Raw genomic sequence first — 72,089 nt, 5'->3', positions numbered from 1 at the left:
GTGTCTCGAATAATGTCGTAAGGGAAGGTGAACAAAATACTGTTGAGCCATGGGATCGAGATGGGAATTGATTGGCTCCTTGCTCGACCTCCATTGGAAGGGGAGTGGAGCTGCGCCCCTTTGCAAGATGACTTTGGGGCTTAGAGTGATGAGCACCTGAAGGCAGGTGCCTTCCTCCCCCTGGACTAGTACTTCGTGGATTTTCTGAACTACGTCGAACTAGCTCCATTCCAGCTCCCCTCAAACTCGTATCGGCTTTTGACAGACCCGATCATCAACCTAGTAGAGGAGGTCCCCGAGGATAGTTGAAGCCCGAGTCCCCGAGTAGCTGTCGCCATTTATGTTTTTACTAATGCATGTTTTTATTTTGTATAGACTATAATGCATTTCCATTAAATGGGTTTTTATCCCCCTGATGCAATCGACTTCTCTCAGTACTTAGGCTTTTTTATGCGCTTAGTGTTGTTTTGTAGGCACGTGGTCCTCGAGAGTAACTTTAACACTGTCAAATGTTCATTTAATGGGGTCTTACATCCTTGAGTTCCAATGACTTAGGACGGGGCTTGCCTGTGGTACTTAGAGCATGAGGATTTTCCTTTAGTTCATCGTAACATTGTATTCACGAGAACAAGAATCCTAGGTCTTGTTTTATTTGGTTTTGTTCTATAAGCACTCAAACCATTTTAAACACTTGACTTGGTTCTATAAATTCAACGTGATCTGACCGCCATGAGAATAAGAACACAAAACATTTTAAATATTTGATTTGGTTCTTTAAATTCAACATAACATGATTTCCATTAGAACAAGAACTCAAACCGTTTTAAATATTTGATTTTGTTCTATAAATTCAACGTAACATGATTGCCATGATAACAAGAGCTCAAACTATTTTAAATGTTTGATTTGGTTCTATAAATTCAACGTAACATTATTGCCACGAGAGCAAGAACTCAAATCATTTTGAATATTTGATTTGGTTCTGTAAATTCAACATAGCAATACTGCCACGAAAACAAGAACTCAAAATCATTTGTAGGTGTTTTCCCAGGCTCGGAGTCCTCGAATTAACTTGTTGTCCTCCTGTGTCCCCACAGTCCAAAGACTCAGGATTTCAGGAGTTATTGCACACCAAATGCCTGCCCCCCGAGTATGCCATACCCAGAAGGTCAGTTAAAGGCTTCAACTTTGCCCCCCGAGCATATATATCGAGGTTTCCGTTCACCTTACAGGATCATCTCAAAACTCTATGAGCTCGATGTCCTTGGGAGGTGACGTTAATCCGTACTAGCGCTACGAAGGGTTACTTTTAGGGTCTCCTCTTCAAAGTATTTAGCTTGGATCCCGACAACGTGTCAAGACTATGACTCGGTTAGGGCTTTCTGGGTGCGAAGTCCACGGGGGATGTCCGAGTACAAATGACTCGGGCATCTATTCACATCTCGAAGATTAGGATTTAGTTATTACTCCTCGAGTGCACGCTATCCTTGGGAGGTAACCTTAATCTCAAAGTTCGCATTACCAGATTTTTTGCGCTGGGTTTTCTCCAGTTTTTTTTAGCTATGGGATCCCGCGACACTAGGGGTGCTTCACTCATTGACTAGCTAAGCTTCCAATATCATGGACTTCCCAACACTATAATATTCAAGGCCTTTAGAGGACTTGGGCATAGCTCCTCGGGTGCAGTGTCCACGGGAGGCATCCTACGTATGCCCCGGGACCATGTATGGAGTACTCGGTCTTCCGTTCGCATCTTGAGATCAAAGACTTGGTCAGAGCTCCTCGGGCTCGATGTCCACGGGAGATAACAAAAGTTTATTCTTGCGCTACTAAGATTGTCTAATTTTTAGGTGCTAAGCCCTATTCTGCTTGGAATAATCTTAGTCCCCTAGGCTAGACTCAATTAGTTTCCTAGGTTCTTATATACTCGGGGTGGTGACACTAGGCTTACTCCACTTGACAAGCTTAGTTTCCTTGGTCGCTCCCTGCAATTCGTGACGTTGGCCTAACTCCGTGCCCCCTAAGTGTAGGAGACTAGTCTGCGTTCACTTGTTCAGGCCAGCGAGCGGGTGCTTTTATACATAGCAATAACAAAATAAAGGAAACTAAGAAATATAAGCACACAATAAATTTCTTTCCTACTGTGTTTTATATACACAGTTTTCATTAAATGTGTCTGAAGGCTAAAAAGGGTACTACAAAAATTAACAAAGCTCATTACTCATATTACTGGTAATACTGACAAGGATGCTCAACATTCCAGACTTGGGGAATCAACTCCCCACTTAGTCGGGCCAATTCGAATGTCCCCGGACACACAATGCTCTCGACTTGGTGTGGGCCCTCCCAGTTAGGTCCTAGCACTCCTGCACCGGGGTCTCGGGTGGCTAAGAAGAACTTTTGCAACACTAGGTCTCTGACCCCAAACTTTATATCCCTCACTTTAGATTTGAAAATACTTAGCTACCTTCTGCTGGTAGGACACTACTCGAAGTTGAGAAGCTTCACGGAGCTCTTCCATGACGTCCAGGGATTCTCGCAGTAAAGCATGGTTCGTGGTCGGGTCATACGTATCTCGTCGGTGCATGGAAATTGCTGCCTCAACAAGGAGCATAGACTCATACCCATAGGCCATGGAGAACGGCGAGTGGCCAGTGGAAGTCCTGCTAGTGGTGCGATAGCTCCACAATGCCCTAGGAAACTCCTCGGGCCAAGCTCCTTTTGCCTGTTCTAGTCTTTTATTCAAAGTGGACTTGAGTGTCTTGTTAACTGCTTCCACTTGGCTGTTTTCCTGTGGATGGGCCACGGAGGAGAAGCTCTTGATAACTCCATGTTGTTGACAGAAGTCCGTGAATACTTCACTGTCAAAATGCAATCTATTGTCAGAGACTATCTTCCTCGGGAGCCCGTATCAGCAAACTATGTTCTTAATGACGAAGTCCAAGGCCTTTTTAGAGGTAACAACAACTATGGCATATTTCACTCCTCCCTTTCCTGTGGGCAGGGGCCCGATAAGGTCGATACTTCAGACAGCGAAAGGCCATGGACTGATCATCTATGTAAGCTCATTTGGAGGTGCTCGAGGGATGTTTGTGAAGCGCTGACACTTGTTGTAACATCCCGTAAAATCTCTTAAAATAATTTGCAGAAAAATATAACCATTTTCTAAAAATAAGGTAACCGAAAATCCATATAATTTTTTTTGTTCAAAACATGCAAGAGTTCGGAAGTATGCACATACTTAAAAGTAAATTACAGTGTCATAATTTTAAAACATTCAACAAGCCCAAAATAATTTCTTAGTTATCATATGGGTTCTAGTCCCCAAAACATAAATTCCCAAAAGGTCTGTCCACATGTACCTCAAACTACCTACAACACAAAACAACTTGGTAAGCGAAACACTTAGTAAGAACAACTTAACAAACATAACCATATAAACGAAGCAAGGACTCAAACTAATTGTAACAAGGCAGATAACCAACCAAGAATAAGATTCTGATGAAACCGAACCCTAACATACAATTTAAGAACGTGCGAACATCCTGGCAAACTTATGGTCATGCCTCATAACAAAAATTCATATCCTGAAAGTACACATGCACACAGAAAATCTCAGAGCATACATACAGTTTTAACTGGGAACATAGATACTTACTTACTTAGTCATATCTTTAACAAACATACTTACTTATTCATTCATATCTTAACATACATACTTACTTAGTCATCTTAACATACATATTTACTTAGTCATTCATATCTTACCATACATACATACTTAGTAATTCATACCTTAACATACATACTTACTTAGTCATTCATATCTTAATGTACATACATACTTATTCATTCATATCTTAACATATATACATAATTACTCATTCATATCTTAAGATACATACATACTTAGTCATTCATATCTTAACATACGTACTTACTTAGGGTTTTGGAGGAACCTTTAACATAACTTAACATATCTTACCATAGCGTCAACCGGTGTAAAATAGTTACACCAGTTACCCAGACTCCTAGAAGAATTTGACATACTTTCTTAGTCATAGAGATTTGATTATGGAATTAACTTACTTACATGTCGCGAGGTTTAACTAGACTCTTATGTCACAGGTGTTAAACCAGGCTTCTTACATGTTGCGGTGGCCAACTGACCTTAGTTACATAGTCACCGGTGGTGAACCAATTTCTTACTTAGTTCTCCAGTGGCTAGTCGGAGTTCATAGTTGTCATGGTAGCTAGCCGGAATCGAAATCAACTTACTTATGTGTCCCGGAGTTTAACCAGACTCTTATGTCAGGACTGTTAAATCAGACTTCTTACATATTGTGGTGGCCAATCGACCTTAGTTACATTGTCACTAGTGGCGAACCGGTTTCTTACTTAGTACCCGGTAGTTAGCCGGAGTTTGTAGTCGTCGCGGTAACTAGCCGGACTGCTTACCCTAGTCATGAGTATGCAAACCCTCTAGGACCATGATCTTGAGTAAACCTTCTAAGACTAGTTTAAATTATTAGCTTACAAATTAGTTATCTAAACTAGTCATTAACGTGTAGTAGCCAAACATTTCATAAGTTGTCTTACCCGGATTCCTTACGCTTGCTTGTGGAAATCCTCTATCCAGAAACGAGCCTTCACGCTTAGATAACACTGTAGTGAAACCACACAGTGACTTGGATTAAACTATGACATATTCTAATAGTTAATATTCTACGATATCTACATGAAATAATTTCTTAGAGACTCTATACTATAGTCTCTTATATACTTCACAGTGTATAAGGTCGGATTTCATTTCAGTCTTAACGGTATCATAGGAAAATCGGTCTTGCCGCGACACGCTCACCGTGCATTGTATTTTAATATTCTTTAAATGAAGAACTCTCATATCAAATAAATCACATTTTAGTATTTGGAGAAAGGAGTTCTACTCAACTCATATCTTTAGGAAATACCAACTTGTCGTCCTCTTATGAAATTTTACCGTTTTCTATCATTACCAAAATATCGATTATTGACTCGTTTCAAACAATATCTCACAATGTTATCCCGTTCTCTTAAAGGTTCTACAAAACTCAAACTCCCATTCTTACCCATAACCTAGGATCTCTCTTTATGTTATTTTTGAAAAGAAGGGAAATTGGACTCTTAACTTATAAAATGGTGAAAATTAATTTTCGTTAAGGTTCGAAATTGCTACTTTTCAATTTTTAGGGAAAACTTAGAAAAATTATTTCTCTTAAACTGTGACACTTTTCTCTAAAATTTTACAGGAGTCCTTGTACATATCTTAACTAATTCCCTTCAAAATTTTATAATTTTTGGGATGGAAAACCCTATTCTAATTTTTAAAGCAATCTGGGCAGTGCATGCTGCCCAGAAGTTTTTCCCAGATTTTATGGTATCTTTGAAAATTTATTTATCTTACACCCTAGCCCAGTTCCTTCTAAAAATTTTACAGAGATCTTTATACATGTCTAATTTATCTTCCTAAAAAATTTCATAATTGTTGGAATAATAAAACTCAACAAAATATTTAAGGCCATCTGGACAGTGCTTGCTGCCTAGAAGTTTTGTTTCTAGATTCTAGGGAAAATTTTGAAAAATCATATCTCTTATACCTTAATATATTTTCTCCTAAAATGTTACAGTGAGCCTTATACATATTTAAACTAACACCTTACCAAATTACATAACATTTTGATAAGTACATTCAAAATTTAAAGCAATCTAGGCAGTGCATACTGCTCAAAATTTTTCCAGATTTACATCAAAATGCCAAAACGTGCATAACTTGGGTTTAGAAATACCTTTTTGCGATTTTCCAAAGCCTAACATCAAGTAATCACAAAAAATTATGCAACTACACAAACACTTTTCACAATCAGAGGAAGTAGGGTGTGATCTGACATGTTGGAATCTAGACCACGAAATTTTTGTAGCATGCATTTTTACACAACCTAACTGTAATAATAAATTCTAGAGTAACCCTAGCAACATGCATGCATGAAAATCATCAAATCACACCACCTTAATGTTAAGCATAAAATTAACTCCAAAGACCATTAAAATAACCTATACAACCAGAACTACAACCATAAAATCATGAAACTAAAAAACAACCAAAAATTTCTACCTTTGATACTTCTAGTTGAAGATATGTTTTTCTTAGCTTCCTAAAACTCCTCCTTGTGCTCTACACTCTAAAAACTGAGCCCCAAGTTCCACATGTAGATTTTTAAGAAAAGGATTAGGGTAGAAAACTTATATGAGGAAGAAAAAAAATGCAAACTACCAAGATTTCTTACCTTGCTTTCACTGGATCACCAAAGTGCTAACTCCTTGAGGTACTACCTGTACAAGCCTCTCTTGAACCCTAGAACACAAGATAAAAGCCATGCATGGCTATTAGATCACATGCATGAAACATAAACCCTTAAGGTTTCAGGTTTGAAGAGAAAGAGAGGAGAAAAAAATGGAGTAGGGTTCGAAACTTACCCTTCCTTAGTGTGCTCTTGAGCTCCTCCCTCCTTCAATGGGGAATGAGTGCTGTTGGTTCATGGAGAGGAAATGGCAGCAATGGAGAATAGAGGGGCTAGGGTTCGATTTTGGGGGAGTGGAAATAGAGGAGGGTGTTTTTGTTTTCTTGAGAGAGAGGAAATTAAAAAGAAAATGATTAGTTGTGTAAGAGTGGAATGATTAGGGTTAAGCCAATGAGTGCGTGAGGCTCTTACACTTCCTGGGGTAGGTGTCCTAGGTTCTTAAGAGCCCTAGGCATAGCCTTGCTGCCCCCTTCTCTCTCTCCTCCCTTGGAAAAGACATTTATGCCCTTGCTCCTTTTTACCTCTCTCCTTAGACACTTAAGGACCCTTTGGTAATTTTACTTATCTAAAATCCCCTAAAGTTTTACTCTATAGTTTTTAAATATCACTTAGCTTAAATAATTAAATTAAATGTGACCCAAAAATAAAATTTGTCACATAACACATAATTTTGGTAATTTTACCGACTTGACCAAAACTCCCTTAGAGGTTCGAGCAAGAAATTCTCATTCTTAAGCCCAGTTGATTGAAATTGAAACCTCAATCAATTTTTCTTAAGCACATTGGCTCGACTATAAAGTCCTAGTGTCAGAAAAATTAATATTTTATGCCATAGTATTTCCTATTTAATTCATCCGAGATTTTAACCCGATTAGGGTTTTTGACCCGGTCCACGACCAAAGGTCTCGGAATCTAAAAAAAAACTGCACTTACCATAGTAAGGCTAACATTTAAACATCACAACTTCTTGTAACATTAAATGTTCCCTTGAAAGAATACATAATAAGGGAACTAAAATACCTGAAGTAGGGTTTACCTGGTGCCCTAAACGCTGGGTGTTACAATACATACAATCTATACAAGTTTCGTCCTCGAAACTTAGAACAACTGTGGGTATAACTCTCTCATCCGGTCTTTGGGTTCCCATGTTGCTTCTTCTACCCCGTGGTTATGCCACTGCACTTTAACCGAGGGTATAGTCTAATTACGAAACACCTTATCCATACGATCCAGAATCTGCACCGGTTTCTCCTCGTAACACAGTTTCAGATCCACCACCAACTGTTCGTAACTAAGTACATGGTTCGGGTCTTCCACATATTTTCTTAGTATAGATACATGGAATACATCATGTACTCGAGCCAACGCAGGTGGGAGAGCTAATCGGTAGGCTACCATGCCGATTTTCTCCACTTTCTCATAAGGTCCGATATACCTTGGACTTAGTTTTCCTTTCTTACCAAAACGCAGAGCTCCCTTCAACAGAGCCACCTTCAAGAGCACCTTATCTCGAGCTTCAAATGCCAAGGGTCTTTGGAATCGGTCCGCATATTTGCACTGTTGATCTATGGATGGAGGTCTGCAGCCTCTCCCGAATCTTCTTGATATCTTCAGTAACTTTGTCCACTTCCTCTGTACCCAAGAATTTTCTTTCACCGGCTTCGTGCCAATGATTCGAGGATCAAAACTTTCACCCATACATGGATTCATACGGTGCCATATTAATAGAGTCATGGTAGCTATTGTTGTAAGAAAATTCCATCAGTGGAAGTTTTTCGCTCCACTACCCCTAGAAGTCGAGTACACAGGCTCTCAACATGTCTTCCAGGGTTTGGATCATTCGCTCACTCTAGCCGTCTATTTGGGGATGGAAAGCAGTCCCAAACTTAAGTTGAGTCCCCAAACCTTCTTTCATCCTTTTCCAAAATGCCGAGGTGAAACATTCATCTTAGTTTGAAATGATGGACTTAGGTACTCCATGTAGTCATACAATCTTTTCTATGTATAAGTCTACTAACTTATCTGTAGAATATGTTATCTTAATGGGTAGGAAATGTGCCGACTTGGTCAATCTATCAACAATAACCCATATCGTATCTTGACCCTTAGGAGTATTTGGCAGTCCAGTGACCAAATCCATTGTGATCATCTCCTACTTCCATTATGGCATCTGTAGCAGTTGCAGTAACCCAACTGGTCGTTGGTGCTCCGCCTTGGTTTGTTGGCAGGTAAGGCAATGAACCACGTATTCTGTTACTTCCTCTTTCATCTTTGGCCACCAAAAATATTTCCTTAAATCCTGGTACATTTTTGTGGCGCTAGGAACCATAGCGTAAGGGGCATTGTGTGCCTCATAGAAGATCCGCTTCTTAATCTCTGCATCATCGGGAACACAAATTCTACCTTTAAATCCTAACACCCCATCTCTCGATATGTGGAATCCTGGTCGCATGTGCTTCCTCACCTCATATTTGATCTTCTCATACCAAGGTTCCAAAAGATGTCCTCCTTGCATGGCTTCAATAATGGTGGGTTGCACCGAAAGATTTTGTTAATTTTCCAACAACTACCTCGAGATCCAACGTAGAGGTGTCACCTTGCAGTTCCAAGGGCATTTCCCGCACTGTCATCATGTACGCCATCGATTGCCGAATCAGAGCATCTGCCACCTTTTTGCTTTTCTGAGATGGTATAGAATGTCACAATCATAATCGCTAAATAATTCCAACCATCGACGCTACCTCATGTTCAATTCCTTCTGGGTGAACAAGTACTTAAGGCTCTTGTGGTCGGTGTAAATGTCGCAATGTATCCCATGGAGATAATGCCTCCATATTTTTAATGTGAACACTACTGCAGCCAACTCTCAGCCATGCGTCGGGTAGTTATTTTTGTAATTCTTTAGCTGTCGGGACGTGTAGCGCCCTAAAATCCAGGGACCGTTACGGTGAGCATTTTAAACAGTGCTAAACTCGCTAATCGAGTCATTTGGCCATAATCGTGTAACTAATTATGATTAGCGATTTAGGGTTAAAATTTTTGTTTAAGATACAACGTTTCAATTGAACGTCTACTGTATACATCGGGATCCCAAAAATATAATTTAAAGGTTCATTACAAGAAAATATTTACAACCAACCGATCTAAGCGACAAAACAGGGTTTAACCCTAGTTCCTCTTTCAACCCTCAGCCGTGGTGGTTGAGCAGCCGCATATGTACACATCGTCACCTAAGCTCTCCAACTCAAGGATGGTCCAACTTTCTTTTGCCTTTACCTGCACCACATAGCACCCGTGAGCCGAAGCCCAACAAGAAAACTCAATATGCTCATGAACAAAAATATCATGTCACAAAATCAAAACTGGCATGCCTAGCAATTTGTAACCTATTCAAGCATGCAAATAAGTTCAGAAAACTCTGGGGAATCTAGGATAAGAAATCCTGCCCTCCTGATTGGATGACTATCAAGTCAATCCTAATCAGATGAGTTATTTAACTCTGGTGGTTTCGTTAACCATAATGAGTGACTGACAAGCAAGTCACCACGGGGCTCCGCACCCACAGCCATGCGAATGATGATTCTTTTGATCATACAGAGCTTATAGCCCTGAACAGATGAGTGAATATCACTTTGAAGTTCTGTTAAACCATAATGAGTGACTGACGAGCAAGTCACTAGGGGCTCAGTACCCATAGCCATGTGACGAAGTAGTCACCTGAGCTTTCTGGCAATGGCTCTAATTAGATGAGTGACTGACGAACAAGTCACTACGGGGATCGACATCCACAGTCATGTGACGAAGTAGTCACCTGGGCTCAGCACCCATAACCATGTGACTAAACAGTCACTGGGGCTCTCTGGCCCTAGCTCTAATCAAATGAGTGACTGTTGGGTAAGTCACTTCAGGCTCAACACCCATAGCCATGTGACTAAATAGTCACTGGGGCTCTCTGGCCCTGGCTCTAAGTGACTAGCCTTTGGCTAGACAAGCTCTTTTAGTTTTCATCGAACTTGAGGTCAGTCCGGTATTAATGCTCTTTTGAGTCATTCAATGCAGATGTCGATTAGATCTAATCTTTATCGGCTTGCGTTAAACACGCTAAGACCGTTCTTGACTTATGAGTCAATACCATGTGACCAGTGCTCAGTATTATTGTCGAACTTAACAAGTAGGTCACAGCTTCACAGTTAATACTGACACCGTTGCCAATTCTAACTAGTTAGTTAGTGCCACGCACAAGTAAGCAATGCTACCAGGCATATATCATATGTCAAATATCCAAATGTAGGGCATTCAGCATGCTTACTTAACAATCACTAGCATAATTATGATCATGCATAGACACGGAGACTCAAGCTCTGATCAATCTCGTATTCAACATTCATGGCATGCCCTAATCACATGTTTCTCGTGCATCACATGCATCACATATTGGGTGCAGTTTTCTTACCTCTGGTTCGAGCGAGAAATAACAATATAACGACCCTTGAGAACGATCGATCCTTTAATCCCTTAGTGGTCACCTAGTCATAACCAAATACAACCTCCAATTAATGAAATCAACAATAATAGGGTCTTAACCTAAACCTCACTCTCGGGACCCCGAATTGTACCCAAATAGTGAGTAGATTCGATCCCGAGCCTTAGGAATTGAAACCCTGAGTCAAAAACCCTTAAAAACACCCAAAATAAGCATTTGAGAAAACAAGCTAGTGCTACAACCAGGGGCATTTTGCCCTGGCTAGCATTGTAGCGCTACCCTTTGGGCGCTATAACGCTAGGACCAGGCAGAAATGGCCTTGGTTCTTCCTCTTTCGAATCCTCCATTTCCAACCTGATTCAAAAGCTTCCAAACACCATTTAAACCCCCAAATGAGCCCAAATATCATCTACACATGTCCTAGGCATCACAACCCAAGTAACCCTAGCCAAAACATCCATCAAATTCTCAACTTTCCAACTCAAAAATCAAACTAAAACTCCACAGAAAACAGAGCAAGAACACGAGATTCTATGGCTAAAAACTCACCTCAATATTAGCTTAGCCTCCTCTTCAATGGTAGAGCATAACCCAAAACCCTCAAGGCTTGGTTCCTAAAAAAAAACTTCAAAATTCAGAGAGAAAAGGTGGAAAAATGGTGCACGGGAGAGGAGGAACCTTTGCTCTGTTTTTGCTAAACTTCTACAGCCATCAATTAGCTAATTATAAGCTTAGGGTGAAAAGACCTAAATGCCCTCAAGTCTAAATAAAAGCCTTAACAGCCACCAAGGGCAAAACCGTCCTTTCCCGCCTATTTCGTTAATTATAATTAACACCCTCCAATTCCCGTTATTCTCAATATTCTCAAATACCAATAATTCATATCCCATTACCCTTTAAAACCTGGTAATGTTCTAATCACCAAATCACCCCGAGACTCACCCCGAGCCTCGAAACTAATCCTGTTATGACTAGACCGAAAACATGCATTCCATGATCGTCTCATGCTGAATGGCTCGAACAAATCCACATATAATGTGGTATTATTTATAATTCACCCACATGCATGAAAATACACAATCACGCCCTCAACGGGCCAAATTACCAAAATGCTCTTATAATTAAAAATGGACCCATATGCATGTATTTATCATCATATCATAATATAATTCACATAAACATGCATATACTCATTTAATGGAATAATAAATCAATTATGGCCTTCCCGGCCTCCTAATTAAGGTCCTAAACCTTATTAGGGATTTTGGGGCATTACAGGACGCATAAGCTATCACCTTGCCATGTTGTATCAGTACCGCCCCCAGTCCTTGTCCTGAGGCATCGTTATAGATCGTGTATCCCTCTGTCCTACTGGGGATAGTCAGTATTGGGGTGGTGGTCAACCTCGTCTTTAGTTCTTGGAAACTCCTCCCACACTGTTCGGTCCATACAAACTTAACATTTTTACGTGTATGAGAGGTCATTGGCGTAGCTATTTTCGAGAACCCTTATACGAACCACCTATAAGACCCTGCTAATCCAAGAAAACTTCTCACATCCTGATCATTTTTAAGAGGTTTCCCCTGACTTACTGCCTCTATCTTTGTAGGATCCATGGATATCCCTTCTCCTGACACCACATGGCCCAAGAAACTCACCTTTTCAAGCCAAAATTCACAATTGGAGAATTTGGCATAAATATTTTGTTCCTTCTAACGCTGAAGAACCATCTCATAATGCACTGCATGTTCCTCTGGGTTCCTCGAGTTTATCAAAATATAATCAATAAACACGATGACAAATTTATCCAGAAACTCGCTAAACACTTGATCATGAGGTCCATGAATGCGGCGGGTGCATTCGTGAGTCCGAAGGACATCACTACGAACTCGTAGTGCCCATACCACGTCCGAAACATTGTCTTAGGTATGTCTGACACCTTAGCTCTGAGCTGATGGTAACCTAATCAAAGATCTATCTTGGATCGATGCTCTTTGGAGTTGATCAAATAAATCATCGATCTTGGGAAGCATGTACCGGTTCTTAATCGTCTCCTTGTTTAGCTCCCGATATTCTATACACATTCTCATGGAGCAGTCTTTCTTCTTTACAAACAATACCGGGGCGTTCCATGGAGAATGACTCGGCCTTATGAAATTTTTATCCAGCAGCTCCTGTAGTTAAGCCTGCAGCTCCTTCAATTCCACTGGCGTCATCCGGTATGGAGCTTTCAAAATGGGCGCCGTCCCCAGAATAATTTCTATTTCGAACGCCACTTTTCCCTCCGGTGGTAGCCCGGGAAGGTCATCAGGAAATACTTCAGGATATTTACATATGATGGGTACTTTGGCTGGTTGTAACGTGCCCTCTTTATCCTTATCCATGACATGTGTCAGATATCCAATGCAACCATCCCCTAACATCTTCCGCATTCATAGCAGAGATCATCACAAATTTCTTTTCCTTGGCTGTGCCTTGCAATGTAAACGACTCTTCTCCTGCCGATTTAAAAACCACTCTCCTCTTCTTACAGTTCACTATGGCGCCATACTTAGATAACCATTCCATCCCTAATATTACATCATATTCGTGTACGTCTAAAATCAACAGGTCTACTGTCAATTCTCGTCCCTCAACCCAAACTGGTACGTCTCTTACCCATGACCGCACCAACAACCAAAAATTCCTACATTTGATAGTTCTAGCTTGGAGATGTGTTTTCCTTAGCTTCCTCAAACTCCCCTTGTGCTCTACACTCTAAAAACTAAGCCCCAAGTTCCACATGTAGATTTTTAAGAAAAGGATTTTGGTAGAAAACTTAGATGAGGAAGAAAAAATGCAAACTACCAAGATTTCTTACCTTGCTTTCACTAGATCACCAAAGTTCTAACTCCTTGAGGTACTACCCGTACAAGCCTCTCTCGAACCCTAGAACACATGATCAAAGTCATGCATGGCTATTAAATTACATGCATGCAACATAAATCCTTAAGGTTTTGAGTTTGAAGAGAAAGAGAGGAGAAAAAATGGAGTAGGGTTCGAAACTTACCCTTACTTAGTGTGCTCTTGAGCTCCTCCCTCCTTCAATGGGGAATGAATTCTCTTGGCTCATGGAGAGAAAATGGCAGAAATGGAGAATAGAGGGTCTAGGGTTCGGTTTTGGGGAAGTGGAAATAGAAGAGGGTGTTTTTGTTTTCTTGAGAGAAAGGAAATTTAGAAAAAAATGATTAGATATGTAAGAGTGGAATGATTAGGGTTAAGACAATGAATGGGTGAGGCTCTTACACTTCCTAAGGTAGGTGTCCTAGGATCTTGAGAGCCCTAGGCATAGCCTTCCTGCCCCCTTCTCTCTCTCCTCCTTTGGAAAAGACCTTTATGCCCTTGCTCTTTTTTACCTCTCTCCTTAGACACTCAAGGGTAATTTTACTTATCTAAAATCCCCTAAAATTTTACCCTATAGTTTTTAAATATCACTTAGCTTAAATAATTAAATTAAATGTGACCCAAAAATAAAATTTTTCACATAACACATAATTTTGGTAATTTTATCGAATTGACAAAAATTCCCTTAGAGGCTCGAGCAAGAAATTCTCATTCTTAAGCCCAGTTGATTGAAATTCATACCTCAATCAATTTTTCTTAAACTTATTGGCTCGACTATAAAGTCCCAGTGCCAGGAAAAATTAATATTTTATGCCATAATATTTCCTCTTTAATTAATCCTAGATTTTCACCCGATTAGGGGTTTTGACTCGGTCCATGAACAAAGGTCTCGGTTTCTAAAAAAGAACCACACTTACCATAGTATGGCTAGCATTCAAACATCACAACTTCTTGTAACATAAAATGTTCCTCTGAAATAGTACATAATACAGGGAATTAAAATACCCGAACTAGGGTTTACTCGGTGCCCTAAACTACACTTGTCGCATTTCTTGACATAATCCATCACATCTCCATTCATGGTTGGCCAAAATATCCTTGCCTCAAGATGTTTTTGGAAAGACTTTGCCTCCCAGCGTGGTCTCCGTAAAAGCCCTCGTGTACTTCTCGGAGTATCAGACTGGCCTCTTGCTTGGACACACATTGGAGCAAAGGCAAAGAATAACCTCGCCGATACAGTTTACTGTCCATGATTATGTACCGAGGTGCTTGATAGAGCAGCTTCTGAGCTGCTTTCTTATCTTGGGGCAACTCCCTGGAGACAATATATTTTATTATTGGCTCCATCCACCCATCTTGGGGTTGTATAGCTTCCACCTCATCGGGAGCTGAGATTCTCGGAGCATCCAAGTAATCAATGGGGACTACGTTGATCAACTCAAAATCTTTGGTGGTGGCCAACTTAGCCAGGGCTTCAGCATTGGAAGTTTGCTATCGCGACACCTACTGAATAGTGAATCTTCTTAATTTATGCAGCATTTCTTAAGCCTTTGCCATATACGCTGCCATTTTTGTTCCCCGGGCCTGGTACTCCCCGAGTACTTGGTTTACCACGAGTTGAGAATCGCTGAAAATTTCGAGGCCCTCGGCCTTGAGCTCAAGTGCTACACGGAGTCCAACGATCGTATTCCGCTTTGTTGTTAGAGGCATCAAACCCAAAATGGAGTGCGTTGTGCACTCGGGGGAAACCAAAATGAGTCCAGCTCTGACACCATTCTCATTTGGAGACCCTTCCACATACAACTTCCAGGCTGGTTCGACCACTAGGTAACCTTTAGGCTTCTCATGAGTCCCTGTACACTCGGTGATGAAATCGATTAGTGCATGACCTTTTATAGCAGTCCTCAAATGGTAGGTGATTTCGAACTAACTCAACTCCACTGACCACTTAAAGAGTCTTCCCGATGACTCTGGCTTTTGAAGGACTAGCCAAAGGAGATGGTTTGGGACAACTTTAATTGCATGCGCCTAGAAGCAGGTTCTTAGTTTTTGATAAGCCACCATTAGGCAAAAAGATAACTTCTCCATCAGCGGGTACCTAGACTTTGCACTGAAGAGTTTATTGCTAACGTTGTAGACGGGATGCTGAACATGACCTTCCTCCCGCACCAATGCAGCACTGAAACCATTCTCCGAGACAGCCATATAGAGCAGGAAAGGTTCTCCGTCTACTGGCTTGGAAAGGATCGGGGGATTTTCCATGTGTGCCTTGACCTGTTGGAATGCCTGTTCGCATTCTTTCGACCATTGAAATCTCTAACTTCCTCGGAGAACATTAAAGAAAAGGATGCACTTGTGCGTTTCCTTGGACACAAAATGACTCAAAGTCGTGATCCTTCCTGTTAGGCTTTGAACGTCTTTATGCTTCCGAGGAGACGACATCTCGATTAAGGCCTTGATCTTCTCGAGGTTTGCCTCAGTTCCCCAAGCACTAACGATGAGGCCTAGGAACCTTCCAGAGGCAACCCCAAATGTGCACTTTTGGGGATTTAATTTCATTCCAAACTGGCAGAGCACCAAGAAGACCTTCGCCATGTCACCCACATGGCCGGGAGCTATCCTGGATGTAACGCCCTACCACCTCAGAGCCATTACTAAGTGAGTTTAAAATGTGCATTCAACTTGCTAACCAAGCATTTAGCTCAAAAGTGTAACTAAACTGTATTAAAAATCGCATACTTTGAAAATGTAATCATTCATTGAAAATTTATAAGTGTTATACATTAGGGATCCCAAAAAGAAATACCGCTTATAAATATTTACAACTCAAAATGTGTTTAAAGTCGACTAAACGACAAAATGAGATTTAGTACTAAACAACTCCCAAAAGTGCCCTTGGCTGTGACGGCTAGGCAGACCAGACATGTACGCGTCGCCTCACGCCCTCCGTACTCATGGTTGGCCAATTCTCCCCTTTCCCTTACCTGCACCACAGAGCACCCGTGAGCCGAAGCCCAGCAAGAAAAACCCTCACAAGCAGATAGCTTATGCATATAAAATATTTAGCATATAAACAGGCCATCAACAGGCTACACACATACGACCATGCCATCCCAGGTGCTTTACCAGGCCCTGGGTTCGCGGTCCACGCCGTAAGGATATCCCAGGTATCCTTTAGGGTCTCGCCCTGGCAACTCGCACTCCGCATGCTAAACGCTGCTCCCGGCCCCTTGCCGCACTCAGCCTTCGCCGTTCTCGGCCTTCACCGTTGCTGCCTCTTGCCGATCATTCACATAATTACATACATAGCATAATTAACCAAACACTTAAACACACATTAACATAATCAATGGGCTATGCCCTGCACATAATCATATAGGGCCATGCCCTGCAACACAACTATGGGGCCTCGCCCTGCTCTATGGGTACAACGGTTTTCTTACTTGTGTCCTGAGCTTCTTGAGCACCGAAATCACGAGCACGGTCCTCTAACCCGAGCCTCACTGAAAACCTAGTCACAACACATACATAACACTATCCTTACTAACCAATTATAATCATCTCCCAGAACCAATCCCGTGCTCTCGGGACCTCCCGGTTCCCCACACAAGGCAGCAGAAGCATCCCCCGAGCCCCCTGGGCAAAAGCCTAAAATCTGAAAATTTCCCCTGCCCAGAAATGGCCTAGCGCCGCGGCACTAACCCATAAGGGCCGCGGCGCCCAAAATAGTGCCCTTCCCCTGATGCATCCTAGTGTCGCGGCACGGAAGAACAAGGCCGCGACGCCCATACGGGAACCCAGAAATCTGGGTTTTTCCCAACATTTTCCCCGAGCCAAAACACTTCCAAATCAATACCAAACCATACCTAATTCTCAAATTCAATCCAAAACCCCATTTAGACCATCTAACAACTCAAAAACATCAACAACAAGCCTAGACACACATTCAAACCCATGATTCACAAATTGGTTTAAAACTTTATTAAACTTAAACCAAAACAGAGCTTAACCTCATAAATGAATGGAATTCTTACCTCAAACAAGAATTCGACCTTGAGCTTCCTCCAATTCCAACTCCAAGCTAAGCCCCTTCTGATTACTAAGTTGAATTCTCACACTAACCAGCCACAAATCCAGCTTTCAGCTTCCATTCTCAAACTCTCAAAATCAAGCTTGGAAACTTAAAGAAAACAGAGATGAATTCCTTACCTCTGAGCTTAACACACCCTTGAGCTAACTCCCCTAGTCTCAACAGCCAAAATCCTTCAATACTCAGCAAACTCTCAACATCAAGGAGAGGGAAAGAAGAACCCGAATGAGAGAGAGGGAGAGCTGAGAAATTCTATTCTTTTTCCTTTCCTTAGCCTTTTCTAAACTTTTCTAATAATTCCCAGCCCTTATCTAATCTTAACCAGCTGCCAAAAAGACCCTATTGCCCCTTAAATTAGCCTAAGACTTCTTATGCCACAAAAGGGTGATTTAGTCTTTTAACATATCCTGCTAAATCCTCGAGCATGCCTAAAAATCTCCATTTTAATCCCGACATGTCTAAGCTATTACTATCACTAAGCGCTACACAATAATTTCCGAACACTTTATAATATCCCCAAAATACCCCCAAGCTCCTCCCGAGCTGGGTATTTGACCCTGTTGTGACTTTCCTAGCTAAACAACTCCCTAGGACCGTCTGGGAACGTGCGTCACAAATATTTCACCTTTATATCACAAATGTCACATATATCACATTTATGCCCTCAACGGGCTAAGATTACAAATACGCCCCTAGCAACCAAACGGGGCCCACATGCATATTTAATCGCCTAAACATGCACTCTAATCACATGTTCATTAAATTCTCATATACTAATACAATATAACAATTATTGCCCTCCAGGCACGCTAATCAAGGCCCAAGCCTTATTAGCGAATTTGGGTCGCTACAACTATCCCCTCCTTATAGAAATTTCGTCCTCGAAATTACCTGAACAACTCGGGATACCGCTCCCGCATATCCGATTCAAGTTCCCATGTCGCCTCCTCAACCTTACTGTTCCTCCATAGCACTTTCACCAAGGCGATGGTCTTGCTCCGCAAAACTTTATCCTTGCGATCAAGAATCTGAACCGGCTTCTCCTCATAAGATAAATCCTGGTCCAGCTCTAAATTCTCATAACTCAACACAAGTGAAGAATATGACACATACTTCCGGAGCATGGACACGTGAAATACATCATGAACCCCTGATAAGGCTGGAGGCATTGACAACCTGTAGGCTACCTCCCCAGTCTGCTCTAGAACCTCGAAGGGACCGAAAAACCTAGGGCTCAGCTTGCACCGAACGCCAAACCGTTTCACTCCTCTCAAAGGTGAAACCCTAAGGAACACATGGTCACCAACCTGGAATTCCACGCTCCTGCGTTTCAGGTCTGAGTAACTCTTCTGGTGACTCTGGGAGGCGAGCATTCGAGCTCTAATCTTTTCTATCGCCTCATTGATCCTTTGGACCATCTCAGGACCCAAATAGCTCCTCTCACCCATCTCATCCCAATGGATAGGTGATCTGCACTTCCTTCCATAAAGCATCTCATACGGAGCCACTCCGATGGTAGCCTGATAACTGTTGTTGTACAAGAACTCGATCAATGGGAGATACTTACTCCAAGATACTCCAAAATCTAGCACGTAGGCTCGCAACATATCCTCCAATATCTGAATCATCCTCTCGGACTGTCCATCTGTCTGAGGATGATAAGCGGTAATGAACCGTATCTACGTGCCCATAGCCTTCTGCAGACTCTCCTAGAACTTGGAGGTGAAGGTGGGGTCCCTGTCAGATACTATCGACCTCGAAGCCCCATGAAGTCGAACAATTTCCTTCACATATAACTCTGCATACTGCTCCACAGTATAAGTCGTCCTAACCGGTAGAAAGTGGGCGGACTTGGTATGCCTATCCACAATCACCCACACCGAGTCATGCTGTCCCACGGTCTTCGATAAACCAACCACGAAGTCCATGGTAATGTCCTCCCACTTCCACTCTGGAATCCCTAGAGACTGCAGCAACCCTGCTGGCCTCTGATGTTCAGCCTTGACCTACTGACACGTTAAGCACTTGGCCACATAATCCACCACATCCCTCTTCATGCCCGACCACCAATATAAAGCTCTCAGATCTTGGTACATCTTCGTCGTACCCGGATGCAAGGAATAGGGAGTGGTATGCGATTCATCTAAGATCTCCCGTCAGATATCAGAATCCATAGGAACACAAATCTGACCCTTGTACCTCAGTAACCCCATCTCTGAAATAGAAAAGTCCTTAGCCGCTCCGACTAAGACGTTCTCTCTGTGACCTCTCAATTGGGAATCCCTCCCTTGCGCCTCCTTGATTCTCTCAAGGAGTGTAGACTGAAGAGTGATGTTGGCTAACCGACCAACCACCAACTCTATACCCGCTCTAGTCATCTCCTCAGCTAGCTTGTCAAATATCTATCTCGAACTGAACAATTGTCCTGGGCCTTTCCGACTCAATGCATCAACAACTACATTAGCCTTCCCAGGATGGTATAGGATATCACAGTCATAATCCTTAACCAACCCCAGCCACCATCTCTTGCGCATATTCAAGTCATTCTGAGTAAAGAAGTACTTCAAACATTTATGGTTGGTGTATATCTCGTACTTCTCACCATATAAATAATGTCTCCAAATCTTAAGTGCGAATACCATCGCTGCCAACTCCAAATCATGCGTGGGATATCTTTGCTCATACTCCTTTAACTGTCTCTATGCATAGGCTATCACCTTACCAGCTTGCATCAGCACACACCCCAAACCCTGTCTGGAGGCATTACAGTAGACCACAAACTTCTCATTATCTGTCGGCAAACTCAACACTGGCGCGGTGATCAATCGTCGCTTCAACTCTTTAAAACTATTCTCACATCTATCTGTCCAAACATACTTTGTCTTCTTCTTTGTCAATTCTTTCAATGGCATAGCTATCCTAGAGAACCCCTCAACAAACCGCCGATAATACCCTGCCAATCCCAGGAAACTCCTCACTTCAGGAACACTGCTCGGTCTAGGCCAATCCCTCATTGCCTCAATCTTACTTGGATCGACTAAAATCCCCTCCTTACTGACAATATGGCCCAGAAATGTAACTCTCGATAACCAGAATTCGCACTTGCTAAACTTAGCTTATAACTTATGTTCCCTCAACCGCTGCAATACCAGCTATAGATGTCGCTCATGCTCTGTCTCTGACTAAGAATACACCAGAATGTCGTCGATGAACAGGATCACAAACTTGTCCAAATAATCCTTGAAAACCCTATTCATCATATCCATAAAAGCTGCTAGAGCATTGGTTAACCCAAAGGACATAACCAGGAATTCATAGTGTCCATACCTTGTGCGGAAAGCGGTCTGGTATGTCCACTTCTTTAATCCTTAACTGATGGTAACCTGACCGAAGATCAATCTTAGAAAACATCGTACTTCCCTGTAACTGATCAAATAAGTCGTCAATCCTAGGCAATGGATACTTGTTCTTGATAGTTAACTTGTTTAGCTCCCTGTAATCAATACACATCCTAAGAGATCCATCCTTCTTCTTGACGAACAACACTAGAGCACCCCATGGCGAGAAACTTGGTCTGATGAACCCCAAATCCAATAACTCCTGTAACCGAATCTTCAACTCTTTCAACTCTGCCGGAGCCATTCTGTAAGGTGTCCTAGATACTGGCTCCACCCCTGGTGCCAATTCTATAACGAACTCAATCTCCCGCTGCGGCGACAACCCTAGCAGATCTGCTGGGAATAAATCCAGAAACTCGCATACCAATCTGGTCTCTCCCGGTCCAACCGACACAACCTTGGAGGTATCCACAACACTTGCTAGGAATCCTATGTAACCTTCCTGCATCAGGTCTCTAGCCTTCAGGGCTGAAATCATAGGTACCCGCGGTCCACTGGCTGTTCCCACAAATACAAAGGGTACCTCCCCTTCTGGTTCAAAAGTCACCATCCTACACTTGCAGTCAATCATCGCCCCATAATTCGATAACCAATCCATCCCTAGGATCATATCAAAGTCATCCATCGCAAGCTCAAACAGATCAACAGACAATTCCCTACCATCTACCTCTACTGGCAAAGCTCTAATCCATCTCCTAGAGACTACCAGTTCCCCAGTTGGCAACAAAGTCTGAAAACCCCTAGCATACAAAGCACTAGGTCTACACAGTTGATCTATGACTCTAGCAGACACAAATGAATGGGTAGCTCTTGAATCAATCAATGCAGTATACAAAGAACCAGTACTAGAAATCTGACCTGTCACAACTAAGGGGCTAGCCTTCGCCTCAGTCTAAGTCAAAGCAAACACTCTGGCAGGAGCGAGACTGTCACCTTGCTTTGGCTCTTCCTTCTTGACTTGTGGGCAGTCCTTCTTCAAATGATTGGCACTCCCACAGACAAAGCAGGACCTGATTCTGCACTAACCCTGGTGTCGTCGTCTCCACCGAGGACACACTGGGAAAGTCCTCCAGTTGTCACTTCCGCCCTGACGGCCACTAAAAGCACCCCATGCCCTCCTATTAGAACTGGGAGGAACAAAGGAATCTGGGGCCTTCCTCTTCTGCTCACTGGGGCCACTACCCCGACTGGATCCAATAAAAGGAGGCACCGTCCTCCTGGCATCGCACCTAACAACGCTCTCTCTCCAAATCTGGTCCTCGGCCCCCTCAGCTATAAGGGCCTTGTCCACAACCTGAGCATAGGTGGTAGTCTCTGGATCCAAAGTGATCTTCTTATCACGAGCGATCATAACGTTCAACCCCCGTACAAATCTGTCTCTCCTTGCCACGTCAGTCAGCACTAAATCTGGCGCAAACTTCGCCAATCGGTCAAATCTCAGAGCATACTCAGTCACGGTCAACCGATTCTGAGTCAGGTTGATGAACTCTTTAACCTTCGCTGCTCGGACTGCAACACTGTAATATTTTTCGTTGAAGATGTTCTTGAATTCTTCCCAGGACATGACTGCCACATTCCTTCTCTGAACCACTACATCCCACCAGATGCGGGCATCCTCTCTAAACATGTAACTGACACAGGCAACTCTCTCATTCCCCTCAACCCTCATGAAATCCAGGATAGAGGAAACCATATTCATCCACTGCTCTGCCCACAGTGGGTCTGGTCCACCCTCGAAGGTGGGAGGATGCTGCTTCCTAAACCTTTCATACAAAGGTTCGCACCTGTTTTCCATCATAGGCTGAACCGGCACTGGCACCAGAACCTACTGAATTGGCAGCCCAGTAACCTGTGGAGGGGCCTGCTGCCTCAACTGTCGGAGTTCTTCTTCTGTTCATTGCAATCTCGCTTCCATTTCGGCAAACATCTGTTGCCAATTCTGTGGGGCAGGTGGAGGGTCCTGACCCTGATTATCATCCTCGGCCCGACTGCCACAGAGTCTAGATGATTGTCGAGGCATCACAACAATATGCCTGCAATCAACGACGCCGCTCATCAGGCATGATAACAAAATCCAAAACCACCTCACAATTACATCAGTCAACCACAATCAACAATCCACACAATACACAAACAACATATAACACTCAACGGGCCATGCCCTGGCATCATGCATATGTCAACTCATTCAACATGCTCTATATGAAATAAGCAGGAAAACAGGGCATTTAAGCACATACTCAAACATATAAGTCAGTTATTACCAACCAACCCTGAGTCGAGGTTGCCACTGACAGCGAGCGTACATGTTCAGTCAATCTCCATAAACCATAAACCTTGACTCGCACCAATGCAGCACTGATACCATTCTCCGAGACAGCCATATAGAGTAGGAAAGGTTCTCCGTCTACTGGCTTGGAAAGGATCGGGGGATTTTCCATGTGTGCCTTGACCATTTGGAATGCTTGTTCGCATTCTTCCGAACATTGAAATCTCTGACTTCCTCACAGAACATTAAAGAAAAGGATGCACTTGTGCGTTGCCTTGGACACAAAATGACTCAAAGTCGTGATCCTTCTTGTCAAGCTTTGAACGTCTTTATGCTTCCGAGGAGATGACATCTCGATTAGGGCCTTGATCTTCTCGGGGTTTGCCTCAGTTCCCCGAGCACTAACGATGAGGCCTAGGAACCTTCCAGAGGCAACCCCAATTGTGCACTTTTGGGGATTTAATTTCATTCCAAACTGGCGGAGCACCGAGAAAACCTTCGCCATGTCACCCACATGGCCAGGAGTTATCCTGGATGTAACGCCCTACCACCTTAGAGCCGTTACTAAGTGAGTTTAAAATGTGCATTCAACTTGCTAACCAAGTATTTAGCTCAAAAGTGTAACTAAACTGTATTAAAAATCGCATAATTTGAAAATGTAATCATTCATTGAAAATTTATAAGTGTTTTACATTAGGGATCCCAAAAAGAAATACCGCTTATAAATATTTACAACTCAAAATGTGTTTAAAGTCGACTAAACGAAAAAATGAGATTTAGTACTAAGCAACTCCCAAAAGTGCCCTTGGCCGTGACGGCTAGGCAGACCAGACATGTACGCGTCGCCACACACCCTCCGTACTCATGGTTGGCCAATTCTCCCCTTTCCCTTACCTGCACCACAGAGCACCCGTGAGCCGAAGCCCAGCAAGAAAAACCCTCACAAGCAGATAGCTTATGCATATAAAATATTTAGCATATAAACAGGCCATCAACAGGCTACACACATACGACCATGCCATCCCAGGTGCTTTACCAGGCCCTGGGTTCGCGGTCCACGCCGTAAGGATATCCCAGGTATCCTTTAGGGTCTCGCCCTGGCAACTCGCACTCCGCATGCTAAACGCTGCTCCCGGCCCCTTGCCGCACTCAGCCTTCGCCGTTCTCGGCCTTCACCGTTGCTGCCTCTTGCCGATCATTCACATAATTACATACATAGCATAATTAACCAAACACTTAAACACGCATTAACATAATCAATGGGCTATGCCCTGCACAGAATAATATTGGGCCATGACCTGCAACACAACTATGGGGCCTCGCCCTTCTCTATGGGTACATCAGTTTTCTTACCTGTGTCCCGAGCTTCTTGAGCACCGAAATCACGAGCACGGTCCTCTAACCTTAGCCTCACTGAAAACCTAGTCACAACACATACATAACACTATCCTTACTAACCAATTATAATCATCTCCCAGAACCAATCCCGTGCTCTCGGGACCTCCCGGTTCCCCACACAAGGCAGCAGAAGCATCCCCCGAGCCCCCTGGGCAAAAGCCTAAAATCTGAAAATTTCCCCTGCCCAGAAATGGCCTAGCGCCGCGGCACTAACCCATAAGGGCCGCGGCGCCCAAAATAGTGCCCTTCCCCTGATGCATCCTAGTGTCGCGGCACGGAAGAACAAGGCCGCGACGCCCATACGGGAACCCAGAAATCTGGGTTTTGCCCAACATTTTCCCCGAGCCAAAACACTTCCAAATCAATACCAAACCATACCTAATTCTCAAATTCAATCCAAAACCCCATTTAGACCATCTAACAACTCAAAAACATCAACAACAAGCCTAGACACACATTCAAACCCATGATTCACAAATTGGTTTAAAACTTTATTAAACTTAAACCAAAACAGAGCTTAACCTCATAAATGAATGGAATTCTTACCTCAAACAAGAATTCGACCTTGAGCTTCCTCCAATTCCAACTCCAAGCTAAGCCCCTTCTGATTACTAAGTTGAATTCTCACACTAACCAGCCACAAATCCATCTTTCAGCTTCCATTCTCAAACTCTCAAAATCAAGCTTGGAAACTTAAAGAAAACAGAGATGAATTCCTTACCTCTGAGCTTAACACACCCTTGAGCTAACTCCCCTAGTCTCAACAGCCAAAATCCTTCAATACTCAGCAAACTCTCAACATCAAGGAGAGGGAAAGAAGAACCCGAATGAGAGAGAGGGAGAGCTGAGAAATTCTATTCTTTTTCCTTTCCTTAGCCTTTTCTAAACTTTTCTAATAATTCCCAGCCCTTATCTAATCTTAACCAGCTGCCAAAAAGACCCTATTGCCCCTTAAATTAGCCTAAGACTTCTTATGCCACAAAAGGGTGATTTAGTCTTTTAACATATCCTGCTAAATCCTCGAGCATGCCTAAAAATCTCCATTTTAATCCCGACATGTTTAAGCTATTACTATCACTAAGCGCTACACAATAATTTCCGAACACTTTATAATATCCCCAAAATACCCCCAAGCTCCTCCCGAGCTGGGTATTTGACCCCGTTGTGACTTTCCTAGCTAAACAACTCCCTAGGACCGTCTGGGAACGTGCATCACAAATATTTCACCTTTATATCACAAATGTCACATATATCACATTTATGCCCTCAACGGGCTAAGATTACAAATACGCCCCTAGCAACCAAACGGGGCCCACATGCATATTTAATCGCCTAAACATGCACTCTAATCACATATTCATTAAATTCTCATATACTAATACAATATAACAATTATTTCCCTCCAGGCACGCTAATCAAGGCCCAAGCCTTATTAGCCAATTTGGGTTGCTACACTGGACTTGACTAGCTTGTCGTCCATGTAAACTTCCATGTTTCACCCCAGCTGGTTCTTGAACATTAGGTTTACGCGTCTTTGGTAGGTGGCCCCCGCATTCTTTAGCTTGAAAGGCATCATGATGTAACAATAGACACCTTTATTGGTCCGAAAACTAGTATGCTCCTGATCCACGACATGCATGGATATCTGGTTATAACCTGAGTATGCATCCATGAATGACAATAGATCGTATCCAAAGGTGGCATCAACCATCTGATCTATCTTGGGGAGCGGGAAGTAGTCCATCGGACAAGCTTTGTTAAGGTTTGAGAAATCGATGCATGTCCTCTAGGTGTCAGTCATTCCAAGGCATTTGGGCAGGCAACTGAGCCGAAGCCATCACCTCACCGTCATGGTTTAAAGCTCGCGCATACCTTTTTTGTGAGCCTCAGGAGGTGCCACCCACGTGGGGCCCTCCTGAAATGATTCCTACTCATCAATTCACCAGAGGAGGTCCTCGGGCTACTGGATGTTGCGAGGCCACAGGTGCAACTGGTGGGACCTACGGAGCAATAGGAGGCACAAGTGCTCTTGCTGTGAGGGTTTGCGCCTGGCGCGCTCCACCCTTGGCATATTGGTAGAGATGTCCCAACTTGATGAAGTTTTCAATCTCATCCGTGAGCTGGCGGAACTCATGGGTGTGGTGCCCTATGTCATTGTGAAAATGACAAAACTTGTCAGGATCTCGCCTTTCCCTATCCCTTCGGATTGGTTGTGGCTTCTGATAGTGAACATGCTGTTCTGTGGCCACGAAGATATTCTCCCGGGAGTCTACCAAGTCAGTATACTCAGAGTACTGTGAGACATACTTCTCTTCAAGGGTGGTTCCCTGCTCGGCCTGGGCGCTTCCATCTCCCTTGGGCTTCCGGCCCTTGCCCTTGCCCCCGCGTCTACTGTCACTAGGGGTTCGACTGGGTGCAGCAAAATGGGACGGAGCAACAACTCCGACACTGAATGCAAGCTAAAAAGTGTTGTATCAAGTGGGCGCTACTCCATATCCTGTTGGGGGCACGCTGAAGCATAGAGTCGGCATAGCACTAAAGGCTGTGGGCGGGATGCTCAGGCTGGGCCTCAGGCTGGGCTGGACTCCTCCAAAGCTTGGTTGGACAGGAGCATAAGGGAAGTACTGGATCCCCAAAGCCACTAGGCATGATGCAGTCAGAGCGGGGAAGGTGATGGGTTCTCTAAATGGTCCAATCTGGGCATCTTCCCAACTAATATACTCTTGAGCCCAACGACTGAAGTCGTTGAGCCGTCGGCATCCCCTTTGCTGGAGGTCATCCCAAAGTGGTGACTCCGCGTGGATGCCATCCTGCAAGGCCATCAACTGCTGGCCATCATCAACCATATTGGTTCTCGCCGCCTCCTTCTTGAAGCATTTGATGTATGCCTTGAGGGTTTCAAATGGACCTTATTTAATGTTTTCTAAAGCATTGACCTTGAAACTCAACTTCCGAGCTCCTAGGAATTGCCTTCAGAAGGCAGATGACAACTGATGCCACGAGTGAATGGATCCTAGTCGGTGCTTCTTGAACCACTCATCAACTGGTCCCGTTAGAGTGATCGGAAACACGTGACATTTAGTGTCATCGGAGACAAGATGCATCGACATCAATCTGTTGAAATTTAAAAGGTGGTCGATGGGGCCCCAATTGCCATCATAGGGTGGGATGGCCGACATCTTGAAGCCCTGCGGCAAGGGGGCTTCCACAATGTGGGGAGCTCATGGCTCCACTTCTTCATCTGAGTCGTTGCTTTTCCGTCTGGCAATTCTTAGCATGTTCTTCTTCAGATTCTCTATCTCTGTGCAAAGCGAGTCCCAGTCTCTATTGACGCTCTGTGCTGGGTTATCTTTTCTTTGGGCGTTGAGATTGTCCCACAAGTCGGACCCTTGTTGGCGGGCTCACGCCCATTGGCCTTATTGCACCTTCAGGCATTAAGGTTATCTTGTAGGTTAGCTTGACCTTGGAACGTGCCGTTATCCTCGGAAGGAGCCACCTCGGTTTCTCCATTGGACTCGATATTTTCATGATTTACCAAGATACAGTCGCCACATTCTTGGTTCTGTGAGACATTCTTTGGGAAAATCCCTCGACCATTGTTCCCATGGGGTTGGCGAGGTCCCGAGGGAACACCACCTCTAGGCGTCGCGCTATCCATATGTGCATACCAGGGTGGAACGCCCCGAGCTCCATGGGCACTGATAGCCTGGCGGTGTCCTCGGGCCTCTAGGCCATTACCTTTACCAGCCTGCTTGGGAAGCTAGTGGCCATCAGGATCTTGATGAGCCCTCTTCTGCTTTGGAGCAGGATTATCGTCAACTTTTCCTTTGCCATGATCTTGTGGCAGTACTAGGTTTCCAACCCCAGCTGGATGCTTGGTGGGCACTCAAACTAGCGAATCTTGTGCCTCTTCAGTTGGGTGCTCGGGGTGCACATCGGCTGTATTGATAGGTGGCACTCCAACAGGGTGCACAGGTGGCAGGCTAGTTGGGTGTCGAGCTTGTACATTACCATTGGGGTCCACTTGTAACCCTTGGGCTGCAAGAGTGGCCTTCAAGGCAAGCACCATCTCTTGTAGGGCGGCGATGTTACCCTCTTTGGCATCAATCTTTTGCTGTTGGGTGGCCACCTGTTCCCGGAGCACCACCACGTCTGGTGTCTCCTATGCCATCATGGGCTGAGGGTAGTATTCCTCATAGTACTCCTGGTCGCCATCGTCATCCTCGCCGTCGTACTCGACATCTTCGTCAAAATCCTCCACCATATCAAACAAATCCTGAGGTGGCGGTCGACTGATTTCCCCTCCTTTAACTCCGATAGGAGGGACTACGTTGTCTGTGATATTTCTTTGAGCAGTTACCATGGCTGTAAGTGTTCCGAATGCTTTCTTCAAGCTCTCAATGAAAGCACAAAAAGGTTGTCTGCCTTTTTTGCTATCATCCTTAAAAAACAGGTTAAAGAAAATAAACAACGAGAGCACAATAGTTTTTATGTGGTTTAGGCTATAAAAGAACCTTAGTCCACGAGTCTCTGGTATTAAGAGAATTGGAAGCTTGTTAAGGTAAGCTCCAATGGAGTTTTCTCAGACAACGTTTAGATTGCTCTGAGTACAAGGTTATCTTTCTCTAAAAAATTTCGAACCCCTTAAATTGAGACTCTCAGCCCTATTTATAGAGGCTAGGGTCATTAATACTAATCATTTATAATTAATACACATTGGGCCAATTAAAACAAAGGCAATGACCCATGCGGATCTTACAGGGCCTATTGTAGAAAACAAAACCCCAACTTTATGGGGAACATATTTGCGTCTGTCAGGGTGCAGCACACGTTCGCCCATGTCAGGTGGCATTGTGGAGAATGTTGATTGTCGAGTGTAAGAACTCGACACCACTAATCGAGAACTGCATAAAGTTGTCAGATGATCGTCTGGTGGCCCACGATTGCAGTGACTAACATCTGGTGTCTATCTTAGGTCCGAGAACCAGAACCTCAGACTTGATGGACTACTAAGGGAGGATAGCTATTTACGACGTGGCCTCACTTGGAGAACCCCTAGCTATGAGGACATACCTAGCAGGTTAATCTACCTTGAAGGCGCTCACGACTTACCAGCTGGTCCAGAAAGGTAGCCTCGCCTGGAAGAATCCTCGCCCCAAAGGGATACCTCGGAGGGTAACATACCCCGAAGATGTCTACGAATGTTCGAACTAGTCACTGTGAGTTTCCACATGTCGGGAGGTAAAAATACGGACTACAAATTATATTAAAATAAATTCAATATTATAAAATATCATTATTGTAATAATATTTAATGTAAGACTACATATATAATAATTATATTAATATAAATTCAAATTCAATTCAAATATTATAAAATATCATTATTATAGCAAGGGTAAATACCATTTTGGATCCTGAGTTTTGCAAAAGTTACCGATCAGACCATCTGTTTTGTTAAATGACAATTTGGACCTTGTGTTTTGCAAAATGTAACATTTTAATACCCTGAGCACAGTTTTGATAAAATAATTTTTTAATATGACCAAAATACCCTCAAAATTATTAATTATTGAATTTATTCAATAATTAAAAAAATATTTTTTTAAAAAATAAAATAAATTTATTTTAAAATAAAAAATAATACAAAATATTTTTTAATTAAACATATATTTTAATTCAAAATATAATTTAAACTTAAAACTAAAATTAAAATCAAAATTAAATATAAACCCTAAACTTATCAACCAAAAAAAAATTAAGATCAAACCCCAAAATTAACATCCTTATAGAAATACAAAACAAAAGTTAAAAATAAAATTAGAACTTTTTTTTATTTTTTATTTTCCCTCTTATCTTCTTCTTCTTCTCTTGACTGTGACCCTCACCTTTTTCCTCAACCATGACCTTCTTCCTCTCGAATCCTACAGTGAAGTTGTTGTTGGAAGGAGATCGAAGCTCGATGTCATCGTCAATGGATGGATCGAGAATCTGGCGATTGAGGCAGGAAATTGAAGTATGCTCGTTCATGGGCCTGGGTCGAAGGCTGGAAATCGATGTATGCTCGCTCGTTCAGATCTGGGATGTGACGACGTCTCGGAGGAGTATTGGATTTGGTTGGTCGACACAAGGATGACAGAATGGGGCTAGGGCTAGGTAGTGTTTGAACAGCTAGAGATGAAGCATCGACATCCATCTTCTGAGGATGTTCCATTTTTATTTTGCATTGATTTTGATTTTGATTTGGCTTTGATTTTGGGATGCCACGAGTTGATGCAACCCACACCCACAAACTGATGATTCTGTTAACAATAAAGAAGTCATTTTCTAAAGCTGGTAAGATGGTGAATGGGGTGGTCGATTTGTAGGTTTGTTTCTATTTTTTTTTTGGTTTTTTGTTATGTCAAATCAGTGGGTGTCTTTGTGAAGCTTGGTGACGAGGGTTTATATTTTTTTTTCTGGGCTTTTGTTGTTTCGAAATGGTGAGATAGAGAGGATCGAGAGAGAGAGAGAGAGAGAGAGAGGTACTGGCATGAAAGGTCTGGGTTTGGAGCGATGTTGGATTGATGCTTGAGAAGAAGATGAACATTACTAGTGCAGCCATGAATTCCATTTCGATTTGTCAAAAATGTTTCCTGGTTTAGTTTTTGATTTTAATGAGTTTCTGCATTTGATATTGTTGAAACCCTAATTTGAATATGCATTGAATCTTAATTTTTATGCAGATATATTGTTAATTAAAGAATATGGGGATAAGGTTTTTATTTAGTTTTAATTTTAATGTACTTGAGGTTATATATTCTTAAAAAATGTATTTTAATGAAAAAAAAACATTTCAAATTTTATTTATTTTTAATTCAATAATATTTTATTTTAAATAGATAAATTAACTAATTTAAAAAAGTAAGGGTATTTTGGTCATATTAAAAAACTTGTTTGGCCAAAATCGGGTTCAGGGTATTAAAATGTTCCATTTTGTAAAACACAGGATCCAAAATGGTATTTACCCTTATAGTAATATACAATACAAGACTAGAAATATAATACTTATATTAATATAAATTTGAATATTATAAAATATAATAATAATAATAATATATAATACATTATCTTAATTTTTATTATAAAAATGGTAATTTTGAACCTCATGTTTTACAAATGTTACCGATCAGACCCTGTGTTTTGTTAAATGACATGGACCCTACATTTTACAAAATGGAACAAAAGAGTATCAAGGACTAAATTTTGGCCTAAATATTTTTCAAGATGAAAAAATACCCCTGATTTTTATTAATTAATGAATTAATCAAATAATTAAAAATTGAATTAAATAAAAATGTTTATAAAATTAAAATAATAAAAAAAACTGAAATTTATTTTTATTTTGAATTTTGAAATATTTAATTAATTCATTAATTAATAAAATTCTAGGGTATTTTAGTCATATTGAATTTTTTTTTTGACTAAAATTGTGTCTAGGGTACTCATTTGTTCTATTTTGGAAAATGTAGGGTCCAAATTGTCATTTAATAAAACATAGGGTCCAAAATGGTACTTACCATATTATATATATTTTTATTTAAAAAAATCATAAAAAATGTTATGGTATAATTTTTCATCTAATATGTTTATGTCATTCTTTTATATATAATATTATTTATATATTTAAAATTTATATGACAATAATACAAATTTAATAAAAATAATTGATAAATTATATAAATAAAACTAAACAAATGTGCATTGCACGTTACTTGAATCTAGTAAATATAACAATGTTACTTACAGATTCTCTATCAATACTTTTTAAAATATTGGGTCTTGTTAAAATATTACAGATAAGCGCATGGAGAAAGTGAACATGTAGAATATCTAGCTAACTATGGTGTGAGCAATTCGAGTTAAACTTGGTAGTATGACAACCAGATAATCCCCAGGTCGCCTCTTGATCCAATAACCTAGTTCGAGATGTGTGATGGCTCGATCGCCTTCTAGATACTCTAAACTTGGCCCATGTCCAGTTCCGTTATCTCTTCGACATCCAGCTCGAGGGAAGTGTTGAACTCGTTGAAGCCTAGTCATGTCGCACAATGAAGGATCCCAAAAGACTCTGAGAATCCTTATACGCTCATTAATGCCCACATTTTATTACACATTTATTACCAGAGATAACATATATAAATTCCATAGGAAATCATATCCCTATGTAAATGAGATATTATTCTGATTGATTATTTACCATATTTATGCACGTGGTTACCAAAAGCTGTCCAGGTTAACCCTCTATACATATTAGGGGAATGGACAGGGAAAAGGGTTGCTTCTTGATGTACAAAAACTCTACTGAAATTGTAAGAAACGATTTCATCTAGAGCCTTAAAGAGATTAATAAGATTGTCTCGTGGACTAGTTAGATTTTAACTACTGAACCACGTTAAAATGTGAGTTTTTGAGATATTGTTCATTTTATTATTTACGATTTAGAAAGAGAGCATTAATATCTCTGTTGTTGGATTTCTTAATCCACTGTTGGAAAAAAAACCCCGTCAACAAATTGGTGCTTTCGTTGAGAGCTTATTAGTGCTTAATCCCCTACGCAAGTTTCACCCTACACTCACCATTGTGGTCACCCTATCTATGCATGATAACGAAATGGAATAACATGGTGATCAGGAGGCGCATCATACGACCGTTTCTGCTGGAAAAGGCCCTGACGCTCAACACCTCCCTGGAAAGCAACATGTGGGCTAGGATGATACTGGGAGTTCAACATCATGCCCACCAAATCCCAATTCGGGGTACCTGACAGCCATCAATATGGAAAATGCCCAATTAAGGAGCCATTGCGCTAGGGCTAACAAGTAGATCGAGGAGGTCCTAGCTTGATTACCCCCTCTTGCAACCGATATTAATATCAGAAGGAGGCAAAGTGGGTCTCATAGGTCCCACAAGAATAATCGACCCATTCTTAGTTGCTCTGTTAGAACTGCAAATCCAAGCTCCATACCTTCAGAGCAGAATCTGGGGAATACTCAACCTATTAATCCTCATAGGAGTCGTTGGCCCTATGTCAGTCGATCGGTCAAAACTGCAACCCTGAGCTTCGTGCCTTCTGAGCAGATTCCAAGGAATGTTAAGAACAACCCAACAGGGCAAGCTAGGACCAATTCAAGGAGGCAAAACACCCCAACAAATCCATCCGTGCCGCGATCAGAACCCGCCACTACAAGAAAAATACTTTCAATAAGACCGAAAAAGTATTATTAAATGCATACCATAACACTTTTAGATGTGTTAAGGAAAGCGGTGTTATAGTAGGTTGGAGCACTTTGCATAACACTTTTCCATAGTTATAGACATGTGTTATGGTATAGCCTACGATAACACTTTTGTTGTGTTATTTTAATAATTAGATAAGTATTTCATTATGCTATTTATAAATAGATTATATAACACTTTTTTGTACTTATAAAGTAGTGTTATGATACACTTTATAATAACACACTTTCTGCATTATAGAAAATAATTTGCATAACATAATTTTATGCTTTTAAACCAGTGTTATTGTAAAAGATACAATAACACATTTTTGTATTATTCTAATATTTGGATAAGCTTGAATTATTATTATATAAACCTGTACATTATAATTATTTTTTATTGCTTTAATTCAAACCCGCTTCATTTAATATACTTAAGTCACCCGTAACATTGTACAAATATATTTTTTAGTACCAATTATATGGTTCATAACACATATAACCAAATATTTGTGTCAAAATACATTCAAGATGATCTAAAAAACAATCCAAAAGTCTTAAGATATTCAACACTGCCTAATTAACATAAACAACACATTCTCACAATAGTCAACAAAATAGTCTTAAACAGTTGCATATTCAAAAGTAAAGATAGGAATTCATGATCTTCCAAATGGCAGCACACCAAAGCCTTCCAAATCAGATTTTCTTTTGCACTTCACTTGTTGAATCTGGTAAATACAACATGAAAGAAAAACTAATGAGGTCATGAAATATCATATCATTCATCTAAAATAGTCAATAATATCATGACGCATAACCAAATTTACAATAATTGAGTTTGAATAATAAACAAGTTATTTTATTACACACATTACTACAACTATCTATACTCAAGTGACCTTAGAACTTTAGTTAAATGGTGCATAATATTAATTCAAGTGACCATGGATGCAGGCACCAACACTTCCAAAAAACATCAAAGCATAGTCTACTCTATCAGCACCACTAAACAAGCCAAATAGTGAAACAGTGCTGCTGCCACTGCTAGTTTTATTTCTTTCTCTTAGAGCCATATTAATAAAGATTCATTAGAAAACTAAACTAACGATTTATTTATATATACATATAAACTAAAAACTATAAGCGTAGAAGACTTACCACCCAAAGATCTAAAGCCTAAACTGTTCGGGGACTTATGAGGAGAAGCCGAGAGGTGTGAGTGCATGATTGTGTCTTAGGAAAATAACTTCAGTGAGCTATCTATGGAGTGGCGAGGAGAAACATCAATTTCAGAACAGAGGGACAATAAAGCTTTGGGGTGCTGAAGAGGGAAAGGGGAAAATCATAAATAAGGTGTCACCAGAAATCTCAGCGTGTGAGATATATTTTACAAGTGATGCATAAATTGTTGATCACTCTTTAAGATAACTAATAAAACTAGACAATCATATATATATATATATATATATGTAGATTTAAGTAAACAGAAGCATTGACAGGGTTTAAAAGCACATAATTTATCATTATTAGTACAGTAATTATTATTTTAAACAATTTAAATGATGGATTTTCCCGCAGAAATAGAAGTCTAATATTTTAGAGGGCATTCATTAATTGATCATGCAACATATCTAAATACAAGTTGGCACCAGACAATTAGTTATGCTTTAAACAATTAGTTATCAGTTTGAAAATCAAAACATTATTGTTAGACCGTGCATAAGCCAAAGCATTCACATCTACGGTTGGTAATCCACGAGCTGATTAGTCAATTTAGAGAGTTAAAGTCATCATGATAAACTTCTAGCTAAAAGTTTTAGCTAAAATTTGAAAAAACTGATATGTTTCACTTAAAATCGAATGAAATCTAAAAATATTATGATGCTTTATTATTTCCATTTGATTCCCGACCTTCCATTTGATTCCCTCTATCTGGGGAAGGGACGGGAAATGAAACAACAATAATATTAAAGTACTATTAATATTAAAAGACATAATATTAAACAATGTGTAACTAATAAACCCAACAAACTTGATCTCATAATATTCCCATGACAAAAAAAAAAAAAACAAGAAACTATTTTGAATGGGATAAAAAATCACATAATTATTGAATATGGCATAACAACAGCATTTTAGTTAAAAATTTACAGATACACCGAAGAAAGAAGGATTAACTAAGTTTCTGATGCAAATAAACCCAAAAACAGAGAGGGAAAAATACTAATAGTCTCTACATAATATGATATGATAATTATAGTCTCTTCTTACATGTAACTTATGAAACTAATCAGAAACTATTTTGATTTGAACAAGTCATAATAAATATTAACATGCATGCTGCATACATATATGCTCACTCCTATTTAATCATGACTTTCTACTAAATAATTAATTTAATTGAGATTATATCCATTAAATAACAAGTTACTCAAAGTGCCAAAAATGGTATATGAATATATATAAATTATAAAAATATATATTAAAAAAATTCTCAGATACAGTTTTCTGAATAGTTCCCATAAAAGTAGAAACAAGAATTACCTAGGATGGCAAAGATATTAGAAGTGTAAACAATGAAAGGATCCTGTGTACAACCAAATACTACTGTTGGTATAAAGTTAACCTAAAAAGAAAATAAGACTTCACATCAATAATTTGTACGTGTTAATTTGCTCGTTATAATAACATTTATAACACATGATAATGAAGGAATTGCATATAAAAATATTAGAACTTGCCTTCAATGTCCTCAAATTGTAACTCTGCACCGTAGAAGAGAGGCATTTTAGCTTCTCAAACGCACCTTCAAAATCCAACATAAAAAAATTCCAATAACTACTAAATTTAATAAGTGTAAATAATTTATATCATTAATTTGACATCAATTGTTGGATGCAAGTAGACCTAATATGTGTACATATAAAAAGCACTTATCACACTTTAGTCATCCCTTTGCAAAACAATTCATTACCCTAACTGCAAAGAAAAATCCACAAGTTAAGTTATAATAATTTATTATTAGGAGGTTATAAATCTCATTAAACATTTTACAACATGGATTGAAGATTCAATTGAAGATTTACAGCATGTTAAGAGGTTGAGATAGATAGATTTACCTGAGCAACATTTCCAACTGAGATCTCTTGTAATCCAAGTCCAAGTATTCCATCAAAATTAGCAGCCATAAATGTGAAGCCAGCTTCTATAATTGCCTCGTTAAAATCCCAACAATAGATGTCATACTCATTAAGTGTAACATTATATCAAGAAACAACCATATATAAATTTTATTTTATTTTAAAAAAATGTTTTCCAAATCACAATACAGATCAAAAAATTAAAACAAACTTTAAAACTTGCTCAACAAATGATTGGAATGAAGATCAGACATAAACTCAACCTTATAAGCTTATAACACAAATAAATGAATTATGAACCCATTATGTCAAAACATGCACCGACCAACCCATAAACACACACACGCGCATACCTAATATGAGAGAGATAGAGCATCTGAGAGAGAAGCTATTTTCACCAAAAACTTTCCCCTTTCACATAAGAAAAATAGAGAACAAATTAATACAAAAAAAAAGTAGATATAGTTAAGAAATGCAAAAAAGAGACGAGTGAGAGATAGAGAGAGAGGGAGCCAAGAGAGACAAAGAGAGCAGAAATAAAAATGTAGGAAAAAAAATACAAATCTGAAAATGGGACAGATCTTGAGGTGAAATGGGTTTGCGTTCATGGAGAGATAGGAGAGACAGAGGAAAGATAGAAGAGCAGAAAAGTGAAAATTGGTCCAATGAATCTCATTAGAGATACATGAACTCAATATTAAATGATACTTAATCAATAAAAGAAAACAAATAATGATAATTACTTTATTGAGCATAAAAGAAAACAAATACTGATAATTACTTTATTGAGCCTGAGTAGTCAAGACAACAGTGCAGCCATCACTGACTATTACTTACAAGGAATAACATCTCCCTACATCCAATATCATATCCTTTAAACAATCTTAATAAAGAAACATATACAAAGAGTTTCAAACAAGAAAGGATAATAACTTATATTAAATATATAGGAAAAAACCAAACCGTACTTTTAAAATCACTAAGCCAAAGAAATATATATATATACACACGTACATACCTTTATATATATATATAAACATATGTAGGTCAATTAGAACTAAACTAAAAGATAAGTGAGATGTATGCATATAATAATCCTTTAACCCAAACACTAATAAAAAAATAAATGACATGAATCTGCATTACTGAAGCTACTTGAACTTAATTACTACTAATAATAATTATATTTAGATATATTCTCTAGTTGATATTTTGCCTAAAGTTTAGAAGATAGACAAAGAAACAGAGAGTGAGATTGGGGGGGGGGGGGGGGGGGAAGGGTGAGACTCACTTGTGAACTTCTTGGTCTCCTCTCCTCTTTGTCATCTCCCATGTCAGACCATTGTTGGGCTCAAGACCAGGTTGAGAGATCTCCGAACCATGTTTCTTAACCAGCTCAATGTACCTGGTTAATTATGATTATGATGGTCCATTGGAAGAATCATTTAATAAAGGGATTCAATGGAGAAAAATGAATTGTCAAACAGAAACTTACATGCTTCTATTAAAGTGCTCTACTCCCAGATCTTCATCCCATATAAAAATATATTCATAAGCTGCTACGATATCAGGATGCAAAAACCTTTTTGCATACCACCTGCAACACGTGTAAAAGTGTCACAATTAGAATAATGAGAAGTTTAAATACAGCAAAGAAGGTAAGAACTGATGAAAAATTATCTATATGTTCAAAACCTAATTTAGGTGAGAAACCAAAAAGGAAAAAATAACAATATAATCTTACCATTTTGTTTGCTTTCTGACACTAACGTGAATTGCATTCTTCAACCATTCAAATTCATCCCATTCAGTAACCCGGTCATCATAGTGAAAAAGCATAATCATAAAATCCTCATAAAGCTATGACAAAAATAAGAATCAATATCAATACCCCGGTCCCTATACTCCACTAAAATTAGAAAAGCCTAGTTATAACTTGTATACTATACAAAATACAAGGACTGGACGACCCAGTTAATACCTTCTTAACTGCTGCATCAATATTGTTTTTCTGGTCAAGGCCAACTGTGAAAGTCATCAAATACTTTGGCTTTTTCTTGAGATCATGCATATTTCAAATTGTTCCCATTAGTCTCACAATATAGAGAGCTAACTCAAATGCACATCCTATAAAAGCCTCAAACTTGGAAAGTATCTTACTACTTGTTACATTATATAACCTGCATCACAAATGATAACTTATATCTTACAATCATAAAATGTCCTTCTTTGCTATATTTCATTGCCCTTTCATTACCTAAAGTGTTGTACAAAATCTGTTAATCCCAAAATCTTTTCAGCTGCAATATCATATATAATAGAAACAATAAGAAAGCCAACAACAACATCTATATAAAAATAAACTTTAACAATCATAAATTTAGAAAAAAAGTTTGATATACATGAAGTTCACTTGAATTGAAAAATTACTCAAGTTCATTTGAATTGATTAATCACGGTACTGGATTAAATATTTTCTTGGTAGTAGCTCCTCCACCCCATAATGCAAGTAATCTAGAAACTTAATCATGTTAACTATATTTCCTAACTATACAATTAACAACTTAGAAAAGAAATCTGAGCATCACTTTAATCCCAATATCTCTCCTAACGTAAACAATATGATGACAAAATGAACTTTCTCAGTCAAATTTGATAAAATTGTTTCATTGGGAACCTTGATATCCTCCTAATAGGAATGAAAATCAGCCAAATTAAAAGCTTGGACAATCATAAATAATTGATAAAAGCACAGCCACAGATACATAATTTAACTGAATTTTAAATAAATTATGGTAGCACTAAGAAGGTACCTTATTATAAGAAATGCAAGTAACTCTAGTACATTAGCTCTATTCATATTCCTAACTCTTGAAGCTAATATCTTTATGCAGAGTTATCAATAAATCTGTCCTATCATCGGGACCTCTAGCCACAAGCAATGAACACTTACCATTAGCTGCTAAGTCCTGTGCCAAAGCAGCAAAAAGAAAATGAGCAAAAATTCTCAAACAAATTGATCTCAGTAAACATTGGTATATATATGGCGAATGTCAACCATATGAAGAGTGATTCATCTTAAATAGTGGTTGAAAGCAAACAGCTTCAAATTAAGAGAGAAATTCCTACATTCATGAGTCTTCTTTCTTGTAAATATCTAAAAAAAAATCAACAAATGTTATACGAAATCGTCAATTATAGCTGTACTAATGAAGCGAGATAACCCATATATGAGAGATAAAATTATGAGATTGACATTATCCTATCAATCAGGTCTATATATCTATATCATCAATTGACCACCAATGAAATTAAGAGTGCCTTATCTTGGAAATCATAGATTTTGGTGTAGCTTTCCAAATTTTGCAGTTAGGTTCTATAAATAATTTTGGTTACAGTTGATTGCACTTTTTACATGAATAATAAACTATTGTATTTAGACTATTTCCTCTAATTAGAATCCACATACGCTTCAGGTGACTGTACAAAACATGCTCTTGCAATTTCATAAAAAACTAATCATCGTAGAGTGCCGCTTTAAAGTTACTCAAATTTAAAGAACTAAAATAATCAAACATTCAAAGTGAGAAGTGAAACCTTTGAATGAAACGCCAAGCTACTAACAGCTAAAATCGGAGACCCAACTGTGTTGCTTGTAAAGTCAACCATTGACTGCTTAAAGATGACTGCTTTCGTATTGCCTCCAAAAATCCAAATCACAAAATTCTCAGTTATGTCGTGCAAACACTTTCATAATGATTCTAATTAAAATAAATAAATCTTATTTAATGTGGTGAGGGTGTGATTCTCAATAAACTAAGTGGCATTTCAACAAACATATTGAGTTCATTATAAGCAAGAAAGATCAACAAAATAAATATGGCAATAATTAAGTCAAGGACTTTTTCACAAACACATCGAGTGCATTATGTAAGCAAGAAAGATCAATTGAATAAATATGCTAATAATTAAAATCCACAAAATTATAGATAGTGAGAGAGTGTGGACGCCAAAAAATTGACGAAGGAAAAAATCTTTGGTCCCTGGTTAGGCTACGTGGTTAAAGGTTGGGTATTCATGCTATTGGGCTCGGACCTATGGGTCTTGTGAATATGGAATAATTTCTCTTAAAGCTTTCCTCGATGGAAGTATGGAAATTATAGGTGAGCATTTCCTTAGGCCAATGGCCTCGAGCCATCAAGGAGTTTCATGCCTCGGATGGGTCTCATGCCTAGAAGGGTGTCCCGCACTATGCCACACCCAGCCTCGCGTAGCGAGGCCCCCTACGCTTCACCCAGCCTCGCGTAGCGAGGTCCTCCATGCATCGACCAGCCCCATTCAGCCTCGCGCAGCGAGGCGCTCTAGACCTAGCCCTGACGTGCCCAGTCTCGCACAGTGAGGCGCACCAAGCCTCGCCTAGCCTAGCGTGGCGAGGCGCTCCTGGTCACGCGCAGCGAGACACACCATGCCTCGCCAAACCTTTCCCACTTACCACGCACCTGGCACCTTGCGGGATGCCACACCCTCACGCACCCAAGTGCTTCGCGAGACATCACGACCCGACACACCAAAGGGTCTCGCAAGATGTCATGCCCCTGCGCACCCAGGTGCCTCGCACCACCAGCCTCACGCACCTGGACATCAAGGCCTCACGCACCCATGTGCAAGGGCCTCGCATACTCATGGTCCTGCGACCCCCTAAAGCGTCTCGCGCCCCTAGGGGCCTCGCGAGACATGGCCTCCACTAAACACCCCTCGGCCACGCACCAAGGGCCTCGCGCACTCATGGTCCCGCGGCCCCCTAAAGTGTCTCGCGCCCCTATGGGCCTCGCGAGACATGGCCTCCACTAAACACCCCTCGGCCACGCACCAAGGGCCTCGTGCACCTGGGCATCAAGGCCCCGCGCACCCATGTGCAAGGGCCTCACACCACCATGGCCCTGCGGTCCCCCAAGGTGCCACACACCAACATATTCATCAGATACAAAGTACCCGTACGTGTATGGGTGTAGGACGTACGGTCATGAGGAGGACAGAAGCGTGACCCTGACATCTATATCACGTACGTGGTGGAGGTACAGACTGGTACAGAGAGTGGAAGCACTATGTGCACACCTCTGGCCACATACCAAGCCGACACCATGACTTTCTGCTCCACCACGACCTGTGCCACTACCCAGACAATGTACCTATGTACAGTCTTGTCCCCTGGGACCAGAATGTATGAGGAGCCATTAGATGTAACGCCCTACTACCTTAGAGCCGTTACTAAGTGAGTTTAAAATAGAAATCGTGCTTTTGACTGACTCTAAGTGGTTTCTAAAACCAAAAGTGTGGATAAATCAGAATTTAAGGCTGTATTCTTTTAAAATGTTTAACTTAATTGAAAACGTTAAGTATAAAACATCTGGGATCCCAAAATAAGGTTTACAAAATATTTACAACTCAAAAATAGATTTACACCAGGTTAACTATCAAAAGAATGGATCAATACAGCCATTTACAAAATGCCCCCAACCAAAGCAGTCGGGCAGGCCGAACATGTACGCTCCGCCCCCACGCTCTCCATACTCATGGCCGGTTGAATGACTCCTTGCTTTTACCTGCCACACGGAGCACCCGTGAGCCGAAGCCCAGCAAGAAAACCCAAATAGCACATAACATATGCAAATAATATCACTGGCATAATTCACTAATAAATAGGAAAATCATCAATTTAAACAAGCACGGCCATGCCGCCCCAGAGGCCTTACCAAAGCTTGGGGTCTCGGTCATTACCGTAGGATAACTCATGTATCCCTTGGGTCCCACCCTCGCTATAGCATCCCATGTGCTGAGCGTTACTTCCGGCCCCGCTGCCGTACCCGGCCTACACCGCTCTCGGCCTTAGCTGTTCATTCCATTACAATCACACATATAACACATTCAGAAATAACCATTCGAACATACAATAATTTATCTAAGATTACACATTCGCACACAATACAATCTAGGGCCGTGCCCGACAATCACACAGTGGGCCTATGCCCTAATCTCGGGTGTTACGGTTTTCTTACCTGTATTCCGTGCTTTCCGATGCACCACGATCACGAGCACGGTCCACTAGCACGAGCCTCTCCGAAATCCTAGTCACAACACACATACAACACTTTTAATACTAACCAAGCCCAAAACCACTTCCCGGGACCAATCCCGTACTCCCGGGACCTCTAAAACCTTAAAACAACACCCCGGAGACATCCCCCGAACCCCCGGAGCTAAGGCCTAAAATTGCCAAAAAAGCTATCCTGAAAATGGCCTTGTGCCGTGGCACCCATCAGTCAGGAGCTCCCTTGCCGCGGCACGAAAAACCTGTGCCGCGGCACGCCTTCGCAGCCCAGAATTCTGGGTTTTTCCTTCGCGTTTTCCCGAGCTTCAACCTCTCCAAATCACCCCAAACCAATACCTAAACCCCAAAACTCAAATCCAAACTTCATATGAACAATCTAACACCCTATAAACACTAGGATCAAGATCAAAACATCAACACACCCAAGATCCACACCTTTGATCTCAAATTCAGCAACTCAAACCAAAACCCATGAAAATCTTAACTCAAGCATTAAATTCCTCAAATCAACACAGAAAACAAACTTAAACATGTATAAGATCCTTACCTCAAGAGTAGAATCCACCCTAAAAGTTTCCATGATCTCCTCCCAAGCTCCCACTTCAGCCCCTTCTACACCTCTTCTTCTTTCTTCTTCTTGCCCTAGCCTTTCGCTCCTCTTCCTTTCCTTCTCTTCTAATTTTATCAAAGCCTCAAGTGACCCAATGCCCAAACCGTACACCCCATATACCCAGCTGAAACTTGTCTATTTGCCTTGCCAAAAGACCAATTTACCCCTTCCTAATAGTCCCTCTTAACTAACCTTCAAGGGCACTTAAGTCATTACACTTCTATTTCAATTCTATCACTTTTTATCTTAAAACTTGTTACCCAAAGCAGTTACTAACGGTTACCCAGGTTACCCAATAACCGATAACTAACCACTCATCCTCAACTCAACTTACAAGATTCCCGAAGTACCCCTAGGCTCCTCCCGAGCCGGGTACAACATCCCGTTGTGACTTTTAGACTAATTGGCTCACTAGGACCGTCTCGATGCGTGCATCCTGATAATAACATCACACTCACAGGGCACGATTACATAATACAATTATCACAGTTGTGCTCTAAAATGGCCAAATTACAATCATGCTCATTCTAAGACCATTAGGTCTATATGCATACTAATTCACATAGTCGTGCATCTCAAATAATCAAATAGTCATATAACGTGCAATAAATCGTAATCATGCATTAAGCTCATTAAACACACACACACAAAACCCCATTATGCCCTCCAGGCATACTACTCCAGGCCCTTAAGCCTTAACACTGAATTTGGGTCGTTACATTAGAGCTCCAGTATAAATAGATCATTGCCCCTCCAGAAAAGGGGTTGGAAAAACTCATTGTACACTCAGGCTATTGAGCAATATACAAAGGCTTACTCCATTGTTGATATGTGTTTTACCTTTCCTTAAGCTTATTCTAAGTTTTTATCTAAATATAAATATCTTCATACTTATCTTTGAGTTTTCCAATCTGATTTCGTTGACGAGATTTCACCGTCAACAGTTTGGCGCCGTCTGTGGGAAGAACAAGCACCAGGCCAACGTTCTTTCATCACTTCCAACATAGAAAGATGCTAAGACGTTCAAAACGCCTACGGAAAATGCAAGATGATGAAGTTCGTCGGGATGGAGTAGAGTGGAGGGCTTCCAAGAAAGACCCCCCTCCGCCTAAGCATGGAGGTAGACCGGAGGAACCTCTTCCCCCAGGGGAGGAGAAGGAAGCATCGTCCCCAGCTATCCAGCCCGACGGAGGTCATTTAGAGCCACCAGTGTATTCGCTTAACCAGCCCCCGTTGACGCCACGCTTAGGTCACCAAGACCCAGGTCCCTCGACGCACTGGCCAGGCAAGGGTCCCGGAGTACGCTCAGTAAGTTCCAGCTCAAGGACTCGCCTCTACAAGGATGAGATTCATGAGTTGCGTAAAAAGACTCGAAAGCTGGAAACCACGATAGAGAACATGCAGGAGGTTTAAAACGACCTACTGCAAGGAAAGTCAAGCATACCCCTCCCTAAGCGTAAAGGGAAGGAGCATGAAAAAGGGGAAAACACTTTCCCCATAGATGATGGGGGAACCCAACTTTCCACCAGTAAAACCCCCCATACAAAGTACCATGGGGGACCTAGCTCGATAAAATGTCCCCAGGAGCAAAGGCGGAGGGATGATGGTCATAAGAACGAGGCCGAAGTCCCCTCAAAAGAGGCATCCCCTGGCCTAAGAAGAGAGCTCCATGGGAAGAAGTCAGAAGTAAGAAACACACCCCCTGCGGTTCCCTCGAGGAACACAACCAAGGCAAGGGATCAGCCCGAGAACCCGCAAGACTCCTTATGCAAAAAGGGGAGGGGACTAGACACCAAAATGCGAAGCCCACGAGGCAAGATCACTATTGCACTTGGGGGGCACATGGATGACGAAGAATTTGACCGTGATTCGCCCTCCACAAGGGAGATCCAGGCTGAGCAAATGCCCACTGGCTTCAGAGAGCCTCGCATGACTCCGTACATGGGTACTACAGACCCAAAATATCACTTAGACTCCTTCAATAACTTGATGAGGTTAAGAGGAGTCAACAACAGGGCAAAGTGTCATTGCTTTGTCGTTACGCTTAAAGGAGTGGCGTACATGTGGTTCAAGAGGTTAAGGCTAGGAACAATCGAGTCATGGCAACAATTCTCTAATGAATTTCTTCAGCAACACCATGCAACTTGTGATTACATCATGCCAGCTACTGGCCTCGCTAACATAAAACAAGGCGAGAATGAAAGTCTGAAGGACTACATCCATAGGTTCAGTATAGAAGCAACAAAGGTGGGAAGTTTAACCAAAGCAGAGCTCAAGATGGCTATTACAGCCGGAGTTCGTCCAGGAAGTAAGTTATGGGGTAACATGCTCAAAAGAGAAGTTTCAAGTTTAGATGATTTCTTCGAGAGAGCACAGAAGTACATACGTGTGGAAGAGGGTCGTAAGAACTCGCATGTTGAAGAAAGAGAACCTTCCTCCAATCGCCTTACAACCGATACGTCTGAAGATTCCATATAGAGGGGGGCGTCGTGTTAGAGGGGTCGCTGACCAAGTTTGAGATTGAATAAAGACCATCTAGCCATGAAAGTCCCGACCCAAGGGGAGATCACCTCAAAAATTGCAAAAAGGGTCTCCAAAGTAGACGCTTGCAAAAAGGGTCTCAAAAGTAGATGCCTGCAAAAAGGGTCTCCAAAGTAGACGCTTGCAAAAAGGTTATCAAAAGTAGACGCCTGCAAAAAGGGTCTCAAAAGTAGACACTTCCAAAAAGGGTCTCAAAGAAGACGCTTGAAAAAAGGGTCTCAAAGAAGACGCTTGCAAAAATAGTACTATGCCTAATGACGAGAAGGACGCTTCTCGCAAGAAATAATAAGCGCATGCAAAAGTATGTAAAAGGATAACCAGAACCCCAAGGGGTCAATGTATCCTTATAGACACAATCAAGGTGCACCAAAGAGAGACCTATCAAACCCCCTTTCATGCGGGTTCCAAAGGACCTCGAGCATGATAAATACAAAAAAAACAAAGGGAATAATAAAAAGGAAGAGAATAGTCTACAAGAACGCCTAAAGGCCTCCCTATAGACTGGGGGCAAGTGTGGACGCCAAAAAATTGACCAAGGAAAAAACCTCTAGTCCCTGGTTAGGCTACGTGGTTAAAGGTCGGGTATTCATGCTATTGGGCTCGGACCTATGGGTCTTGTGAATATGGAATAATTTCTCTTAATGCTTTCCTCGATGGAAGTAAGGAAATTATAGGTGAGCATTTCCCTAGGCCAATGGCCTCGCGCCATCAAGGTGTTTCATGCCTCGGATGGGTCTCATGCCTAGAAGGGTGTCCCGCACTATGCCACACCCAGCCTCGCGTAGCGAGGCCCCCTGTGCCTCGACCAGGCGTCACCTAGCCTCGCGTAGCGAGGCCCTCCATGCCTCGGCCAGCCCCATCTAGCCTCGTGCAGCCAGGCGCTCCAGGCCTCGCCCTGCCGCGCCCAGTCTCTCACAGTGAGGCGCACTAAGCCTCGCCCAGCCTCGTGTGGCGAGGCGCTCCAGGTCACGTGCAGCGAGACACACCATGGCTCGCCAAACCTCACCCACTTACCACGCACCTGGCACCTTGTGGGATGCCACACCCTCACGCACCCAAGTGCCTCGCGAGATATCACGCCCTCGCAAGATGTCATGCCCCTGCACACCCAGGTGCCTTGCACCACCAGCCTCACGCACCTGGACATCAAGGCCTCGCGCACCCATGTGCAAGGGCCTCATGTACTCATGGTCTCACAGCCCCCTAAAGCGTCTCACGCCCCCAGGGGCCCCATAAGACATGGCCTCCATTAAATACCCCTCGGCCACGCACCAAGGGCCTCGTGCACCCATGTGCAAGGGCCTCGCGTACTCATGGTTCCGCAGCCCCCTAAAGCATCTCGCGCCCCTAGGGGCCTCGCGAGACATGGTCTCCACTATACACCCCTCGGCCACGCACCAAGGGCCTCGTGCACCTGGGCATCAAGGCCCCGCGCACCCATGTGCAAGGGCCTCGCGTACCCATGTGCAAGGGCCTCACACCACCATGGCCCCGCGGTCCCCCAAGGTGCCACACACCAACATATTCATCAGATACAAAGTACCCGTACTTGTACGGGTGCAGGACGTACGGTCATGAGGAGGACAGAAGCGTGACCCTGACATCTATATCACGCACGTGGTGGAGGCACAGATTGGTACAGAGAGTGGAAGCACTATGTGCACACCTCTGACCACATACCAAGTCGACACCGTGACTTTCTGCTCCACCACGACCTGTGCCACTACCCAGACAATGTACCTATGTACAGTCTTGTCCCCTGGGACCAGAATGTATGAGGAGCCATTAGAGCTCCAGTATAAATAGATCATTGCCCCTCCAGAAAAGGGGTTGGAAAAACTCATTGTACACAGGCTATTGAGTAATATACAAAGGCTTACTCCATTGTTGATATGTGTTTTACCTTTCCTTAAGCTTATTCTAAGTTTTTATCTAAATCTAAATATCTTCATACTTATCTTTGAGTTTTCCAATCTGATTTCGTTGACGAGATTTCACCGTCAACAGAGAGAATTATAGCTTACCCAAAGAGAAAATAATCAACTGCTTGTTTTTGTCCATCACTTTAGTGTCAAGGATGTGTCACGAGTTTGTTTACTGGATTAAATAAGACAAATTTAGAAAGATTCAAAGTGAGGCTTTGAACTAAGCTTCATCTTGAGATTGAGAAAAAAAAATCCAAAATATAATGACAAAAAATTATAAATATGATATTGTCTTTGTACAGAACAACCCACCCATATAAATGAGGGGTTTTGGAAAAGAAAATTGACGAAAATAAATGCATAGCTTACCTTCTAAAGTTTGATCTTTTTAGCCCTTAATCTTTCTCTCTGCGAATCTCTAGCTCAATCGACATTACATATCTCAATCGAAGCTTTAAAGTAGTGTATATCTAGACAAAGAGGGTGACACGAAAAGATTGGAGAGATGATGATATAGAGAGATTGACGAAGCATGGGATTGACTTCGGAGACGCCGTAGTCGAAGAAGAAAACGGGGTAGCTGAATTGGGTATCAGGTTTCACCCCAAACTCATCCTCCATGAGTGAGACGAGCTAAAATTTCATCATAAAACTCGAACTAGGCATAGCTCTAGATGAAAATCAAGAACGTACCTCTATCGACGGGGCAATCGGAGCGCTTCATATCGAGAAGGAGATTGTTCGTGGAGTCAAAAGAGCCAACCTTGGTGAGTTTGCGAAGAATCTCCTGGTAGATGGAGGTAGTGGGTGAGAAATTAGGCTGTTTTGAGGCCCAATAGAAGATGAAAAGCGCGGAGGACTCATCATTCAGGCAATGAAGGGTGTCGAGAAGCTGCTTGGAGGTGAAGTCGAGAGGGAGGGGTTGATGTTGAGACTGAGAAGAAGAGAGTGAATTGGGATTGAAGTTGGAGTTGAAGATGAAGGAGCGGTGGTTGAGAGAGTGAGGAAGAGACCAAGGACATCACTTGAGAGAGAGGCCAAAAAAAATATAACTTTTACAAGTTATAGGCGGGCTCCCAAAATAAATTACCGCCATTTTTTTCTTTTACCACATATATATAAACATAATACTTTTTAGTAGTATTATATTATTATGCTATGAAAACGGGTATTTGGTGTAGTGTCCAACATAGAGGACCTGAGAAATTAAGGAAAGTATATATTTATTTAAAACATAAAACTGTTCATGGGCCCATAAAAGCGTTTACAAGTTATTTACAATCCAAAATGGTCATTACAGTGTAAAATTACAACCCTCCGACCTAAGCGGCAAAAATAGGGTTAACCCCTAGTTCCTCTGAGAAACACCTTGGCCGTGGTGGTCAAGTGACCACATATGTATACATCGCCACCTAAGCTCTCCACTCATGGCTGGGTAAGCTTTTCTTTCCGTTTACCTGCAGCACATAGCACACGTGAGCCAAGGCTCAGCAAGAAAAATCATTACTGCATGTATAAAATTTCAAATGATGATTATGATAATCATACTGGGTTTGTAGCCCTAAACAGATGAGTGAATGATGTGTAAGTCACTAATGTGGGTTCCGCACCCTTAGCAAATGAGTGACCATGGAGTCACTAATGTAATCCAAATGAGTGACCATGGAGTCAATAATGTAAACCAAATGAGTGACCATGGAGTCACTAATATGGGTTCCGCACTCTTAGTCATGTGACGATGCAGTCACCTGGGCCTTCTGGTCCTAGCCCGAGTGACTGGTCATTGGACTAGACAAGCACTTTTAGTTTTCATCGAACTTGAGGTCGGTCAAGCATTAATGCTCATGATGAGTCATTCAATGCTTATGTTGATTAGATCTAATCTTTTTGGCTTTCGTTAAACACGCTAAAACCATTCTTGACTCTTAAGCCAATACCATACGACTAGTGCTCAGTACTACTGCCGAACTTGACTAGTAAGTCACAACTTCACAGTTAATACTGACACCATTGCCAATTCTGACTAATAAGTCAGTGCCATTCACAATTAAGCAAGATTGTTAAGCATTTAATATGTTCACATTTAAACACTTAACATGCCTCATTAATAACCATGCATGTCACATATGGGCTGAAGTTTTCTTACCTCTGGTTCGAGCATGGAGTAATAAAAGAACGACCCTTGAGAATGATCAGTCCTTTATTCCCTTAGCAGTCACCTATTCATAACCAAATATTGGATTCCATCAATAAAATAAATAATAAAAGGTTCCCAAACCAAGACCTAGCCTCTGGGACGTCGAATCCTACTAAACCGGGTAGTAGGAACGATTCTGAGGCCTAAGTTTTGAGTTCCCATAACAAAAACACATTTCTAGCCAAAAATGCTCTTAAGAGCTGTGACCCTACTCCACCATGCCGTGGCCTGCCTCCCAAACAGAGGCGCCAGCCTCAAGCTCCTGCACCTTATGTTGCGGCCCAACCTGACCACCAGCCAAAAACCCTTGTTTTCTCCCATCAAAACCTCATTTTCCCCCTCTTTAATCCTTCCAAAAACTTACTCAAACATCTCCAAATACAAACCAAGCATTACCACAATACAATCAACATTTCAAAAACAAAACCCAAGCTTTGAACCGCTAAAAACCACACCAATTACTCAATTCTATAATCAAAGTTCTAGCTCAAAACTAACTTCAAAACAGAGTAAAAACCAGAAATTTCATGGTTGAATCTTACCTCAAGCTCAAGATTAAACCCTCTTAAATTTTTGAACACAATCCTAAACCCACAAGGCTTGATTCCTAAGCTTGAATCCTCAATTGGAGCTTCAAAAATTCAAAGGGAAGGAGAAGGAGAAGATGATCATGGGAGAGGAAAACTAGTATTCAGTTTTGGCTTCAGCTGAAGACCTTCTACAACTTTCTCAAGTTCACATATATCCTTAAGTAAAATGAAAAAAATACCCCTAGGCTTAAGTAAAACCCTTAACTGCCACCAAGGCCAAAATCGTCCTTTCTCGACTATTCCGTTAATTAAAATTAATGCTCTCAAATTGCCGTTATTTCCAATATTCTCAAATACTAATAAATCATATCTGATTACCCTTTAATTCCCAGTAATGCACTAATCATCAAATAACCCCAAGACTCACCCCGAGCCCCAAAATTAACCCCGTTATGTCCAAACCACTAACTAATATTCAAAGATCGTCTCATGCCAAATAGCTCGAAAAATTCCACATTATAATGTGGCCTTATCAATAATCACCAAAATGCTTGAAAATATACAATTATGCCCTTAACAGGCCAAATCACCAAACTGCCCTTATAATAAAATGTGGACCCACATGCATGGATTGATCATCATATAATAATATAATTCACATAAACATGCATATAATCATTTAATGGCATAATATATCAATTATGGCCCTCCCGGCCTACTAATCCAACCATTAAACCTCATTAGGGATTTTGGAGCATTACAACTATCCCCTCCTTACATAAATTTCGTCCTCGAAATTTACCTGAACAGCTCGGGATGATGACTTTGCATATCTGACTCCAGCTCACACGTCGCTTCCTCGACCTTGGTGTTCCTCCATAATAATTTAAGCAAAGGTATCATTTTATTAATGAGGACCTTGTCCTTTCTGTCAAGTATCTGGACTGGCTGTTCCTCATAGGAGAGATCCGCCTCAAGCTCCTGTTCTTCGTAACTCAAAACATGGGTCACATTAGATACATACCTCCGAAGAGCTGAAACATGAAATACGTTATGCACTACTGACAATGTCGGTGGTAAGGCCAACTTGTAAGCCACCTAACAAATCCTTTCCAGGATCTCAAATGGACCTAAATATCTATGGCTCAACTTACCCTTCTTCTCAAACATTCTCACCCCTTTCCATGGCGAGACTCTAAGGAAAACATAGTCTCCCACTTGGAACTCCATGTTCTTCTGTTTGGGATCTACATAACTTTTCTACCTACTCTGAGAAGTGAGCATCCGAGCTCTAATCTTCTCAATGGCCTTGCTGGTCCTCTGAACTGCCTCAGGACCCAAGTATCTCCTTTCTCCTGTCTCATCCCAATGTGAGAGATCTACATTTCCTACCATATAATATCTCATAAGGTGCCACTCCAATGGTAGACTGGTAACTATTGTTGTAGGAAAAATCTATCACAGGAAGATACTTATTCCAGGACCCAGGACCCACCAAAGTCCAGCACATATGCTCGCAGCATGTCCTCTAATATCTGGATCGTCCTCTCAGATTGTCCATCTGTCTGAGGATGATAAGTAGTACTGAACTTCAACTGTGTTCCCATGGCCTTTTGTAAACTTTCCCGGAACTTGGAAGTGATAGTGGGGTCCAGATCTAACACGATCAACCTTGGTGCTCCAAGGAGGCGCACGATCTCTCTCACATAGAGATCTGCGTACTGGTCAACTGTATAAGTAGTCCTCACTGGTAAGAAGTGAGCTAACTTGGTGTAGCGATCCACAATAACCCATACTGAATCATGTTGACCAACAGTCCTGGGGAACCCCACCACGAATTCAATCGTGATGTCCTCCCATTTCCACTCTGGGATGTCTAGAGGCTGCAATAACCCTGCTGGCCTCTGGTGCTCAGCCTTGACCTATTGACATGTCAAGCACTTAGCTACATACTCCACTACATCCCAGGCCACCAATACAGCAATCTCACATCCTGATACATCTTCGTGGTGCCTGGATGCAAAGAGTAAGGAGTAGTATGAGATTCATCTAGAATCTCTCGCCTCAAACTAGTGTCTAACAGAACACATATCCGACCCTTGTATCTCAACAAACCCTTCTTAGACACTGTGTAATCTCTGGTTACTCCTGCCAAAAATCCTATTTGATCTTGATCAGTTGTGGATCACCCAACTGACCCTCCTTGACTCTTTCCAACAACATAGACTGTAGTGTAATGTTGGCCAACTGGCCCCCCAACAACTCTATACCAGTTCTGGTCATATCCTCTGTTCATCAAATCCATAAAAGCAACTAGGGCATTAGTCAATCCAAAAGACATGACTAGGAACTCAAAATGCCAATATCTAGTGTGAAAAGCAGTCTTTGGTATGTCTCCCTCCTTGACCCTCAACTGATGATAACCAGAATGAAGGTCTATCTTTAAGAATACCGTTTTTTCTTGCAACTGACCAAACAAATCATCTATCCTTGACAGAGGATACTTGTTCTTAATTGTTAACTTATTCAGTTCTCTGTAATCAATACACATCCTTAGAGGACCATCTTTCTTCTTCAAAAACAGAACTGGTGCACCCCAAGGTGAGAAACTAGGTCTGATAAAACCTAAGTCTAACAACTCTTGCAAGTGTACTTTTAATTCTTTTAACTCTGCTGGGACCATTTCGTAAGGTGCTCTAGACACTGGCTCCGTCCTTGGTGCCACTTCTATCACAAACTCAATCTCTCTATGTGGTGGCAATCCTGGTAAATCTTCTGGAAACACATCCAAGAATTCACAGACTAATTTGGTCTCTTCTGGTCTCACTGGCATGACCTGAATGGTGTCAACCACACTGGCTAAGAATCCAATGCAACCTCCTTGCAATTGATCTCTAGCCCTCAAAACAGAAATCATAGGTATGCAGGGTCCATGCACAGTATCAAAAAACACAAAAGGATCCTCACCTTCAGGCTCAAAGGTGACCATCTTCCTTCTGCAATCAATGGTTGCCTCATACTTCACTAACTAGTCCGTATCCAGAATCATGTCAAAGTCAGTCATAACTAACTCTATCAAATCTGCTGACAACTCTCTGCCCTCCACTGTTAGTGGCAAAGATCTGACCCATCTCCTGGATACCACCAACTCCCCAGTGGGTAATAAGGTTCCAAACCCCACAGCATAATAATCATATGGTCTACACAATCTATCAATAATTCTACTAGCAACAAAAGAATGTGTAGCACCAGAATCAATCAAAACAGTATAAGGGGTTCCAGCACTAAGAAGCTGACCTGTAACTACTGAGGGTGAAGCCTCAACTTTTGCTTGTGTCAATGCGAACACTCGAGCTAGGGCCGAGCTGTCCACTTTTCTGGGTTCTTCCTTTCTTGCTTTAGGGCAACCTTTCTTGAAATGACCCACTGCTCCACATAAGAAGCAGGCCTTTTCCCTACACTCTCCCTCTTGCACCTAGGGCACTCAGGATAAGTTTTCCAGGCCTCACTGCCACCATGACGACCAATTGAAATACCACGAGGTCGCTTGTCAGGGTCTGGAGCTGGGAAAGTATCAGGAACATTCCTTTCTTGATCACTGGGGCCTTCACCCCTACCTGAACCCATAAATGGAGGACCTGTCCTCCTCAACTCTCTCCTAGCTGCATTGTCCCGCCAAATCTTGTTTTTTGCACTCTCAGATGTGAGCTCCTTCTCAACCACCTGTGCATAGGTAGTAACCCCAGCCACAGTGGTATTATGAACATCCCAGGCTAATCTAGGTTGTATCCTTTGGAGAAACCTCTCCCTTCTGGTCCCATCAGTGGGCACCAGCTCCATGGAAAACTTTTCCAATCTATCAAACTTCAGGGCATACTTAGTCACTGATAAACTCCCTTGAAGAAATATGATAAACTCCTCAGCTTTTGCAGCCCTGATGGCATCATTGTAATACTTCTCATTGAACAGAGTCTGAAACTCTTCCCAACTCAGGGCATTGATGTTTCTGGTCTGGGATATAACCTCCCATCAAATTCGGGCATCCTCCCGAAACATATAAGTGCTGTCCCAGCTTGGTTCTAGCGCTATAGTGCCAAAGGGAGGGCGCTATAGCGCTGTCTAGGGCCAGACTGCCCTGGTTGTAGTGATGGGGCGCTAGGGGGGCAGCTCTGTAGCGCTACCCTTTTTTCCTGATGCATATTTTGGGCACTTTTGAGGGTTTTTGGCTCAGGGTTTCAATTCCTAGGTGACCGCTAATTGATTAAAAGATTGATCATTCTCAAGGGTCGTTCTTAACATATTACTCGCTCGAACTAGAGGTAAGAAAATTGCACCCAGTATGTGATGCATGAGAAACATGTGATTAAGGCATGACATGAATGTTTAAAATGAGTTTGATCAGAGCTTGAGTGTCTACATTTGTGCATGATCATAATTATGCTAGCGACTGTTAAGTAAGCATGTTGAATGCCCTACATTTGGATATTTGACATATGATATATGTCTGGTTGCATTGCTTACTTGTGCATGGCGCTGACTCATTAGTCAGAATCGACAATGGTGTCAGTATTAACTGTGAAGCTGTGACTTACTAGTCAAGTTCGGTAGTAGTACTGAGCACTGGTCGTATGTTATTGGCTTAAGAGTCAAGAACGGTTTTAGCGTATTTAATGCAAGCCAAAAATATTAGTTCTAATTGACACAAGCATTGAATGACTCATCATGAGAATTAATGCTTGACCTCCCTCAATTTCGATGAAAACTAAAAGCGCTTGTCTAGTCACATGACTAGTCACTCAGAGACAGGGCCAGAAGGGCCAGGTGACTGCATCATCACACGGCTAAGGGTGCGAAACCCATGTTAGTGACTCACTCATCAATCACTCATTTGTTTTAAGTTAGTGACTTGCTCATCAGTCACTCATCTAAGGGTGTGGAACCCATGTTAGTGACTTACTCCTTAGTCACTCATTTGATTAGGGCTATAAGCCCAGCATGGTTATCAGTACCTCTAGTGTTAATCACTCATCTGTTTAGGATTGACTTGATAGTCATCCATACAGGAGGGCATGGCCCACAACCATTATTATTTGGATGCTTGAATAGGGCTATTATTGCTAGGCATGCCTGTTATGATTTAGTAACATGTTATTACTGTTCATGAGCATATTGAGTTTTCTTGCTGAGCTTCGGCTCACGGGTGCTATGTGGTGTAGGTAAAGGCAAAAGAAAGCTGGACCATCCTTTAGTTGGAGAGCTTAGGTGACGATGTGTAAATATCCGGCTGCTCGACCGCCACGGCCGAGGGTTGAAAGAGGAACTAGGGTTAAACCCTATTTTTCTGCTTAGGTCAGGTAGTTGTAAATATTTTGTTGTAATCGGGTGGTTGTAATTATTTTGTTGTAATTAACCTCTAAATTATATTTTTAGGATCCCAATGTATATGGTAAACGTTTTAATGAAATGTTATATCTTAATCAAAAATTTTAACCCTAAATCACTAATGATACTTAGTCACACGATTATGGTCAAATGACTCAATTAGTGAGTTTAACACTGTTTAAAATGCTCACCGTAACAGTCCCTAGGTAGTAGGGCATTACAAACTTAGTATTAGAGTGAGCCAAGGTTAAGGGTTCCTGGAGACAAGCTGGGCATGTACACTCGTCATCAAAGATAGCTTCATAAGGGTATGGTAACTATTTCTGTAGTTATGTGCTTAACTACTTAAATAGAATTTAAATGCTTTACATGCACATTGTATTAGGGAGCATGAGATTCTGATAGAGCCTGACTCTTGATTATATGATTACCTGCTCCATGAATATATATAAATGTGATATTTGCATGCTGGAGTTGGAGGCAGGGTATGAATGTTGAAAGAGTATGGATTATGATTGATGTATGAATGCCATGGGCATGTTTCTACCACTGTAGTGGGTTGTGAGTGTAAAATGGTTTGTGAATGTTGTGTGGTCAGATTGTTCCCATGGGGAAAGCTCTTGATATGCTCATCATGTTTAATGGGTCAAGTTATTGACTGCAGATTCAATCAGAAGGTATGTATCCAAGGCAGATAATGGGCCCTGGTGGTGGTTATATCGAAGCTGGGAGTTACAGCTAGGGTTTGAGTTTTCATCTGCTCCTCAGAATTTCTAGCAAATGTTTACAGATTTGCAATTAAGATTGCAGAGGCAAGAGGAAGAGATTAGGTGTTTGAAGCAACAGCGGAACCTGTTGGGGAACACCTCTTCCATTGTTATGCCAGGAGTGGCACCAGTTTTGGCTCAACCTAGGGTTGAGAATAGATGGGAATTTCTTTATGGAAGATTCCAAGAGTATTACCCTCAAGTCTTTGAAGGAGGCCTAGATCCATTCAGAGATGAGAAATGGATGGGCATGATCAATTCCATTTTCGATAGTATGGGGCTGGTAGGTCACGATAGGGTGATCTGTGCTACATATGTATTATGGGATGATGCCCGGACATGGTGGGAAGTAGTATCCTAGACGCGAGATACAACAGTGATGGACTGGAAAGAATTTAGAGAGTTGTTCAATGAAAGATATTACTGTGATGCAGCCAAGACTGCTAAGATGAATGAGTACCAAGGTCGATCGTGTCAGAATGGGACCCCACTTTTACTTCCAAGTTCTGGGAAGTTTACAGAGGGCCATGGGAACATAGTTGAAGTTTAAACTGCTTATCATCCTTAGACAGATGGACAATCTTAGAGGATGTTCCAGATATTAGAGGACATGCTGCGAGCATGTGTGTTGGAGTTTGGTGGGTCCTGGAGTAAGTATCTACCTTTGATAGAGTTTTCCAACAACAACAATTACCATTCTACCATTTGAGTGGCACCTTATGAGATGTTGTTTGGTAGGAAATGCAGATCTCCCATTCATTGAGATGAGACAAGAGAAATGAGATACTTGGATCCTGAGGTAGTTCAGAGGACCAGTGAGGCCATTGAGAAGATTAGAGCTTGGATGCTCACTTCTTTGAGTAGGCAGAAAAGTTATGCATATCCCAAACGCAAGAACGTGGAGTTCCAAGTAGGAAACTATGTTTTCCTTAGAGTCTCGCCATGGAATGGGGTGAGAAGGTTTGGGAAGAAGGGCAAGCTGAGCCCTAGATATGTAGGTCCATTTTAGATCCAGGAAATGATTAATCAGGTGGCTTACAGGTTGGCCTTACCACAGGCATTGTCAGTAGTGCATAACGTATTTCATGTTTCAGCTCTTCGGAGGTATGTATTTGATGTGACCCATGTTTTGAGTTAAGAAGATTTGGAGCTTGAGGCAGATCTCTCCTATGAGGAACAGCCAATCCAGATACTTGACAGAAAGGAAAAGGTCCTCAGGAATAAAATGATACCTTTGGTTAAAGTATTATGGAGGAACAACATGGTCAAGGAAGCGACGTGGGAGCTGGAGTCAGATATGCAGAGTCGTTATCCCGAGCTGTTCAGGTAAATGTCGAGGACGAAATTTCTGTAAGGAGGGGATAGTTGTAATGCCCCAAAATCCCTAATGAGGTTTAATGGGTTGATTAGTAGCCGAGAGGGCCATAATTGATTTATTATGCCATTAAATGATTACGTGCATGTTTATGTGAATTATATTATTATATGATGATAAATGCATGTATGTGGGTCCACATTTTATTAGAAGGGCATTTTGGTAATTTGGCCCGTTAAGGGCATAATTGTATATTTTCATGCATGTTGGTGATTATTGATAAGGCCACATTATAATGTGGATTTGTTTGAGCTGATCGGCATGAGACGATCTTTGAATATTAGTTAGCGGTTTGGTCATAACGGGGTTGATTTCAAGGCTCATGGTGAGTCTCGGGGTAATTTGATGATTAGTGCATTACCAGTGTTGACGCGGTTCTTCGCCAACAGGTAATTAAGAGAAGAAGAGAAAGGGATTAGTGCTAAAGATGAACCGAAATAGATATATGATCTAAGAGGATGAAGGAGGTGACTAAAGACACGTTTTTAAAGTGGTTCGAAGGTTAAAATCCTTCTACTCCACTAGTCAATATTATTGATCTATACTGAGTATTTGATTACAGAGTATTTCTTACAAGAGATTATATTTTCCCTCAAACCTTATCAACTCCCAGGGTTTCCATATTTATAGGAGAAGGCACCTGGAAGTTGGTAAGAAGGTCATCCCGTGACCTTCTTACTTGTCGTATCAATTTTGTGACATTCATGATTAATTCCTAAACCTGACACATAAGTGTGGTCAAATCAATAGGTAAGGAGGTAATGGGCCGCATGGCCCAACCCAGTCGTGGGTGTTTGAATACGCACGTTCCTGCTGCGTGTCCGAGAAGTCGGGGGGATATCAGACACGTGATGCCTGATATGTGCACGTTTACCTTGCATGTGTTGACTTGACAAAGGCTCATAGCCTCCATATGAAGCTCGTACCACGAGCTTCATACTTAGCTCGGTCTTCGACCTTCGGAATCCCTGCCCCAGCCTTGGGCAGTGAAGGCGAGCTCTTGGGGCTTCCTCGAGCTAAGAAGGCACGACATTACGACAGAAGCTTCGGCCCCTGGGGATGATCATGAGGTAATCATGGTTAGGCCGCAGCTCGGCTTGCTAATTAGCCCGTGGGAAAATCAGGGCGTACATCTGCCCCCCAAGCTCCTGCTCGTGGTATATTACGTCGTATATAAGACCACAGTAGGGGCTTTTAGACTTCCCTATGAACTCTTCGTATTCCACTTTTTACGCAGGCGCCTGATACGTGGAACATCGTGGGTGGTGACGGTCCGTCTTACGAGAACTGCATTTAATGGCCTAGCCTATGCCCAGCCGTCATTTCGTATTTCGAGTGGAGGGCCTCGGATCCCTCATCAGGGCCATCCAACGGCCCTCTACATGTGATCTTTGATGCATATAAAAAGGGGTGGCCACCCTACGCATGGGCCACCCTTTCATTCAAAAAATTTCAAACTTCTCTTCTTCTTCTCTCTTTATCTCAGAAGAACAAACCCTCTACTCTGTTACTGCTACTTTCAGCGTTCAAGAAGCTTAGGCGCACGGATTTCTTCAAAGCTTTGGAAGCCAATACACCGACGAAGCTTTTACCAGGGCGACACCTCCATCCACCTCCCAGCCACACACTGTAAGTTTCCTGACCATGTGCGTTTTGAAAATATATGCCACTGTAGCATAGGTAAAAATTTTACTGTAGCCGCATGCAAGGTTTTACTGGGTTTTGTGGATACAGAGGGTGAAAGCCCTTTCTAGGTTAGGGTATCTTTGTTGTAGGAAACCATTTTGTAGTATGGGTTTTAGGATGCTTTCTCTGGGGAAAATTTTCTGGGTAGGAGTTTTGGTAATTTTGGGTGCAAAACCGGGTAGCTTAGGGAACACGCCTCACAGGCGATTTTGCAATTTTCTGCCTACTGAAACTTTCCCCCCACGGCAAATTCTATCCTGGCCCTCCTGACACACGAATCCCGAGGAATCGGGGATCTGTTGGGAGCACAGGCGCGTGTTCATCGAACCGCGTGGTCCCACTCTCCACGGGCTGGGCTTACCTCAGCTCGTGCAAATAATAATTGCTTTTTCCTCATGCTTGGGTCGCCTTTTCTGAAATGTTTTCTTTTGTTCGTTAGGCGACCAGATGGCTCCAAAGAGGAATCTCCCCCAGAAGAACGTCGGCAGCTCGGCCTCCCAGCAGGACAGAGGAAAGGCGGCGATGCCTAGCTCCCCGATCCCCCACTTCGGGCCGGCAGTGGAGAAGGAGGTCGAGGTGGCCCCTGATGCATTCTTTGAGGCGGAGAGGATCGTCTCAAAGATAACCGACCAGGTGAAGATTAACAAAATCTTCATTTCCCACAACATCGCCCTGGGGAAAGCATCCGTAGTGGCCCGACCTGATTCAGATGGCGAGCGGAGCTGTGCGCCGCTTGACGAGTCGTTGGCGGCCTGGAGCGGTGAACACTTTAAGGCAGGGGCCTTCTTTCCACTGGATCAGTATTTTGCTGATTTCCTCAACTACGTGGGGTTGGCCCCGTTTCAGCTCCCCCCCAATTCCTACCGTCTGCTGGCAGGGTTGAGGTATTTGTTCCAGAAGCACGAGTGGGAGGTCCCCACTCATGCAGACATTTTATATTTCTTCTGCCTCAAAGCCAACCCGGACTAGCGGGGGCGAGGAGACGGATTTTACTATCTAACCTCGTTTCCCAATACGGCGGCGGTCATCGAGCTGCCCAGCCACCCTAATGACTTTAAGGACCAGCTCTTCATGTCAACTGGGTTCCGGAATTGCGAGCATCACTATTTCAATCGTCCTCGTAAGTTTTCTCCGACCTTAGCTCGTACTTTAAGTATCATTTTAGCTCCTCCCGTACCCCGTTCTGACTCAGACTAATCTTGCAGCCATCTTCGCGAGGACAGAGAAATTTGTGACCCTCGGGGCCCAATACGAGACACTGGCGGGCTTGCCCCCCAGTGAGAAGGACTACCGGGTGCTCATGACGGACGAGACGATGGTGGCTTGTAAGCTGATTTTCCCAAATCAGACTTTGAATCTAAGGAGGCCTCGGGGGCCTCCCCCAGTTCGCTCCTCTATGCCCATCATCGTGGAGGAGGTCGCGATGGACGAGGACGAGGAGGACGAGACTCCACTTGTGAGGAGCAAGAAGCGGGCGCTGGAGGTCGCCCAGATAACGGACGAAGAGAGGATCCAGTCCGGAGCAACCGCGGGTCCCTCGAGCCAAGGTAACCTTTACATATTTAGGAACTTAGATAGGGCCATTGCTGACCCCCAGCTAGCTAGATTCAACCCCCGACAGCTCGTCCATCGTCACTGAAGTGATCCGGACTTGGACACAACCCTGCTCCACTGCGTCGATCGGCTCATGTTGGACTACCAAGATAGCCGAACTAGGGGTACCGTAGTAGTAGATAACACCCTATCCTTTAGGTCGATCCTATTCGAGGAGTATGGGACCAACCTCCGTTCATGGCCATCCCTCCGGAGGGGTATCTTAGCTCCGGGGCTTAGGCAGTACGTAGGAGAATCTAGCCCTGAGTCAGACCCGGACCCAGAACTTGCGCCAGTTCGGGAAGTAATCGTCTTAGGTTCTTCTTCCAGCTCCGGGGGTAGGGCTCCCTTAGTATTCGCATACTTTTTTCCTTTAACCCTTTGTCTTTGTCTCTGTATGGTTGCTAATTTGTATTAACCATGTTTGTGTTTTGACAGGAGAGATGTCTCAGCCCGAGGAGAGCTTGCGAGGCGCAGTCTTCGGGGGGAACCCCTCAGCCGGGCCAAGACTGAAAAGGCTCCGGGGGTCCAAGAGCGCCGCTGGGGTCTCCACCAAGTCTCCGGCAAAGGAGAAGGAGAAAACCCCGGCAGACCAGGTCGCGGGAGTGATTCTCCCTGCTGCAGGAGTAGGCCAAATGCCTCCACCACCTCCGCGAGCTTCAGCCGCCACCCAGGACGTAGGAACGGAGCTCAGGACTTCGGCCGTGGTGGCCTCCGATGTACGCATCCCAATCAATCCCCAGGATCTGGAGAAGATCCCAGAGGCCTTCCGGGGAACGGTGTATGAGTCGGCGAACTACGCCGTCAGCCATATATACAAATTCACCGAGAAGGAGCTCTGAGCCATTGAGACAATGAGCCCGGTTGGCATAATGGAGTCTCCAATGGGCATGACCCTAACGGTAAGCTGCCCTGTTCTCTTAAAGCTTTTACCATTACACTTTGCCCTATTTTTCCTCTAAGGCACTTTATCTTTCATTTCTCGCAGGGCGTTGTCGCTCTTCACCGGAGCATCGTCAGGGCCAAAACTCAGCTCGAGGATATGAGGACCGAGCACCAGGCCTCTCTTCAGGAGGCTAAGGCGACTAAAGATGCCTTGGCGACCTCGAAGGCCGAGTTGGAGAAGACACGCTCGAAGGTCCAAGAGCTCGAGACCTCCCTTGCCACCTCGCGGACAGACCTCGAGGCTGCGAAGACTGAGATCCAGGCCGCCCAGGACGCCCTGGAGGCCAAACGGACCACTTCGGAGCAGTCCATGGAAGATCTGTTCTATCACTGTTGGGCCTACAATCTGGAGGCTGACTTTTCTTTCATGTCACCGAGTCTTTGGGCGCGCTTGCTGGTGAAGTACCAAGCTCACCTTGAGAAAGAGGCGCCGCCTTTGGAGACTGGGGAAGGCTCTGGCGCGGCGGAGCAGGGTGAGACAGCGACCTCCTGGGGGCCATCTGACGGAGCTTAGGGCGTTTTTTCTCTTTTTCCCTTGAATATTTTTAAGTATTTTTTTGATGTAACCTTTGCATGAGGTGTTTCCACCTCGAGACAATTTGCTTTGACGTTTTTAATTTGTGTTTTTTCTTGCCTTTTCGCACTTTGGTTGCAATTTTTTGAAAAACTTAGTTTGCGTTAACTTTTATCCATATCTCGAGCTCTTTAAGAAGAACATCGATCAATAGATTTAAATTAACTTCTGAGTTCTTTGACCCGGTTAAAACCAGGAACTTAATTTGAAAACTTAGTTCGTGTTAATTTTTATCCGTATCTCGCGCTCTTTAAGAAGAACAACGATCAATAGATTTAAATCAACTTCTAAGTTTTATGGCTCGGTTAAAACCAGGAACTTAATTTGAAAACTTAGTTCATGTTAACTTTTATCCATAACTCGAGCTCTTTAAGAAGAACAACGATCAATAGACTTAAAATTAACTTCTAAGTTTCGTGACCCGGTTAAAACTAGGAACTTAATTTGAAAACTTAGTTCGTGTTAACTTTTATCCATATCTCGAGCTTTTTAAGAAGAACAACGATCAATAGACTTAAATTAACTTCTAAGTTTTATGACCCGGTTAAAACCAGGAACTTAATTTGAAAACTTAGTTCGTGTTAACTTTTATCCATATCTCGAGCTCTTTAAGAAGAACAACGATCAATAGACTTAAATTTACTTCTATGTTTTATGACCCGGTTAAAACTAGGATAGGACTTAGTTAGCGTTAACCCTTATCAATATCTCGCATTTTTAAGAAAACAACGGTCAATCGATAAGAATCAACATCTAAGTCGTTAAGGAGACCTGGTTATATCCAGGTACCATATGCCCCCCAAGTAACTGGGAAAGGGTCTTTCGTGGTTACTTTAAGATTACACTTGCAAATATGCGTAAAAAGCTGATTTTCATTAATACATAAAAAGTGGCCTTCCAGGCCTTACAAGTGGATCATTGATAATATCTCTTTAAGTGGATGGCGTTCCAAGTCCGTGGGACCGCCCCTCCATCAAGTCGAGCTAACTTATAAGCTCCCTCCTTGATGACTTCGATGACCTGGTATGGTCCTTCCCAGTTCGGTCCCAAAACTCCATCTTTGGGATCTTTTCCGGCGAGGAAAACTCTCCTCAGGACCAAGTCCCCCACGCTAAAGGCGCATTTTTTGACCTTGGTGTTGAAGTAGCGGGTGATTTTCTGCTGATAATGGGCGAGCTGGAGTTGCGAATCCTCTCGCCTTTCATCAACCAGATCGAGGGAATGGCATAGGAGCTCATGGTTTCGATCTTGGTCGTAAGACTGGACTCTATGGGAAAGAACCTTTATCTCCACGGGGAGGACTGCCTCACTCCCAAAGGTTAGGGAAAAGGGAGTATGACCCGTAGGAGTCCGATGCGAGGTCCGGTATGCCCATAGGACCTGGGGGAGCTGTTCTGGCCAGACCCCCTTCGCTTCATCTAATCTTTTCTTGAGGCTCGCCTTTAGGGTCTTGTTGACAGCTTCGACCTGGCCATTAGTCTGAGGATAGGCCATGGAGGAGAAACTTTTTACAATCCCATGTCTTTCACAGAACTCAGTGAATAGGTCGATGTCGAACTGAGTGCCGTTATCGGAGACGATCTTCTTGGGCAGGCCGAAGTGACAGATGATGCTTTTAACCACAAAGTCAAGCACCTTTTTGGACGTTATCGTTGCCAACGGCTCTGCCTCAGCCCACTTAGTAAAGTAGTCGATGGCTACCACAGCGTAACGGACCCCACCTTTTCCAGTGGGGAGGGCGCCAACCAAGTCTATCCCCCAAACGGTAAACGGCCATGGGGACGAGATCATCTTCAGCTCGATCGGAGGAGCTCGAGCAACTGCAGTGAATCGCTGGCACTTGTCGCACTTCTTCACGTACGAGATCGAGTCTTTGGACAGAGTTGGCCAGTAATACCCTTGCCTGAGAACCTTTAAGGCCAAGCTCTGCCCCCCGGTGTGGTCTCCGCAGAATCCTTCGTGAACTTCCTGCAGGATGGCCTTTGCTTCACTTGGAAGAACGCACCGGAGGAGAGGTAGGGAATGCCCACGTCGGTACAACACCCCATCGACTATCGTATATCTCGGAGCTTGATACAAGATTCACCGTGCATCGTTACGTCCTTCAGGCAGCTTGCCCTCGACGAGATATTCAAGAATGGGGGTCATCCAGGTCGGCCTGGCGTCGACCATCTTGACCTCAGCCCGGTCTCCTTCTATACTTGGTTTTTCCAAGAATTCTATTGGCACCAACCCCAAGGTCTCCGTCTCCCCCGAGGTGGCGAGCTTGGAAAAAGCATCTGCATTAGCGTTCTGTTCTCGATGTATCTATTCGATCGATCCTCGCTCAAACGCGGATAGCTTGACTTTTACCTTTGCCAGATATGTGGCCATCTTGGGTCCCCGCGCCTGATACTCGCCCAGAACCTGGTTTACCACGAGCTGGGAGTCACTGAAGCACTGGACGGAGCTCGCCTTTAACTCCTTGGCTATCCTCAGCCCGGCCAACAAAGCTTCGTACCCTGCCTCGTTGTTGGAGGCCTTAAACTCGAACCTTAGCACCGAGTGGAATCTATGTCCCTCGGGGGATATCAGAATGATTCCGGCCCCAGAGCCGTTCTCGTTGGAAGAACCATCCACAAAGATCCTCCACAACGATTGGGGTGAGGTGACCTGGGGTGAGCCCTCTGCTGGATCCTCCTGGAATCTCGTGCATTCTGCCACAAAATTGGCGAGGGCTTGACTTTTTATCGCAGTTCATGGAGTGTAGAAAATCTCGAACTGACTGAGTTCGACTGCCCATTTTAACAAATGTCCCGATGCTTCAGGTTTTTGCAAAACCTGCCTTAGAGGCTGATCGGTCATGACATGTACTGAGTGAGAATGGAAGTACAGCCTGAGCTTTCGCGAGGCCGTGATTAGGCAGAACGCCAATTTTTCCATCAGCGGGTATCGTGATTCTGCCCCGAGAAGTCTCTTGCTGATGTAATAGACTGGCTTTTGAACTTGGTCCTCTTCTCGTACCAATACGGCACTAGCTGCATCCTCAGTGACAACCAGGTAGAGAAAAAGAGGCTCTCCTGCCTTGGGCTTGGATAGCACGGGCGGTTCAGCCAGATGTGCCTTCAGGTCGAGGAATGCGCTTTCTCATTCTACTGTCCATTCAAACTTCTTGTTTCCTCGGAGCAGGTTGTAGAAGGGCAAACACTTATCGGTTGACTTGGAAATAAACTGGTTGAGTGCTGCCACTCTTCTTGTTAATCCTTGGACATCTTTCCGCGACCTGGGCGAAGGAAGCTCGAGCAGTGACCGGATCTTACCGGGGTTTGCCTCGATTCCTTGCGTATTGACTATGAACCCCAGGAATTTCCCTGACGCGACCCCAAAAGTGCATTTCTGGGGATTAAGCCTCATGCCGTATTCTCGTAGTATTTTAAAACATTCTTCCAGGTCGGAAACATGGTTATCGGCAGTCTTTGACTTGAATAGCATGTCATCAACGTACACTTCCATGTTTTTTCCAATCTGGTCCGCGAACATTCTATTTACTAGCCTTTGGTAGGTAGCTCCGGCGTTCTTCAGTCCTAACGGCATGACCTTATAGCAATAGACATTAGTCGGGGTCATGAAGCTGGTGTGTTCCTGGTCCGCCGGATTCATCGCGATCTGATTGTAGCCTGAGTACGCGTCCATAAAGGACATGAGCTCGTGCCCCGCCGTGGCATCCACCAGCTGGTCAATCCTTGGCAATGGAAAACAATCCTTGGGGCAGGCTTTATTCAGGTCGGAGAAGTCGATGCAGGTTCGCCATTTTCCGTTGGGCTTTGGAACTAGCACGGGGTTGGCGACCCATATTGGAAACTTGGCTTCGCGGATAAAGCCACATTTTTTTAGCCGAGCTACTTCTTCTTCTAGGGCTTCAGCCCAGGTTGTTCCTAAACGTCTTTGCTTCTGAAACTTGGAGGGAATGCTTTTGTCCAGATGAAGCGTGTGCATGATGACACTCGGGCTAATCCCCACCATGTCCTCGTGGGACCAGGCAAATACGTCTAAGTTAGCCCGCAGAAACGTAGTCAGCTCCGCCTTCCTCTTGCTGCAGAGATTTTTCCCGAGCTTGACCATCCGTGCTGGATTTTGTGGATCAAGGTTCACCTCCTCGAGCTCCTCAATAGCTTGGAGCTCGGATCTGTCTTTGCCTACTCGGGGGTCAATATCCTCACTCAAAGTGACATTTCCCCCTTTGGCGCTTTGAGGTTTTTCAATCTCAGGGTCTGTTGAGGGTTCGTGAGATTCCTCTTCACTCAGAATGGCCATAGCCAGCTGCCCGGGTTTAGATTTTCCCCTCATGGAAATGCTGTAGCATTCCCTGGCAGCGAGCTGATCGCCCTGGATAGTGCAGATTCCTGTTGAAGTAGGGAACTTCATGGCGAGGTGTCGAATGGAAGTGATAGCCTCGAAAGCTATGAGCGTAGGTCGGCCCAAAATGGCGTTATAAGCAGTGGGGCAGTCTATGACCACGAACTCGAGTAGTTTGGAGACTGTCCGAGATTCTTCTCCTAGGGTGATCACTAGCTCGATCGTCCCTATCGCCGCTGATCCTTCTCCCAAAAAACCATACAGCATCATGGAGGTTGCCTTTAGCTCGGCGATGGTCAAACCTATCTTCTCTAAGGTGGATCGGAATAGGAGATTCACCGAACTCCCGTTGTCTATCAGTACCCTCCTCACTCTCCGGTTGGCGAGCTGGACTGCTACAACCAAGGGGTCATTATGAGGGAACTGGACATGCCCTGCACCTTCCTCCGTAAAAATGATTGGTTGCCTCTCCAATTGCTGCTGCTTTGACTGGCGCTGCTCCGGGACGAACTCCACTTCGTTGTGAGCCTTTAGTTCATTCACGTATCTCTTCTGGGCACCTCTGCTCGTACCAGCCATGTGCGGACCTCCAAAGATGGTGAATATCTCTCCTCCGACCACGGGGGGAGGGACATCCTGATCTACCCGAGACCTGGGCTGACTGGCTGGGGCTTCTGGAGCAGGTCGACTCGCTGGGACCCTGTTCTGCGAGTATTGAGCCAAGGGACCGGCTCGGATGAGAGTCTCGATCTCATCTTTCAAATGCCTACAATCATCGGTATTGTGGCTGATGTCGTTCTCTCTTTCCCTTGTGGTGCTTCAATGGCTCCGACCTCTTCCAAGGGACCCGAGTAGAGTTGGCCAAGAAGATACTCTCTCTGGACTGGGTGAGCTCGGTATACGTCGTGAAAATGGGCTTAAACTTATCTACGGACTTATTCTTCTTTTGGCCGTGTTGACTGTTTTCTCCATTGCCCTTTCTTTTGTCTCCGCAGGGCTGGTTGCTCTGTGCGACGTTTGGGGTCGCTGCCACGACCTCCGTCCCTACTCCCGCGGGCTGATCGGGAACCTGGCTGGTTCCCGCAGCTTCGGCTTCGGCTTCGGCTTCTTCCAAGTTTATCCATTCTTGGGCCCTGTTAAGGAATTTGTTGACCGAGCTGACCCCCTTCCTCTGTATATCCTTCCATAGGTCTCCTTCGACAAGGATTCCGGTTCTCATGGCCATGAGCTTGGAGCTATCATCTGCATCTCTAGCTCGAGCAGCGACGTTCGCGAATCTGCTCAGGTAGGCCTTCAGCGTCTCACTAGGCTGCTGTCTCACGTTAGCCAGGGAGTCGGCCTGAACACAGGCGACCTGGGAGGCTCGGAATGCCCTTTTGAAGTCGGCTGAGAAGGTCATCCAGGAACTGATTGACTGTCTTTTACTTTGCTTGAATCACTGTCTGGCAGGTCCAGTCAATGTGGAAGGGAAGATCAAGCATTTCAGCTCCGGGCCAATGTTATGGGCCATCATTAGGGTGTTAAACATCCCTAAATGGTCCGACGGGTCTCCGTCCCCGTTGAACTTTGACAAGTGAGGCATACGAAAACTAGATGGGTATGCCGTTGATGATATATTGGGGGCGAAGAGTTCCATCTCGTCTCCCGAATCATATTCGTCTTTTTCTTTTTCTGATAGGAGCTTCCTCATCAGCTCCTCCATCTGAGTCAGGCGCTCGAGGGTTTGGTCCTGATGTCCTTGGTTATTCCGAGGCTGTTCAACAGCTCCGGATCCATTGTACACATTTGGTGGGTTATTGCCCCTCCTATCTTGAGATAGATTATTTGGGACATTCCCTCCGTTATGTACTATGGACAGAACCCCCCCCCCCCTGAACGAGCCTAGCCATCTCCTCCTGTTCTGTCCCCTCTATGAGAGTTGAGGCGATCTCGCAGGTCACCTCCCTGGGTGGTCTGGTGACTTTGTGCCGAACTTAACCGCTGACGCAGGTCTCCCCCGGAGAGATCACTCCGGCGACTGCCGGTCCAGTGGCTCCTGCTGGATAGGCTTGGAGTCCGCCTTTGGTGGTGACGACCTGAGCTTTCCCCTGGCGCCCTGCTACGCCGGGAAGGTCCAGCTGATGGCGGGTTTCTCCTACTACTCCCATAGGCTGGGATGTCCCGGACGGGCCGAGGAGGAGACGGATATCTGATCGGAGATGGAGGATGCCTGACTGGGGAGGCAATCCTAGTTCCGTCTGGACGGATCAAGTTTGGTGGGGGCCTTTCGGCCCTGCCAACCTGCTGGTCCCACGCCGGGCGATCTGGATGAGGCACAGGACGGTCGTCGGGGACAGGCTGACGTCGCGACCCCTCCCCAGATCTCCTTCGGGAATTTCCTCGAGCTCCCCTGGGCATTCTCGAGGATGTTTGGGAGCTAGGAGTCGACGTCCTGACCGAACGGCTGTATTGTTGTTGTCCGGTCCTAGGCATTTCCTCAAAGTTTGCCTCTCGATGGTGTGATGAAGGGGTGGAGTTGGCTGCCGGAAGTCTATCCGAACGGCTATGCCTGGACCGGTTACCCCGACGAGACTTAGGAGCTTCGCCTTGCCTCTCTCCGACGTTAACGCCGGTTGTGAGAGGGGGTAATCGGGCCAGGATATCCTGGATTTGCTGGCTAGCTGTTGCTAACTGACTCCTCAGTTGAGCGTTCTCCACCTCCACCGCAGTATAATAACATGGGTTCGGATTAGGTGGCCGAGGCGCCGAACTACCGGTATCATCTTGGCCCACCGGCTTTTTTCCTGGCCGCTGCTGGACTTCAGGAACTTGTTCATCAGGGATGGTAGTATGATGAGCCTCCTGCCCATCATGTTGTTCTGTCTCGTTACCATGCCTGGACCGAGTAGTCACCATAGTTGGATGTTTGCAGCATCACTAATCAAACTTGCTCTCAATGAAAGCACCAAATTGTTGACGCGGTTCTTCGCCAACAGGTAATTAAGAGAAGAAGAGAAAGGGATTAGTGCTAAAGATGAACCGAAATAGATATATGATCTAAGAGGATAAAGGAGGTGACTAAAGACACGTTTTTAAAGTGGTTCGAAGGTTAAAATCCTTCTACTCCACTAGTCAATATTATTGATCTATACTCAGTATTTGATTACAGAGTATTTCTTACAAGAGATTATTTTTTCCCCCAAACCTTATCAACTCCCAGGGTTTCCATATTTATAGGAGATGGCACCTGGAAGTTGGTAAGAAGGTCATCCCGTGACCTTCTTACTTGTCGTATCAATTCTGTGACATTCATGATTAATTCCTAAACCTGACACATAAGTGTGGTCAAATCAATAGGTAAGGAGGTAATGGGCCGCACGGCCCAACCCAGTCGTGGGTGTTTGAATACGCACGTTCCTGCTGCGTGTCCGAGAAGTTAGGGGGATATCAGACACGTGATGCCTGATATGTGCACGTTTACCTTGCATGTGTTGACTTGAAAAAGGCTCATAGCCTCCATATGAAGCTCGTACCACGAGCTTCATACTTAGCTCGGTCTTCGACCTTCGGAATCCCTGCCCCGGCCTTGGGCAGTAAAGGCGAGCTCTTGGGGCTTCCTCGAGCTAAGAAGGCACGGAATTACGACAGAAGCTCCGGCCCCTGGGGATGATCATGAGGTAATCATGGTTAGGCCGCAGCTCGGCTTGCTAATTAGCCCGTGGGAAAATAAGGGCGTACAACCAGGAATTAAAGGGTAATGGGATATGATTTATTAGTAGTTGAGAATATTGGAAATAACGAAAATTGGAGAGCGTTAATTATAATTAACAAAATAGCCGGGAAAGGATGATTTTGCCCTTGGTGGCAGTTAAGGGTTTTACTTAAGCCTAGGGGTGTTCTTTTCTTTTGACTTAAGGATATATGTGAACTTGAGAAAGCTGTAGAAGGTCATAAGCTAAAGCTAAAACAGAGCACTAGTTCCCCCCCCCCCCCACGATCATGTTCTCCTTCTCCTTCCCTTTGAATTTTTGAAGCTCCAATTGAGGATTCAAGCTAGGGAATCAATACTTGAGGGTTTAGGATGGTGTTCATCCATTGAAGAGGGTTTAATCTTGAGCTTGAGGTAAGATTCAGCCATGAAATTTCTGGTTTTTACTCTGTTTTGAAGTTAGTTTTGAGCTAGAACTTTTGATTATAGAGTTGAGTAATTGGTGTGGTTTTTACTGGTTCAAAGCTTGGGTTATGTTGTTGGAATATTGATTGTGTTGTGGTAATGCTT

General features: G+C 43.0%; 1 protein-coding gene and 1 long non-coding RNA gene across 3 annotated transcripts; both read right to left on the bottom strand.

The window, feature by feature from the left end:
• Nucleotides 1–34,529: 34,529 nt before the first annotated feature.
• Nucleotides 34,530–37,599, bottom strand: LOC133804841 (uncharacterized). Of its 2 annotated transcripts, XR_009878658.1 has the most exons (4): nt 37,242–37,599; nt 36,667–36,928; nt 35,281–35,443; nt 34,530–34,850 (listed from the first exon to the last, which is right to left on the bottom strand). It is a non-coding gene; the product is annotated as an uncharacterized LOC133804841 (long non-coding RNA). The 2 variants fall into 2 exon arrangements; XR_009878657.1 differs by having other exon boundaries at nt 35,281–36,928.
• A 950-nt stretch (nt 37,600–38,549) lies between these two features.
• LOC133804840 (uncharacterized) lies at nt 38,550–39,811 on the bottom strand. The gene is made up of 4 exons (XM_062242965.1): nt 39,244–39,811; nt 39,007–39,122; nt 38,758–38,859; nt 38,550–38,667 (listed from the first exon to the last, which is right to left on the bottom strand). The coding sequence occupies exons 1-4, from the start codon at nt 39,331–39,333 to the stop codon at nt 38,550–38,552; spliced, it is 426 nt and encodes a 141-aa protein (XP_062098949.1). The 5' UTR covers nt 39,334–39,811.
• Between the last annotated feature and the right edge of the window lie 32,278 nt (nt 39,812–72,089).

The sequence above is a fragment of the Humulus lupulus genome, chromosome X (assembly GCF_963169125.1).
Source record: "Humulus lupulus chromosome X, drHumLupu1.1, whole genome shotgun sequence".
Classification (NCBI taxonomy): domain Eukaryota; kingdom Viridiplantae; phylum Streptophyta; class Magnoliopsida; order Rosales; family Cannabaceae; genus Humulus; species Humulus lupulus.
The sequence above is the reverse complement of the archived record's forward strand: the minus strand, read 5'-3'. Positions and strand labels throughout refer to the sequence as shown.

Excerpts from the sequence above, each read along its gene's own strand:
- LOC133804840 (XM_062242965.1), bottom strand. The coding sequence starts at position 39,333 with ATGCATGATCTCAAGAAAAAGCCAAAGTATTTGATGACTTTCACAGTT. Across the intron at positions 39,123-39,243 it reads TTGATGCAGCAGTTAAGAAG|CTTTATGAGGATTTTATGAT; the intron begins GTATTAACTGGG and ends TTTTTGTCATAG. Across the intron at positions 38,668-38,757 it reads GAGCACTTTAATAGAAGCAT|GTACATTGAGCTGGTTAAGA; the intron begins GTAAGTTTCTGT and ends ATAATTAACCAG.